This window comes from Lipophrys pholis, assembly GCF_963383615.2.
Source record: "Lipophrys pholis genome assembly, chromosome: 3".
NCBI lineage: Eukaryota > Metazoa > Chordata > Actinopteri > Blenniiformes > Blenniidae > Lipophrys > Lipophrys pholis.
This window is the reverse complement of record NC_137627.1, coordinates 32,234,425-32,306,513: the sequence shown is the minus strand read 5'-3', so window position 1 is coordinate 32,306,513 and position 72,089 is coordinate 32,234,425. Positions and strand designations below refer to the sequence as shown.

The 72,089-nt window shown below is 41.3% G+C and overlaps 1 protein-coding gene across 2 annotated transcripts; it reads left to right on the top strand.

The window, feature by feature from the left end:
- Positions 1 to 17,618: 17,618 nt before the first annotated feature.
- On the top strand, positions 17,619 to 70,944 carry LOC308107491 (CD166 antigen homolog). Of its 2 annotated transcripts, XM_080459840.1 has the most exons (16): positions 17,619 to 17,955; positions 56,012 to 56,118; positions 56,320 to 56,536; positions 56,733 to 56,797; positions 57,214 to 57,301; positions 57,540 to 57,713; positions 59,612 to 59,736; positions 60,699 to 60,831; positions 61,171 to 61,283; positions 61,379 to 61,505; positions 62,067 to 62,188; positions 64,920 to 65,052; positions 66,207 to 66,236; positions 66,655 to 66,766; positions 69,027 to 69,168; positions 69,249 to 70,944. In XM_080459840.1, the coding sequence occupies exons 1-15, from the start codon at positions 17,892 to 17,894 to the stop codon at positions 69,127 to 69,129; spliced, it is 1,713 nt and encodes a 570-aa protein (XP_080315966.1). In that variant the 5' UTR covers positions 17,619 to 17,891; the 3' UTR covers positions 69,130 to 69,168; positions 69,249 to 70,944. The 2 variants fall into 2 exon arrangements, with proteins under 2 accessions (XP_080315966.1, XP_080315967.1); XM_080459841.1 differs by lacking the exon at positions 61,379 to 61,505 and having other exon boundaries at positions 17,676 to 17,955; positions 61,171 to 61,218.
- The last annotated feature ends 1,145 nt before the right edge of the window (positions 70,945 to 72,089 follow it).

The following is a 72,089-nucleotide window of genomic DNA, read 5'->3' as shown; positions in this document are numbered from 1 at the left end:
GTATTTGTTGGCAATAACAGTACTCTTCCATTACACAGTTCTAGCACGACTCCCCTTGACTGAGTGTCCGTCGTTTCCCATTTCAATAAAAATGGTCGGGCTTTGTGAACAGTTGTAGGATGGCCGAGGTACCGGTCGTGGTACTGGCCGAGGTACCGGTCGTGGTACTGGCCGAAGTACCGGTCGAGGTACCAGTCAAGGTACTTCACAGGTCGAGGTACCGGTCGAGATACCAGTCGAGGTACCTCACTGGTCGAGGTACCGGCCGAGGTACTGGTTGAGGACCTCACCCGTCGAGGTACCGGCCAGAATTAGAAAAATCTAATTGGTTGGTCCTTGGATGATGATGAATCATCCCTGAAAATTTCATGCAATTCGGGTGAGTAGTTTTTGCGAAAAGTTGGTCAAATACATAGATACAAACCAATAAATAAATACATGCAGATAAAAACATAACCTTCTCGGCCATCTCTCGTTGGGGAAGGTAATTACTACGATTAGTGGGTTACAGTATATCTCATGCTTCTCTCCCAAAAATCTCTTATTTAAAGTTGAGGCTGGCACCTTAAAAGTTGTTCATATATTTAAATGTCTACCAAAGCTTGCAGGAACGACTCAGATCTCCCATCAGCTCATCTTTTTAACATCAGTAAAGCAGACAGGCTCCTCAGGAGCTGAGTGCTTCGGGGAAAACCTCTCAATGTTCCCGGCACAGTGACTTACACCGACGGGGAATTGTAAGGCACCACAACGTTTTCCATCACTTTTCACAGGAAATAGAACGCGAACCTCCTCGACTTGTTATGAACACGAGTGGAATCAACTTCTCATGGTCAGTCATCCGTTAATGCATTTATAGGTTGTTTTCATTTCCTTTCTATTTTCCAGTTTGTCTCGTCTTTCCTTGTTCTACTCTTTTGTGCTCATTCATAAATCCGAGGTTGCTTAGTCTACAGCTGCTGCAGCGGCATTTTGCATGAGTCAGGTCTGTGTTTGACTGTGTTCTACGGTTGCAACAATGCATTTTTACAGCTGTTTTTTGAACAAATGATCTCTCTCAAAACGCTCTAATCCTTGTGTGGTGACACAGTTTCAAGCAGCCAAATGAGAGTAGGATTATTGTAATATATGTAAAGCTCAGGAACAGGACATACAGGCCTTTAGTAGCTTAAACCAGGAGTTCTTGTTCTTCAACATTGTGTGAATCACTATGAAATCCCTGCAGTTGTTCCTGTCTGACCAAGAACGGCGCCCGCTGATTCAGTTGTTGTCAAAGAAAAGAAAATGTTCATCTTTTATATTTGATTACTTCATCGTCTGTTTCATATTCTTGACATGCCCTTTTCAGTCCAATGTGTGCAGCGATTGTATCTCACTTTGACTGCTATCTACCTCTTGTGCTTTAAAGATTAGCCGGCGAACTGAATGTCAACCTGTTTTCACCACTGAAGAATCTCAGCAACAAATTATAGTGCTCAGACAAATTACTCAGCAAGGTAGCCTTTCAAATCCCTCTGATGAGTTACAACTACTGTATTTCCAAAATGTTAATAAGAGAATTGCCATAATGTGACATATTTGTTGTTTAGAAGTTTATTTCATGGAACATTTCGGTGTTACACACCATTATGAGAAAATGGCAGGAGATGTATTTCCCCACACGCTCAGTGCCATATTAAAGAGGGATAAAAAGAAGATGCATTCGTGTTTATTCTGGGTTGTTGCTGTTCAAAGCATCAGCCTGCAGCAGGCGGCTTTTAAGCGCTGCCGATTCTACCGGCAACGAGCCGCCATTAGCTGACAAACCAACAAATACATTCAGGCTCAGGTGAGAAATAAACAATACTGACAGCTGACAGATGCCTGAGTTGTTGCAGACCAGTCTACATCTTCATGAATAATTTCTTTGCCTTTCATGTTGCCAGCGAATTACATTCATGCGTTCACAGTCGGGTAATTCACACAGACACAACTTGCAGCCAAGTCCACCAGGACGGGTCCAATATATCGCAAACAAACAGCTGCATCGCCGCTCACTGCAGGCATGAACGTCTTACCTGTGACACACATGAGCTCCATTTCGCCCCTCAGCCCTCGGCATAATTGATTCTCTCTCACATGTTTTATCGACAGTCAGCTGCATTTACCTCCCATCGCGCTTTACATGAATTTTCATGTGTCACTGGGTGGAATTTTTGTTAATACTTGGCCTTCCCCATAATAACACAACTTTGCACGGCAACTATGGAAATGTTTTTCCCAGGATTATCTCCTCTGATTCAAGCTGTGCCATCTTTGAAGTCCTGATATGAATATTAACACGCATGCCTTGATCTAAATGTCAGGATAAAGCAAACAGAAAAAGTGTAATTTTCTCAGATGAAGACCAGTTTTATGACCATTAAATACGTTTATGTAAGACTGCAGAAACGTCTCTGATCTTTTATGCAATACTGACATTTCAATCCATTTTAATACTAATAAAAACTGCATTATTTTCTATGTAGATTTCTTTCTGAGTCCGTAGGCCTGTAGGAATTGCTCTCTTTTTACTCAGCACAATGGTTTCATAAAGAATTTGTCTCGGTGTAATTTGCGTGGACATGCAACACAGCTCCACAATACAGGATTAAATGACTCAAGACAAGATGAAACAAAGAATACTGCCAACGTGATAACAAGACGTTAAAGACCATAGACGACGCATTTGCATGATCAAAATGATGTTTAGAGTTAAGGTTAATGAGTAGAAATATACATCCACGGCACATAAGATCACATCTTCTGTTGTGCTTACAGCCAGTTCAAATCTTGAATTTGGAGTAGAAAGTACAGAAAGTACATTTCACTATCCAAATATATTCCGAACCACTTTCCGGGTGATTTACTGAGAGACCAGGTTTTTTCTCTTCCTATAATGGTGTTTTTATGCAGTAGATAGCACAGTGTCTGCCCTCCGCTCCCTGCTCCACCGTCTATTCAAACCAGTCTTGTACTGCTATTAATAGATTTGACAACGTAGTGTTAAACCATAAAAGACAAAGACAGAACACATTAGATTGAAGCCAGAGGCACTGAAGCGAGAGTCAAAACAGTTGCTAAACTTGAGCATATTTACGTTCTTTTAACATCTCTGAGCATCTTTCGTAAACCCAAAGAAGCAAAAAACCCAACTCTGCATGTAAAGATAGAAGATGCCATTTATGTTAAAACTTCTCTGTTGATGCCCATGGGGGGATTATTTCTCTGCATATAACCCATCCTTTTTTAAGATAACATTAACAGGGGGGAGCACTGGGGAGCAGTTGGGCATTAGGGCCTTGCTCAGGGAGCAGTAGGATTCAAACCATTAACCTTGTGGTTACAAGCGAGCCTCTTTAACCTTTTAGGCCTCCACTGCCTCGTATACTAAATACTTTTTATATCTTAAAAAAACAAGAAATGACATCACAGATAGCATGGGAAAGGATTTCTTATGATCCACCAGAGAGCACATCTTCCAGCTGGGATGACAGAGCAGGTCGATTTTCACTCTTTGGGGCATTATCATCATTACCCACAGGGTAATTTCACCCTTTATAGGGCAACTCTTGAAAATACGAGACCGCAGGGTATAATCTAAGGATATGTCACTCTCCTATGTGACATATAAAACATGTGGAAAACCATTTCACTGACCAAAACCACACATATTGCACAAGTTCTAGCTTGAAATGTTTCCAATTAGACAAGTTTCTCCTCAGGATTTCTGTAAAACATTGGTGACATGGAGTCCCCCGGCCAGCTCAGTTGGTAGAGCATGAGACTCACAATCTCAGGGTAGTGGGTTTGTGTCCCATGTGGGCTCACCACCTGCAGGAAGGTTCTTAATCAGGTGCTATGTGATCTGGGTGGCAGTGCTCAGACTGTCACCCCCACGACCCGGAAACGGATAAGCGGAAGAAAATGGATGGATGGATGGATTGATGACATGCTATTGAGCACCACAGCACTACTGTATAGTGTTTTATTTGCAAACACACACCATAAATATGACTTGAAGCATTATGGTCATGTTTGAACTATAGTCTTTCATAGTTTAATGATCATTATATTGTGGTAAGTACATCAATAAGGTCAACCGCTAGGAAATAAAAGACACTTTGTAAGAGCAATGGGCAAAACATAATAGCAGCGGCACCTTGCCTATGACTGAGAGTATAAATATGTAATTATGTATTGTGTGATTTTCATTAGTTTAAAAGAAACAGAAAGAAGTCACCAGATATGCTAACTTTGAAGATAAAGTGTGAAGAATTGTACAGGACACTTGTTTTCATGGTCATAATACCCTTTAAACTATGTGGAGGAGTTCTGTGTGGAGCTATGTCAAAGAATTTCCCCAAGGGATTAATACATTAATTCTCATTCTAAACTCTACACCAGTCACTATTTGTGCTTAAAAATACTTGGTCAGGTTTAGGAAAAGATATATAACTGTGTCTTAAGACATCTCCATTCACTGCTTTGTATTAGAAAATTGATGTTGACCTTCACGTCATTCTCACTAGTCTCAAAGTCCTGTCTCTTTGATGAAGACCTGTCTAAAATCCATCAATCCACACCATCTTCCTTCAAATGCAAACTTCTCTGCACCTCTGAGGTGAAAAGGTACATGACATCGCCTCCCTCTTTTCTCCTGGTATAATTACTGCACCCACAAGAGGCCACAATATATCAATGTATTTTGCAGCTCCCACACTCAGGATTCTCAGCTGTTTTCACACGAGAATGGCCTGGAGGATTACACTACGTCCCAGTGGTCTCAAAAGACCCGATTCATAACTCAGAATGACGTTATGTTGCCCTTCAGTTGATCACAACATTACAAGTTGGAAAATAATTTAAAAGCCTCCTTCAACGCTGCTCTTGTGCTCGTTCTTTTTGTTTTTGGATATAAATAAAACATTACATCATATTTCATTCACAACTCACTACAGCTTTGTGCCCAGAGGTAACACTATAGCAGAGTTGTATTTGGAAAGTCAATGAAATGGTTAATGCTATAGGAGTGCTATAAATACATCAGACTTGGAATTCCAACCTTAAAGGAGGGGGGTCAACAACTCCCACAGTTCAACTCCAGAAACAGCTCAGATTTATGAATTCCCAGCACCGATTACACCCGAAGCTTCTAGATCATACCCTGATTTGTATCCCTCTTGGATTTTATCAAAATAATTTTATTCTGTAGAACAAATGAAATGAGGTGGTTTGATCCCCCACCACACATGGGCTGAACTCCAAGTTACTCCCAATAGTTTGTGAGAACAGCTGTAAGCATCGGTGCATAATTGTGAAGTTTGCTTTGTTTTCATTGTGAATAAATAGAATTTTTGGAATCAAACTTGCTGTCTTATTTGATGTGCACAAAGGTGAGTAAAATGTCAAACTCTTCTGTGTCAAGAACTCCAAAATCCTTCAGGCTTCACTATTAACTTTGGTAAATATCTTTAATATTACTGTTAATTCAAATTCCAAATGAATAGTTTGGTGTATTTTATGAGATTATGATAAAAAGAAATTGGCTATCATTCCTTGTTAAACAGGAAGTTATCTGAAGCATATCAGATCACTTTTTGTCAGGAAAATTCCTAGTGAGGAACGTGAGAAATGAGACTGAGAGCAATTGAAAAGATTAAACAGCATTTAATAAGGAAAAACTTGCAAGGGAACAAGTCCCAAGCACAACCTCATCTTGGAGCTGTGCTGGAGTTGTCTGAAGATTTTTCTGCGGAGTCCGGTTTTAAGTGAGTCAGAATTAACAAGTAAAGCTGTTTGCAGATGCAGGATAGTCGTAAATGGAAATGTGCCAGACAAAGCTAAGACAGTCGTCCAAATTCCTAATCGTCCCTCATATCCACTGGTTCTGCATCATCGAAGTGTTGTTAGATAATAGTGTCAAAGCCCAACAAACAAAGAAAAACTGTAAAGGGGTCATGTCATTCAGCTTTTCAACACTTTCACATGGTCAATTGGTCCAAGATGTTGCATTCAAAGTTTTTTGCCCCAAATCCCGCTTTTCCTTGATTTTCCTGCATTTGAATATTGGATCATAGGAGCTGCATTCAGAATCTGCTGTGTCTGTGTGAACTGAACTGGCTCCGCCCACACATGCCCACCTTGGGAGGAGGAGGAAGTACTTCCTCTCGTGGTCCCATGTGCCAGAGCGGAGTTGCCTGATTGTGGGAGGAGTCAAAGGGAGGGCCTACCTTGATTGGGATTGGCTAAACCCCCAATGATACTTTGTATGGTTTGATTTCTGATTGGCTGGTTGGAGCAACACACTTTTTAAAAAATTAAACAAGCCAGGGAGAGAGGACAGACTTTCGATTATTACTGTTGGAAAACCATTAGAAAGTGAATTTTGTATCATATGACCCCTTTAACAAATAACAACATCAAATGATCAAATTTAAAAAAAATTATATTTTAAAATAATCACTAATTATCTTTGATAATTATTAATCATTATCAATAGCCAAACTGCCCATAAAGTTGATTCCCAATACAATAGTATCCCGATGTCAGGCGAGTTTTCCCAACAAGTACATCAAGCTGCTCGAGTCCATTTACCGTTCCTGAGAGCAAGACTTAACATTTAGTTCTGTGTTCAGCAGCCCGAGACCAAGGCATTACTCATGAGAGCTGGTTGAGACCTAAACACAGCAACAACAACAGCAAAAAATGCTATTAAGGAATAATCTGACAGTCGTTACACTGCACAGCAACTGTGGTGAGTAAATCTTGTTGACGAGTTGACCATATTGAATTAGCTGATGCTAATACATCCGTGTTGTGTTTACAGCTTGTTGTGCTGATTTATAGAGGTTTAAAAACGCTACGTGAGTTCCTTCCACAAGCACATGACACTAAGAGTGGGAGGAGTGAAGACATACAACATATTTAACAGCTGCTATTCTAAAACAAGCTGTCATTTTTCACAACCCACAACGACGGCACCGACATGACGACGCAAGACATTTGTTCTTGTTGCCACTTCACTGTCGCTATCAAGACACACGCGGTCTCCATTGATCGGTTTTAATAAAAGTGAGACACGGACGGCGTGAGGAGCTCAAACAAAGAGATCCATTCTCCTTTTCTTCGTGTAAATGTGAGGATTAGTTGGGGGGAAAAGTTAGGCTCTACAGAGAACAATGAAATCAATAAAACACAGACTCCTCACAGAAAGAGAGGTAACTCTGCATCGACAAGCGGCTGCTCACACACTCAATCAGATTAACTAATGAAGCAATTATCGATCCGGAGTGGGGATGCTGGCTGGCACAGGACTAGCCATTAAGTGGATCTTCCCCTCCCTTGGCCATACTGAAAATGTCAGGGTCACTGTGTTCACTTCTTGACACAGTTTACTGAAGCCCAATCTGTAGGCGACTAATCACTGGTCTGCCTCCCACGAGTGGATCTGAGGGGACCAACACCTCCGCGGGCTGCAGGAGGAATTTGATTTCCACCAAACTTGGACAGCGGCCAAGTCACCCTGTGCTATATTTGCAGCTTCAGCCGGGAGAAAATGAAGGAATGCGAAACAAAAGTGGCTTCTGCATGGCTGCAGATGAGTAGTGTCCTGTTTGGGCGGCAGCGTGGGCTGCACTGCCACGTCTTGTTATAATCAGTCTAACGACACTGAATTTAATTATTTTCATACTTGAGAAGTAACTACGATAATTAGAGTAGATCTATAACATGAGCCAGTGGGGCAAGCAGAGGAGGGGGGGAGAAAAAAAGAAGAATTTCTTGTCTGCGGCATCACTGAATGTCAGGAATATGTACTTTCATTGCCTGAGTCCATAGCAACACAAGGTTGTTTGTTTCCATGCTCATAGCAGGAGCTGTGTCACAAGATGTCTCACAAGATGTCAAAATAGGAACGCTCATTCTTTCATCAAATGAAAGACAGCAGGAGCTGGTACAGTTCCACCACTCTGACATGATATATTGTAATTCATTATTCTGTGTGTAATCTCTTTCTCCAGTCATGGGGCCTGACTGAAAATGCTCTCCTCTGAATACAAAATCAACCTCAGTTTCAGCTGCATTCATTCCAGAGAAAAGAAAAAGAATAAAAACATGAAGTTTTAGCAGACTGTTTCAACACTTTTTTTTTTTTACTTTTTTTTTTTTTAAAGAAGAAAATAATCTTGGGTGCTTAGTCCTTGAGCAGGTTCACCAAAAATCCCAATTATGAGTAAGATGTTATTGTTTGGTAATTGAACACGGTGCTGCGGGCTCGGTCATCAGTCAGTCTCATTCACTTTCACCCACAAAAAAAAAAAAAAAGCAAAGAGTTCGTTTTATTTTGTTCTCTCGGCGCACTGAGGCAGGAAAAATATTGCTTTGCGGTTAACTTCTAATCAAATTGCATTAGGTTTTCACAGCCTGTGCCCTCACTCCATTTGCACAAGCCATCACAGACCTACACGAATTTCACACCCGGGGTGGGGAATACTTACTTCTTCACCCTCATAGATTTCTGCTGCTACCCAACCCACACGGCGGCCCAACACACAGGCACACATCATTTGTGATCAGACAAGCATGATCATGCAGTTACAGCACAGTGGTAAATCATTTTATTTGCAGCAAGTGTGGTTTTAATAACATTTCACATACTCCACCTCTGAAAATGCACTGGCTGAAACTGAAACTGCTGTTGTTCTACTACTTTTAAAGAGTGGTGCTTCTGCAGGAAACCAGCCCTCATCTATAGGTAGCACCTGAATGTCATCGTACAGCAGGACCAACAGCATGCCGATCAAGTAAATATACGTTCAAGTACTGACAATACAGACGTCCATAAACTAATACAGTGAAGTAAAAGCCCTCTGAGCGCCAACACGCTCACATTAATTCTAATTATTAGATAGCCTTTATATGGATATTAATTATGGTGCTCTTGCTCTTGAATGTGCTTTGTAAAATAATTGAAAAGTAAGGAGATATGAGCAGGGATTTTAATAATTAATTACGGGCTTAATTATTTATGCGCAAATTTCTACATTATAATTAATCCTGGATGCACGTCATATAGCTCCCTTTACTGTGAACCTTATGTTCTCAGCCTGCGACGCATAAAGCAGAGTGATGCTGTTTCCTGCGTGACACAAGTCTGTGGCTCGGGTTGATTGAGAATATCGCTGGATGTGTTTCTGTGCATCTGAGTGAGTTCATGCATCCGTAAGAGTGGCAGAGAGCTGGATGCAGCAGGGGGAAAAGTAATGGGCACTCAAGTGCTGTGGTAAAGGACAATTTTTAGGTTCGGGTATTTTCTGACTTAGGAGTCATCCACTTTTGGTGCATTTCTCATGGAGATATTTGCGACTGTGTTGCCGTGACTGCTGTACTTTCAAGCTCCCTTTGAGTCACTCATTAAATGTCACACTTGTCTGGCAAACACAAATGGATTAATGAATAATAACAAACCCAAGCTTATCTTGATGACAACTTAGATTCTAGCCAGAAAAAAGAAAAAAACTCGATGTGTTTAATAAGATGGTTGCTGGCTGGAAATAGTCAGTCACAGACATCAGGCACATTCATCAGGAAACTTATCGGAAGGTATTTTGATAATGAATCAATCTTTTAAAATCATAAATGGAAATCTGGTTACACCTACTTAGATGTGATGGTTTTGATGTTTCTTTCCTCTTGTGAATGAGCCTGCGTGGGTTTTCTCCAAGTACTCCAGCTTCCTCCCACACTCCCAAGACATGCTTGTTAGATTAATTGGTGACTCTGAACCGTCTGTAGGAATGACTGATTGTCTTTCTGTGTTGAATCTGCGAAGGACGACTGGCAACCTGTTTGGACTGTAACCTGCCCTGCACCCCATGTTGGTTCGGATCGGCCTTAGCTATCCTCAACACTTTTAAATTCAAAATACAAAGGTATTCAAAAAGAATAAGTTACAATAATTTATTTAAAGCCACACACTCTTTTAAATATCCGTCATTAATTGAGAATTAACAGCTTCCTTTCTAGATACAGATGTGCTGTATAGTATCAATCCTTGCTCACACTGTTCAACTTCTGATATTATCCTGTAATTACATAGCGTCTGCCTGAACCACATCAACCGGCGCAATGTGGAGGAGTTGCGGCTCGACATCGAGTCTCTGAACTTCTCGTTTATCACAAAGAGCGGCGCCCTGTGCAGAAAACTAATTTCAGCTGCTTGCATTCGCGATCCCAAGACTCAAAGTCCATGACGATACTCGTGCATGGGGGCGTAGACCGACCGCTAAACCGAGAGCTTTGCTTTCCAGTTTAGCTCCCATTTGACCCTTACCCATTACCACCAGTGATGCTGGTGATGTGTTAATTAGTAGCGTGTTAGTAACGAGTAATCTGATGCATTACTATTTCCAAACCAGTAATCATATTAAAGTTACTTTTCCAAAGCACATGGGGTTACTATTGTAGCATCCCGCAAGACGAGTTTCTTTGTCTGCAAAGCCGCTTTATTATTAAACAGAACTGGCAGCTCCTTCCTCCAAATGGACACACACACACACACACACACACACACACACACACACACACACACACACACACACACACACACACACACACACACACACACACACACACACACACACACACACTTTCTCCACTCTCAGCCAATCACAGGCCAACTCGCTCTAAAGGTGCGTTCAGGTACACAAAAGAATCGGAACCAACAAACACATTCAATAAACCTTAACGTTGCATCAAGAACATAACTGCAGAGATGTCACACTATTTTTGTAATTTTCCTGAGTAAAAATATATATTGATAGGATCATCGCCACTTTTTTCAATCAATCAATCAATCAATCAATCAATCAATCAATCAATCAATCAATCAATCAATCAATCAATCAATCAATCAATCAATCAATCAATCAATCAATCAATCGAAAGCTCACATAGAGCAGGCAGTGCAAATAAATAAATAGATAAAAAGTGCAACTACATTTACAGGTAAATAAATACCAGTAATAGTAAAAATCTGAGCGTGAGTCGGATATAAATACAACAAAGAATGAAGGCCAAAGGTTAAAATAAGTATCAGCAGGCGGCCAGGCAGTGGTCAGCAGAGTTTTGGGAAAGACAGGTTGTCATTTTTATGTTGATGGTGGGGGGTGTTGTCGGCAGGTAGTGTCTTGGCCGCCACATACCATCAATGTGCTTCTGGTTGGATTCGCCCAAAGCAGACAGGTCTGGAGTGAAGCCCCAGACAAAAACTCCATCATGCAAAATGTTGGCCTACTTGAGCGTGCTACCCGTGAAATCCAGCGTGGATTTGCGGTGCCATTGCTCATGCTGTGTGAGCGAGCGAGGAGCCACATGACGTCGTGTGCCCCTGCAGCAGAAACATTTTGCATATTAAACAAATTAGGTTGTCATGCTGTTAAATGACTTTCCTCTTCTAATAACCTGGGAAGCCGATGTGGCACTGAGATTGAGTTTCTGGCGTCTCTTTCCAGGGTCAATACAGCCGATCGTGTTTGATTTGGCACGTTTCCTCCGGCAGTTTGAGCAATAAAGGCCTTGCTCAAGGGCCTGCAGTCGTAACCTATTGGCAATGGGATTCGAACCAGCAAGATTGTTCCTCTTGGCCTCTTAGTTCACCCTTTGGCCACCACTTCTCCACTCATGGAGTCAATATCAAACATCTGATGACTTGGTAGTTTCATCCTAATCTATTGGAAATGGACATGTCGAAAGATTTGCAAATGGCTTTTTTTCAAGGTTTTATTTATTTTGTCTCAATAATGGCTCAGACACCAACCTCTGGCAACTGTTATAATGATCAGCAAACAAAAGATTAAAGACTACAAAGTCAGAATTCAGAGCTGGTGACATTTGGATGAATGGATCTTCATCCAGATGACAGGTGTTTAAAATGAAAGCACAAATCAAATACCTGGAGGGATGTAACATTAAAGCTGAAAACGGCTCTTAAATTAAATCAAACCTTGAATTTCTTCAAGATAATAAAGAGAATTTGTTGCCTGAATGTGAACATTTGGAACCAACTTGATTTTTACTTAAACCATGATAGTAATTTAAAACTGAACCTAGTAGATTGGACAACCAAAGTTAAGAAACTAGCTTTAATGCATAAAGCATTTGAAATTACATTATTTTAAACCAAACCACAGTATTTTCCTTCACACAAAATGTTTTAGGACCCAGGCTAAGGCAAACGGTGAATGTGTCACACTGACACTCGTGTTGGGATTAACCTCTTCTACACACAATTCTGTAATACCAACACTGATTAGTGACAATGATTGAAATGAGCTCAGCTGTGAAGCTGCTTTCTCTCTGTGCTGCTCCATGTGCAGACTGTTATGAGCTTCAGCATTAGCCAAAAGTTCTTCTTGTTTATTGGAGGAGCAATGGCTCATTACTCCAGGAGTCACCCGGTTCCTCCTCACAGCATTGTGAAAGATGTCCAAGTGTCAGTAACATTGCCATTACCCTGCATCCACAGTAACTGTGATGTATCCGCAGCCCTAAATAAACATTAGCTCACCTTATTAGGAGCTGTCTGCTGCCGACTGCATGCTGGTAGTATATCTACACTGCTTTTGTTGGCTGCTTCTTTTTGTTGTCATTAGTCCATAAATCTTTGGAGAACAGGTGTAATGCCAAGTTCTGCATAGCTGTTAGGAGGTGCATCCACCTCATTTGGTTAGAGGAATGTGTGGAACTGAAAATTGCATCTTTGATGATGACTATTTCACTCTGGGAGATCAAATGAACGCCTCTGACTTCCAATAAACTTATGTAACTTCGGCTGAACATGTAATGACTGAATGAGTGAGAGAGAGAGAGAGAGAGAGAGAGAGAGAGAGAGCGAGAGAGAGAGAGAGAGAGAGAGAGAGAGAGAGAGAGAGAGAGAGAGAGAGAGAGAGAGAGCAATCAAAAATGCAAGTTACTTTTCTTTTCCAAATAACTATATTGATCTATCATTGACCATTTCCCAGCTGATCATAGGTGAAAGAAACAACCGGAACATTTCACCAGTGTATCACAGGATAAATAGTCTCAGGGGTGTCAAACACATTTTAGTTCATGGGTCACATTCAGCCTAATTTCACTTTGAGTGGACCACACAGGGAAAATAGGGCAATAAAAACCATTGAATTTAAAGTTTTTCTTTGTTATGGTTCAGAGTATATATGATGAAATAAGTATATATTTTCACAAACACAAACAATTAGTACTGAAAACAACTTCAATCTCAACATAAGGCCAATTATAATTAAACCTTCTGGTGCGAAATACAGAGAAATGTCCCAAAAAAACCTTTTCCTGTAGCTGCTGCATTCTGCATGTTGTTCCAAACTCTCCCTGACAGTATGGCTTTGAGGGAAACACAATCGTGGGAGAATTTTGATGATATCTTTGGTCTTGCTTCTAAATCACACTATGAGACCAGTTCAAGGACATGTAGTGTGTTTTGTTGGAAAATTAAGGACTATAACATTAAATACAAACGTAAAATGCTAGTAGAGTCTAACTAAGTACCATATAGTTCCTAATAGAAGCGCAACCCTTTTTTCAAAGATGTGGCGCGCGAAGGAAAGACAAACCTCACAACTTGACAAAATGATATTTTGCAGTGCAAAAATGTAGAAATGAAAGTAAATAAAAAAATGTTCAAGCTGTTTTATTGTCAACAGAAGCACATGTAATTACCATATTTTACAGAATATTTTAACCGGAATCACATGTTTAGTTCATTTTGGTTTATTTGTTTATTTTTCAGGGACCATGTACAGAAAACATTTGTTTTGAAGAAAATATGCTTTGTACCAGATTTTGCCGTGGCTCGTTTCCATCTGCAGTCCCCGGGCATATATTACATATTACAACTATGAACTACAGTAAAAATTTGTGACATTAGCAATAATCATTATAATGTATTACAAGAAATCCTGTGCAATACATTATAAAAACAACACAATGGGCAGGAACACAACAATACATTACACATTATCAATAAAATCTAATTATAGATTAATCTAGATTATACAACAATGCAATGGACAATTAAAATAGACTAATGCTGACAAAGCTGATTTTCCATAATGTGCCTTTTCAGGTTTTTCCCACTAGCGCCACGACGCTTGCACTCGCGTGCTGCGCGTCTATTAGGAACTATACGGTATTTTCTTCAACCTCCCTTTGCAAAATTGGCACCCAAAGTTGGCCTGGCTTTCCGAGCAGCGACTGCCTCCATGTTCCTCTCCTTTTTTTGTGATTTCTCTCCGAACACATATGCCACAACTACGAGTTCATGTTTATATTCATGGCATGTTATTCTTGCGCCACCACATCGACTCACGGCGGCTGCGATTCAGCTTGAGTTTTCATCATGCAATCTGCACACGGCAAACTTCATGTCGTGGCCAAAAGTGTATTAGTTTGTTGTCGTACAGTGTTTGTTACTTATAAGATTGTTAAAATGACAGTCTGTAAGAGCCTTGAAGTAAAGAGGCAGACAAATAGGTACCAGTGTTAATGAAGGTGAACATGAGTTCACCTAGATGAAATTAAACCTCTATGAATGTGTTGAGGAATGTTAAAGTATGACTGTGCAATTCACACACAGACACAGATTAACTTATTTGCAACAAACGTTTATTAACTGTAATACTGTAAAGTCAGCAGTGCCATTAGTGCAAAAATAAAAACATGTGAAAGAAAAAGTGCATATTCTATAATACCATCAGGCCTGCTCCCTCTGAATCAGTGTAACTCAAGTATTAAAAAAAATTGTTTCAGTTCACTGTTAAATAGTCAGCTGAAGTTCTCAAAGATATCACTCAAAATGGAATCAGGATTTGAACTTATTAACAAGAAAAAAGTTTTTCAAAACATTCAAAAAGGCCATCAGTGGCAGGAATGGCAACCATTCTGTTATAACATTTTCAACTTCAAAATAAAAATGATTAAGTCATAGTCTCTTTAATATATGGAGCTATAGCATTGATAACGGAAAAAAATCTGAACCATAAAATGTGCATAAGTGTTGTCAGTGTAGACAACAGATTTATTTGACTTGATTCATGTTTAGGAAAGCACTTCGTGCCAACATGGCCGTTGCTCTGTTGAGGTGAGGTCACCTCTGGTGTGGTCACCTCTGGTGAGGTCACCTCTGGTGAGGTCACCTCTGGTGTGGTCACCTCTGGTGAGGTCACCTCTGGTGAGGTCACCTGTGGTGAGGTCACCTGTGACACTGAAAACTCTCTCTGCTAAAGCTTGAGAAGCTGGCATAGCCAGTCAGTCGAACGCAAAAGGTTTTAAGCTGTGTCACAGGTGATTGGGTGTGAAAGCTCCTCCTTATACTTTCTGATCTGCTGCTTCATGCTGCTTCATGCTGCTTCATGCTGCTTCATGCTGCTTCATGCTGCTTCATGCTGCTTCATGCTGCTTCATGCTGCTTCATGCTGCTTCATGCTGCTTGTGGAGGAGGTCCTCTGTTTAGGCTTCAGACGAGATTTTGAAAAAAACCTGAAGACTGGCTGCTTTGATGAGGATTGTGCTGGTTCTACGTCCTCTGGTTTCTTCTCATTCTTCCCTCCATCATCTTCAGGCTGGTCCTCATGTTGTGCGCGTGACTGAGTGGATTGGATCAAATCAAGCAGGGTTTCACACACAGTACGGTTGACAAAGCAGGCAACTGCCACAAGTGGTAAGACCTTTTCATCAGTTGGGTCCAAGATCCAAGCAAAACGCTGGTTCATCCTTCTCTTCATTTTCTGCGCAAGAGCGTCAAGGTCAAAGTCAGCAAGGTGGCTGAGCAGATGAAAGATGGCAGGGATCACCAAGGACATGGACATGGTGTCACTCTGAAGGGTCTGAGTATGTTCTGCCAAAGGCAGCAGGAGTTCATGCAATGACTTCATCTTTTGCCGTTCACTCGGGAGCAAGCTGTCCCGTCCCATGTCGTTGGCGACTTGGCAAACTGAGTCTTTCACTTCGAGGAGTCGTGCAACTATGCTGAAAGGTGCTTGACCAGCATATGGGGCAGTCGTTTACAACAATAAGGCCACATTCCACAGTTAATTCCAGACAATCAGATTTATATAACTACTCTAAATAATCAATAAAAGTCGTATTCTGAAGAACTTCATGTCTGAAATTCAATATTTCACCCGTAAGCCGTGTAATAAACCGGATAACGTCCAGTGAGTTGTAAGTTGTGGAAAAATAAACCCCGACTGGATGCATGGAACGGCTTCCATTCATCCCCGTCCGTAGTTTTAACATGCTTAGCTGTGTGTGGACGACTGGAAATGGCTCTTCAAGTTCGTTGTATTTTTGCCAGTAATCCTCTCGTTACACTTTTTACACAGCGTCTTGTTTTCCTTCACGTCAAATGTAAAATTTGTCCACATACCTTCTCTCCTCTTCCTACTAATTAATTACTAATTCAAACAAAACAAAACAGCAGTTGACATCAGTATGTGTGTTGCTGCGAGCTAATTTATAGTTTTCCAGCCGCTGTCATGTCACCTGAATTGTCTCCATTGTTAGAAACAGCAGGAATGCTCTCCCTGCATACCTGACACCCCAAAAAAAAAGAAGAAAAAATACCATCAGCAGAGCAAAAACACAGCTTTTCCACGCTGGGGACGGAGGACGGGAGGAAGCTTGTCTTGTCCACACTTGACTGGATTGGTAGACGGATGATCTGGATTGAAAGGCTGCATTTTAGCTGAGAATAAATTGTGAAGTCTCTCTGGTTGGAGACTGAAGCTGTGCCGACGTGCATTTTGGGAAGTTTGTATAAAAAAACAGTGAGACTCATTTCATGCAAGGTTGGCTGAAACCTGACCAACAGATTATATTGCAGTGTAAAAAAATATATATTTTAATATATCTGCCAGTAAAGCTAACATGTATTTCTCATTTGCCCACTGTAGGTCACACTGTGACTTCAGACCTAAAGCGTCACTGTGACCTAAACGCATTAGCATACAATGATTGTGGAATCACTGAAAAGTGACAGGCTTTCAGTAAAAATAACTTTGGACATTTCTTGCGCTCATCATAGGTTTTGTTTGAAAAAAAAAAAAAAAGCATCAAATATGAATGTTTTCGGCAGATCAATTATCATTTTAATTCATATCTATTGGCTCCACATATGGCCTCTAATTAAAATGGGTTTATTGTAGGGTGAATTTAAGAGGAAAAAAAGCAGGTTAAGCTTTTGTGTTCGAACTCCACAAGTCTGAGGTGTTGCTTGACTGAAGATTTCCTTTGTGTGTGTGCATCTGTGTGTGAGAGGATGAGAGTGCATGTTAGACTGGGAAGGGGGGTGGGGGGGTGCAGATGAGAGTAAAGGGGGTGAGAGGAAGGAGAAGGAGGGGATCATGAAGGGGGTCTCAAGGAAAGCGGTGGAGAGGCATGAGTGGGAGGACGAGGAGGAGGAGGAGGAAGGGGGAGGAAGGGGAGGAAGGGGAGGAAGGGGTGACGCTCGAGGGGAAATAGAGGAAGGGAGGGGGATGAGTAGTATGTGGAGGATGGGGGGGTGGGGGGGGGGGGGGGGGGGGACAGAGGCGGAGCTGCAGACAGGATCCCCCGCCCTCGCGCTCGTCCGCGAGACCCTCGCAATTACCTGTTTCACCAGAACTGATGCGAGCGCGAGTTGGCGAGCACATGTCACGTTGGGAGAAGAGCCAAAAGTGAAGTGAACTGCGTTTCCAGCGAGGACAGACTGATTTAACCCACCTCTACAAAAAAAAAAGAAAGAAATTCACCAAGTGTTTCTTCTCTTTTTTTCCCTTCCTTCCTCTTCTTCTTCGTGTGAGGATCTTGTGAGAAGGATGCACTTGTTGTCCGCCAGCTGCGTGTGCGCCCTGACGCTCGCCTCCGCGCTCCTGTGCCAAGGTAAGCCATTGTCTGCTTCTAACCGGCCGCCAGCCGGCAGGTAGGACGGACAAGTCCCCGCTGTCACCCTCCTACAACTCCCAACTCCGCTCTCACACCTCGTTTCGACCACCAATCTCGCTGCTTCCAACTCACAAGTTGTATTTTACAAACAAACAAACAAACAAAAGCTAATTTCGTGTGGCTGCCCTTGATACATGAGTGCAAAATATTTGCCTTTTTTTTCCTCTTTCAAAAGTCATATTTACTGGTATTTAACGTAAAAACCTTAAATGATACTATAGATGCATCATTTAAAAAAAAAAGTAATCACATAAAGTAGTTTCTTAAAACTCCGCTCATTTCATTAAAAAGGTTTATGGTTTAATCTGCACTCACGCGAATTTTAAAAGTGAGCTTAGACGGTGTACGAACTAATTATGTGCTTATTGTGCTGATGTGAGCTCACCACATGCATGATGTCACTGTGGCTCATCGTTTGTGTGCGTGTGTGAGTACGCGCACGCGTCTGAGTGCGCGCTCGCGTGCCTGTGCGTGCGCTTCCTCTTGTTAAGGCAGGCTGTTGATCTGAATGATGCTGCGTTCACATCCTGTATGATTTATTGTAATTATGGGCTGCCTCTTCAAGGTACTGAGGGGTGGGGGTGGTGGTGGTGGTGGTGGTGGGGGGGGTCTCCTGACAGGCTCCTCTCTGGCAATTACACCTTTAAGATGTTGGGCTGTTGTAATGGGCCGCTTGACTTACTGCTTCCAAGTTTCTGCAAAGAAATTTGTACTTTTGGGTGTGATAGAAGAAGCAGCAGCTGTATTTTTAAAAAGGGGTGATTTTGAATCGATTGCTGTTTAAGAGGGTTGTTTTCCTCCTGAGACTGTCTTTAAAAAAGAATAAAAGTCTGTGTGCGGTATCGACAGGGGGTGTATACGAAGACGTCCATATTGTCTGCTCAGTCAGGCCAACAGGTAGCTGCACCACGTGCTCCCCTCACTCAGCAGAGCCTTAATCTGGAAGTCCTTCCTCGGATGGGAGAGGGGCGGAGAGGTGGATCCGGCTCTGTTGCTCTCTTTTCACCCCGTCACACCACGGCGGTGCGTCTTGTTGTGAATTAGTGGCACGCAGCACCTATGTCGGGCTCAGGTGCTGTGTGTTTGAGAGGAAACGAATGGCTCCTTTTGAGGGGGGGGGGGGTTCGCACCATCGTGCCGCTGCAGTGCCGTGTGCTTGAGACCAGAGGAGAGTGCTCTGAGTTGGTAATGAGGTTAGACTTTATGGTCCGCACTGCTGTATGCTTAGCTGACACGCTGCCTGAGTGATGGTCAAAACATGTGTGTTTGCTTACACAGCAGATGGTGGAAGGACCGAGGAGGGAAACAACTAAGTGAACAGAAACCCTTTTTAGGACCAAATTTGTTCAATGTGTTTGTGTGTGTGTGTGTGTGTGGGGGGGGGGTATTATTGAGTCTTAGATTTACAATAAAACTCCCATCAATACCTTTATTAAAACTAAAACAGCACTGGTGTTTCAATGATGAAGCAGAGGAAACCAGATTCCCCAATTACTCTGGGAAGAAATGCTCTTGGAAGATGCATCTGTCTTCTTCTTTTTTTGTTCACTCCCTTGTCTCCACCCTTCCCCCACCACCACCACTGCCACCCTACGTGCCCCCCAACCCCTCCTTAACAGGCAGGCAGCTCTCGGTGTCACAGCTGGTATTACTTGTCAGGCAAGTGGGGCTCTCCCTTCTGCTAATGGACTAATCTCTCACAGGGGTCACCCAATTTCACCTGAGATAGATTCACTCTCCCTCCTTTCATCTTTAACTAGGTTATGTCAAGACTTGTCCCGTGAACGTAGTGATGTTAATGCACGGGGGGAAAAACACTAAAAAAAGAGAGAGAGAAGGGAGTGCTTTAATTGTATGTTTGGGACACGTGTAAGACTTTGCTCGCCCGTTGATTTGTGCGCTTGTGCACGTCTCGTCTTGTTTAAAAGCGTTTTTATTTTTCCCTCTTCGTGTCTGAAGACTGCTGGTGTTTGTCTGCTTTTTGAAAAGAGATTTCTTTGTGACTTGCAAAGTATTGTATACCTTCATGCAAAATTCAGAAGCACTCATAACAAGTTTGGCAGCTCAACTGAAAGATGGGTTTTTGAATAAAAATGCAGTACTCCAGTTTCTGCAATCGCTTTAATATTTAATCCCTTCAAGTAGTTAAAGTTGGGTGCCAATACTTTTGAGTTTGTTGACCATATTTGGCTAATGGCTAACTGGCCATGTCGGGAAACATGTGTCTCCACTGAGCAAACTCAACGCTGGAAACACTGCAGAGTCTAAATAAATTAACTGCGCTGCAAAACACAAACAACCTTACATCTTAAGCTAACAAACTACAGCAGATCTCCCATTAATCCACGCTTCAATTCACTTATTATAATAGAAGGGCTAAAAGAACGCTCCCAAACGTGATATCTATAAAAGCCATTATCCTGCTGGATGCTTAACCCAAATTTGGAAGCTCGTAATGTCTCTCAACAGGCTCTGTAGGACTCTCGGCGCTGCATGTGGAGGGAAAGCGTGAAGTGGGATCCTTTGTAGCGTCGTCCACTTGTGTTCTTTGTGCACGAAAAAGACCACAGTGTATAAAAAAGGGAGACAAGATGCTGTTATGAAAAGCACAAAGCAAGGCAGATGTTGGTCTACGTGTGTCTTGATGGGATCCATAAAGAAAAGAGGGGCCGTTCAGACAGGCGAGGTCGTACTGTAAATTAGAGCAGCATTAGGGTGGAGAGCCTGGTGTCACTTCTCATCACGGGGGGTGCAGAATTCCTCATAGCGCCCCTGGCAGCAGCACTTTACAGCTGCGACGTTAGCATCATGCTAAACAACTACTGAAATGTGGACCTCGGTTATAAACCACCCAAATATTACAAAAAAAAAAAAAAAAAAGGCTGGGAGGTTTTGTGGGGTGACGTGAAACTAAAAATAACCCGAGGTCATGATGAAATTTAAATGTGGAAGTTACAAAGTCTTTGATGTGGAGCAAAAGACTAAAGCGTGGGGTTTTATAGCCAAACTGCGACTGGGAGAAGGCCGGATTGGAGTCGATCATTAACCCGCTCCACTTGTGTGGGAGGAGAAAGCAGCTTTAGACAGGACAGTCTCTCGGAAAAACAGGCCGGTGCATCGGCTTGTCCCCAGAGAAATCACGCTTGTGGCATGTGCATCTTTACCATATGGTGCACCGCCCGGGGCCCGCTCATATACTGCGGGCTGACATTTTTAAAGTGGAGCAACCTGGAATCCTGAAAGAAGAATCTAATGCACCGATGTGAAACTGTGATATGTGATGCAAGAGTTCATAATAGACGTGTAGCACTGTTTTCATTTGGTCTTTGTCTGCTCTGTACCAACCACACTGTGAGTTTCAGCGGCACACACCCACACTGGCTCTTGTTTTTTTCTCCTCCCCCAGCAGGACACTGAACAGGTGGAGGAGTGTTGGTTTTTTTGGGCCGTGAAGGGAGGAGGAGGAGGAGGAGGAGGAGGAGGAGGAAGAGGGAGGGAGGGAGGTGGGTGGATGGGGGGTTTCTTTATGATACCAGTTTGTGTGTACAGTTGTTGAAAGAACAGTTTGTTCCAATCACTCACGTTGAGCTTAAGTTAACAGATTCAGTGTCATTATTGGACTTGCCGTTTTGAAAGAGCTCTCTTTAAAAAAAAAAAAAAAATGTTTTGTTTCGAAAACCTCATTGTTAAAAGTCACCTTTTTTTGTGAGACTAAATTTAGTGAGCTGGAAAAAAAACAACATATGAGACACCACATGAACATGCTGAGTTTCCTACATGTCAGAGGAAGCGATTGGACTCGTGGAGCCGGGAGATGTACGAGTGGCTTTGGCTTGGGAAAATGAAAGGACTTGGGTGGCAAAAGTAATCACTCTCTCAGGCAATGACTCAGTGAGAATAAAGCTCTTTTGTTCGCCTGTGACACTTTTATACACAGGATTATCACTAAAACAGCAGTAAGTGAATTTTAATTACAATTCACTGATTGGCTGGCCTCACATTTAAAGGCAGAGTGGGAGACATATTCACTTTTTAATCATCTCTGTTAGAATTATTTTTTTACATTTTTGATTCTAGCTTCATTCTAGCGAGCAAGTGGAGAAACATTGTTGAAACGCGACACTTGTCTGACACTTTATGCCTACTATAGTGTAAGAACACATTTAAATGGATCCTTATTGTGTTTCGACAAGTAGACCTCGCCATCCAGAGCTTCTTTCCACGTGGCACGCCGGTTTGTTGCTCTGCCATGCAAAGTAATGGTTTATTTGTTATTCAAGGGGAGGGACTAGAGTCCCATTGTTTCAGGCATAAAGAAAGACTTAACAACACGAGAGTGATGGCTGTGCTATGCAGTGGTGCTTCTTTCTTCATGCAGGAATACCCCCATTGAAATGCATGAAGCCATCCTTGGTTTCGGTGAAAGACGAACGGCACTCTGAAATTGGGCGGCCCTTGTTTCAGGGACACAAAAAAAGTGAGCTTGTTTCTGCCTTTTGTCATTGACGCATCCCCCGGCTTTCACTGGATTCCTGTGGACTCCCGCCGACTGTATTGTGAGGCGGGCTCTTTTTAAACAAATGAGTGTATGATAGCGACTTCTTGCTCCCGCTCCTCTCTTTGTCATTAATATGGAACAGCACACACCCCGGAGAGGCCACAGAGTAGCTGATGCCGGTCCCCGCTCTTCACGTGTGCAACCTGACTGGGGGAGAAGCATCTCTGCTCCATATGAAAAGCCCGTGGCCACACCCAGTCCCTACCAGGGCCTGGAGCTTTGTTCAAACCCTCCATTAGAGTCATTGCTCTGTTTAATGAATCCTTTTGACTGGCCTTCATTAATTATTCGGAGCCCGAGCCTCTCGGGAATAACCTGTGAGGGGTGCGTGGACATGTGAATAGGGAACCGCTGTGACCTGGGTTTTTGTGTGACCTTGTTTTTGTAAATTACACTTAATTAAGTTCTTTTCCTCATTAAAATCTTACAGATAAAACAAAGACAAAGCAGTAGCTTGAGAGTGCTGACAGCACATGGGAGTGCCAGCAGCAGGGACTCTCACAGAGCCAAGAAAGGGTCAACGGTGAACCTCTGATATATATATATATGCCTGAACTCACATGAAGTGATTATTTCTGCCTCTTTATGAGAGCCCATTGAAAAGACAGGAGGCTGCTGCGGTACCAAACCTTTATTTTTGACTTCGTCTGAGGTTCGGGGGAGTCACGCAGGTTGACACAGCTTTTGTGGAAGAGGTGAAACATTCATTTAAAGCCTCGGGCCAACTGATAAAATGACACCCGAGTTTTGTCTTTGCATTCATTTCTGAATCACCCTCTGTTGGATTCAAAGGCCCATTTCGCAACAGTGGGAAGTCACTCTATTCATCCTGACAGTGTTTAGCAGTTTTTCATTCATGAAACATCGCGCTGCTCCGTGTCTCGTCCCGCCCTTGGGACTCAACAGAACAGTTTTGTGTCTGCGTTTGACCTCAGCATTCACATTCTTGCCATTCTGAAAGCTGTTTCTTTGTGTTGTGCTGATGTCCACCATCCTTCCTTCACAGACTGCTGCAGCAGGCTGCAGTGCCCGAAGCGATCTTTGATTATATGCTGCTACGGTTGAACTTGGAGGAGACAGGAGTTCTCATTCAGGGAGATTCTCTTTTCACAGGGGAGAGCGAGAGTATATCACTACACGGAATTAAAAGACCATCATTCCGGTAGTGTCCAAGAAGCAAACAAGATGAAAAATTAAATGGTTATAGCAGACCCCTGGGTCATCAATCCATCAGTACATTTGAGACTCCCTTCCAGCAGCTTCTTATAGCGGTATAGAACACGTTGCCTGAAGAAAATGCACGTACGAGTTCTCTTTAAATTCCAGGTTCTGGTAGGTTTTCAGGCTATTTTCTGAAAATAGCTGCTATCTGGTTGTTAAACGTTCTCTCGTCACGGATTTCAAGCTACTTTTTGGTATAAACTGCCACACAGAACTCCTTCTATTTTTGCCAAAAGTTCACAAAAAACATTCAGTTCTTCATTTGGGAGAAGAAAAAATAAAAGTCCTTACAAATGCAACTCTTCGGGATTTTTTTTGGTCACAATGAAACACAAATGCAGTAAAATCACTCATTGAGAACCGATTCAAGAAAGCTGCAACACCACAAAGACACATTTTAATGTACAAAAGATAGGATAAGAATCCTTCAAAACCAATGATTGGATCAAATAAATAAAAATGAACAGTGGAAATATATACCTAAAAATAATGTAAAAAACCTGGGAACACTTAGGCTAAAGTAAACAATTTAGGTATTTAGTCCCCCCCAAAAATTGGTTAATTGAAATGCGCAGCCACATGAATTAGGAGTACTTATTTCCTTCTAAAAGCCAGATCTATTTACATTCCAGTCTTCGAACAGTTAAGACTTCATGTCAGGCCTCAGGGCATGTACTTCCTAATGAGGGAACTGTTAGAAGACCTACGATTAAGTGCACAGAAATGCAATAGTCACAGCACATTACAGATTGTTACTCAAAAACTGTCTTGTTGCAGGCTAAATCACCAGGGGTAGCACCACTATTTTCTCACATCCAACTTGAGGTTTTTATCATAGGAAGTGAAGTGGTGGCTTTTGTTCACGTGGTAATTACCCCGACAAGCGCTGGTGTGCCCGATGCAGGATGTGTTCGAGATGTTTCCGGATAAAAAACGCTGTTAAAGCATTCAGCCGTTCAGCTGCGAGACCTAACGCAAAGGGTGAAGAGATGCTTGTCTGATAATTGGATGCAATACTTAGTTTTCTAATGGGACACTGTAAAGGGTCGGTGAACGGACAACTCGTCCATGTGATTCCGGACAACTCGTCCAATACAATTTATTTTAGCATTATTGATTTGAAGGATTAGATTTCAAATTATATTTGACACATTTGGAAGGATTATCAAGTATATTGGACACAAAAACATAAGATATTAAGTATATTTGACACAAAAACATTAACATTGGCAGCTGCCCAGAGCGCAAACTCAACAGGGGCAAGAAATGTATTTCTGAAAGCAAATAAGCCGTAAAGTTAAAACGCCGCTTCATAGAGGACGGCTTTGAGTGATGCGTTCAGTTGCACGTTAACATGTCGCAAACTGGCCTTCCGACATGTTAACGAGCTGCGGTGCTCAAACAGTAGCGACGTTACATGCTTTTTCAGCATTGTTGATTTGAAGGATTGAATTTCAAAGTACAGTCACTGTGCACGGAGAGGTATTTAACTGTTAACACACCTTAATGTGCGGACAACAGACTGATCTTCCTCGCCGACAACTTTGAGTGATGTGTTCAGGTGCATCACGTAAGAGCGCCTTCCAACACAATAACGAGCTGCGGGGCTCAGACAGTAGCGACATTGCATGTTAAACATCATTAAAATATGACTGATAAGTCAGAGCCGGAACGTATCAATTAGAAATAATATGGAAAAGTACATTGTACAGGATTGTCCTCTGAGGCTGCTGTCCGTGGACGAGTTGTCCTACAATCTAAAGCAGGGGTCTGCAACCTTTATGACCAAAAGAGCCATGTTTGTCACTTTCCACCAAATAAAATTTAACTGGAGCCGCAAAACACGTTTAATAATAATGCATGTTTTTTTTTTTCTTGACACTCAAAGACGCTTTACATTGCATTATTCATTCACTCCATACTTGATGGTGGTAAACTACGTGCATAGTCTCCGCTGCCCTGGGGCAGACTGACGGAAGTGAAGCTGCTAATCTGTGCTATGAGCCCCTCCGACCACCACAAACTACTCACACTGCATTTGCAGTTTAGGGTTCAGTATTTTGCCCAAAGACACTTCTGCATGTAGACAGGCAGAGATGGGAATTAAACCTGCAACCTTCCGATTGGGAGACGACCGCTCTACACACCGAGCTCTTTTTTCCCCTATATTTCTAAGGTTATTTTTTCTAGAAATCCTAATCCTGTAGTTTCAGTTTTCAATGTATATTTCTCCATTTCCTGTGGTTTTAGCTATTTTCCCCCTATTTTATGTGGTGCCTTTTATAAAAGCTCTTTTTAGCCGAGAGTTATGTCTTTTTGGAAATGACTTTGTGTGTGTGTGTAAATAAAATGAAAACAAGACAAAATGTTAGGGATGTCCCGATCAGATCGGTAGATATTGGATCGGGGCTGATATTAGTGATTTGTGAGCGACAAATGTGGCAAATCCAGCCGATCACCCCGCCGATCTAAAAAAAAAACAAAAAACCGCAGTCCGCAACGTCACCTAATAACCACAACAATCACGGACTAGAAGCTCCGGTCGAGCTGCAGAAGCTAGAAGCAGGCGGAGCGGGTTCATAGACCTATAAAACTAGAGTTATATATAGGGGTTTATGTGCAGAAGTCTACTTCTAAATTTCTATGTGGTCTGTCTTCTTCTGCTTTTTTTATTGTATTTGGTGAGTCACAGCGCCCCTAAAGGCCTGGCATGTGTACTACATGCCCTGAAGCCTGGTGTTGAGCCGTGTTCATAGTGAGGTGTGGACGGTTTTTTGGGAGAAGGCCAGGGAGGGAAAAGATCGTTTTTCCGTCGTGTGGATGTACCCTCAGTTTACAACAACTATAGAGAAAGAGAGGAATTTTGATTCAATAAGTGAGTTTTACAATAATTTCTAGCTAAACAAAGCTTCTGCAAATAGTGCTTTTAGCTTCAGACACCTTAGTTGCTCCAAAAATTGACTATTGAGTATATTTGCAATAGCAATGTGAGTATCGGATCGGGAAAGTATCGGTATCGGCCGATACTAAATTCTGAAAAATCGGATCGGTATCGGGAGCAAAAAAGTGTGATCGGGACATCCCTATCAAAATGTATATTTAGGTATAATTTTGTGAAAGCTTCATAGAACCACTGCAGAACTTCTGCAGTGGTTCTATGAAGCACTGCAGTGGCCCTTCTGCAGTGCTTCATAGAACCACTGCAGAAGGGCCAAAGAGCCACATGTGGCTCCAGAGCCGCAGGTTGCAGACCCCTGATCTAAAGGGTTAAATAACCTTGTGTTCCTGGGTACATTTCCATTACGCATCCCACTTGTGCAATTTAATGATCCGCTTCAGTGTTCCTGTTCCTTTAATGCAAATACTTGAACATGTCTGGCTCTGATTGCAGTGTGACTGCAGGGTGGGAACAGGTAAAAAAAAAAAAAAGCACCACCTGGAATGTCAAATAGATCACCTATGACTTGCATTGGCCCCTGAGACAGGCAGTGTATAGGGTGAGGATGAATTTTGAAGAGTTTAATTTGGAAAGATGAAGGAGTCGTCACCCATTATGCCGCCATTCATTTTCTCCTCATACAAGTCGAGATACAGAAGAGATGACACATCATTTCCTCGTGTAATGATAGTGATTTCACTCCCAATATTCAGGGTCAGACAAAAACAAAAGTGACAGAGAAAAACGAGTGGTAATTTTTTGTTTTTTTGGTGTAGCGAGCATAAGTTTAGGACATGAAGGGTGAAGCAGGCTGGATTTTCAGCTCTTTTGCGAGGAAATCTCAGGATTACCTGTGGTACTGCAGCGGGCCTGCCACGGCACGCTCGTCCATAGCCGTATCCACAGTGGCACCACAGTCCCACTTTGTATTTAATGGCATATTTTCTTTTTTTACAGAGAGCTTGCATTTCCCAGCAGGTTTCTCGTAATTGGACAACTTCGTTACCTTTTTGCTGAAGGCTACATAGATATCATGCTCGAGTGAAGACATTCCTTGTTGTAATGTCTTGTGTTGAATGCATTTCCATATCTCAGGTCATTACGTCTGCTAATACGCATGTTCTCTCTATTAATACACGAAGAATGTGAAGGCAGTTGACAAGCTTTCTTTTTTTATTTTTTGCAGTTTACAAAAGTACGATTATGAGGTTTAGGATGGTTGTGACGATGTGGATGATAATGTTTATATTTCATTTGTGTTTTACAAAGTGTTTTGGCGACTCAGCTAAATTTAGCACGCTAACGCTTGGTTAACTGACATGTTTTCACATTGTTACCATCAGAAAGACCTTCTAATCATCTATTCAAGAAGACTTGATGAAATCTCAATATTCTTGGAACTAAACATATATTAAAGAATGCATACATTGAAGTAGTTTCACAATTTAAAATCTTTTTTGAAACCTGCATTTGAACCTTGTTTTTTGATCAAGGCAAAATTAAGTGTACATGTGTAACTACATAACCACAAAGATTATATAATGATCTTTGAGCAGTTTTAAAATGTGCGCTTTCCGCTCTGCTAAAAGGCTATGATGATAGAGTAATGAGCATTAAAACCACAGAAGGGACTGAAGCAGCAATAATGTATTAATGGCCAATAACGAGCAACTTCTAAATAATGTAATGAAATACCAAAGGTTCTTTTACAACCATAATTAAAAGAAAGTTCTAATGGCACTTTATGATAATGAAACTGAACAAAACCTGCAAAAAACTTGTATCGCCAAGAAATGCAGCCTTATTTATATATTATTCCAATTTTATGTAATAGCTACTATATTAGATTAATTAGCAAAAATATTATTGCTATTAGACTATTGTGAAGTTATTAGATTAGATAATTGGCTTTATTACATTTAAAATGGGCAGAATTATTCCATTATTGGCAGGTGGCATGTTATTGGACATTATTACATTATTGGTTGTGACAGAGACTCAGAGCAAAAAGTTTTTTGTTTATTAGAATTAGATGCAATGAAAAAAAATGCAATAATCCTTTTCTGTAATGTCAATAAGCTGATTTGCAAAAAGCACCGGGCACTTTAGTACTAAATGGAAATAAATCTGCGGGCATTTGATTATTAGTCTGATCTGTCATGATGATGATGATGATGATGATGCCTTCTGGAACAAATATGTCAATTCCTGGTCTGAGTATTTTTAATGTCGAGAAACCCAGAGCTGGGTTTTTTTTCTTGTTTTGGTGAGTCATTTCTGAGAAAATACAGAAAGTAAACACCACTTGAAGTTTTGTGATGAGACAGATCAGGACGACAAAGATATTGAATCTTAGAGGTAAAAAAAAAAAAAGTAAAAAAAACAATAAAAAACCAGCAGATCACAGAGGAAAAGCTGGAGCCATCAAATGTTCAATCCGCCTTCTGTCTCTTGAGACATGCCACTGAAAACTACAAAGTATGAGACAGATAACAGTTGTCAACTTCGGTCATGGCTGTCTCACCCAGCGGCTTTCAGAGATATTTTTAACCCCTAAAGGGTGCATCTTCATACCGACCAACCTGCGCCGATCGAACCCCTCCTGGGGGGGGCTGAAAGCACTCTAAAGTTGCATATTTACAGATACTGGCACCACGAGGATTAGGTTTGTTTAAACGTGCACAGCCCAGGTATTCCTGATTATCAGAGGTGTTTTGGTTCGGCTGCGGTTTGCAGGGCTCTCGGGGGAGCTTCCGCCCTGGAGCTTTTTGTCTGACCCTGCAGTCGAAGCAGCTCATTGCTTCAGAGGACTTTTTGAACAGCGTGTTGACTCAGTGTGCTTGCAGGGGGAACATTCCCATGGAGACTTTCAGTGTTGAGCTCTTTAGGCCACATTGCAGTTATTTTGAACATCTTTAAGCTGCAGAAGAGATGCTACCATGTTTTTTTAGGGTTGTTTTTTTGGGGGGGCTTATTGACAAGGTTTGTCTTCTTTTTTTTTTTTTTCTGGTGAGTTTGACTGTTTCACTGGTGCAGCACAGACAGATCTGCAGGGCTTTTTCCCCTCTTGTTTGCAATGTACTACACAGACCAGGAACCAGTAGGGAAGTGGTTAAAGAGTGCGGCTGCTGGGCGGACGGTTAAAAGCACTTACCTTGATGTATAGCTTCTCCCCATGTCTTGATGGTTGTAGAAAATGTAATAGCCACTCTTAATGAAATTATTATGCCTTGAAGGTCCTGTGTACCCAAGATGACGGTGACATATGCGGGACTGTATAAACTAAATGGTTATCTCATCTTACAGAAACAAAAGATGCAAACAGAAGAGCAAAATTGGGTTTGTTGTGACAGTTTTATCTGGCATGTGTCTTTTGAGGGTGGCGGGGGGGGGGTAACACTATTAGTGACCTTGCTCTGACAAGAGATAAATCCACTTTTTTGGATATAAGTGAATTTTATCGGCCACAAGCAAACAATTTCTCCTTTCAAAGTGTCCACGGATTCCCCATGCGCACAAACCCAGCTTGAGGCCTTTGGTGTTCACATGAGTCGAACCTTGCAGCCAAATCGCACTCACACGCATCATCTCGCCATGTAAATCTGAAAGTCCCGAAGTCGTAGGAAGATTCGGCGGTGTCAAAGCGCATGTTAATCTTCAGCCTTTCACAGCGCTCCATCAAAGCAGATGTTGGTCCGTGGGTATTAAATGTGTAACCACACAGATTTGATGTGCAAGCAGGTACATAATCCTTTGTATGTATTATCTGCATTCCATGTATTCCTCCCACCGCTCTGCGCTCTGTTTAGCCAGCAGAGGCTTTAGGACCCCCCTCGAGCCAAAAAGCCGAAGCAGGACACAATTTGAAAGCGTCATGCCCTCTTAATACCAACCAGGTTGTTTGCCTTATTGGAATGGGGAGCGCTGCCTGCTCCGTTTCACAGCGAAGGGTTAGAAGGTCAGCTCTGTCATTATGAGTGCACACTGGCGTACGCGACTCTTTGCCCAACTAATGCGAAAGTATCAGCCTCGCCGCGGCAATTACCAAAGATGAAAGCTACCGGAGCCATCTGCCGAACAAATGAAAATATGTACCTGTTAATCCTTTTGTGTTGTGTACAGTGTAAGAAGGCATACATTATCAATACGGAAAGGTAGGCGCCGTGCATCAAATTCAGACAATAGCACAGCTATTGCACATTTTTTTTTCCATTAATCATCCTTTTGTTGTTGGGAAAATATTAGTCTGCGTCTCACGTTGCATCTAATGAAGCACTTTAGGATCGATAAGTGGATGCATTCTTGTTTACCCACGTAGAAAGTGATGGGCTCCGGCCACATTTGTCTACTCCGCTTCCTTTTTTTTTCCACTGCTCTGCGTGTGGTTTTGTTGCCTTGATCCATCTGCCTTCATCTGCCTTTGGCAGCAGGTTTGATTGGTATCCTCGGGCACCACCTGAAACTGTAATATGGCCATACAGATAGTATAATAGTAAACACAACTGCTCCTCAAGGACCACGGCTCTGCAAATGTTCAAAGGGTTTCCTGCAGAGGGAGGGAAGGAGGGGAGGGCCGGGACTGGGTGGGGCCCGCCGCTCTTCCAGGAGAGGGGAGCAGCCGCCGTATAGACACAGACAGACAGACAGGCGCTGACTTGAACAAAAGCTGCTTGCAGTTGTGTAAACAGTGGAATCTGTCGTTGCCAGCTGGGCTAATATTTTAATATGAAATGAAGAGGTGGGGAAAAAAATCCCACTTCACTCAGTGTTCAATCAGTGAGAAGGTTCTTTTCTAAAGATGCTTTGTGGAATGTTCCCATATTGAACCTCCAGCAGGGTTTCATGTCTAAAACACGTGGAGCAGAAGTATCCCCACGAAAGCAGCATGTCAAACCGTTTCACGCTTGATGATCGACTGGGGGAAAAAAATTTAATCACCAACTGCTATTCTTAATGGATATTTAGTATCACTCGTTTCTCAAGCAAAAAAAAAAAAATAAGCAAGTTTCAGCTTATTTTCCTCTTTTGTATGATAGTAAAGTAAAATATCTTTGAACTACAGTTTTCATTATGTTTTGACATTTTATAGACCAAATGATTGTTCCAGTAAAGGAAACAAAAACTTTATGATTTGATTTATCAAGTTATAAAGAAATAAATAAGTAGATTCTGTGCAGGGCTCGTAATGAGTGTTGACTGTACCAACTGATCATACTATGTTAATTTTGTTGTTGTTTTTAGGAGTGTCTCGGTCTATAAAATGTCAGAAAATGGTTATTAGCATGCAGCTCAGTCTTCACAACTCAGATTGACGTCTGTCTCATTGACACGCGGCCTAAAGACATAAATTCATAAACAAAACAACCAATTCTGAGTTTAGAAATTTGACTTTTTTGGGGTTGTGGTGGTCTGATTAATGTCATAAAGCTTTAATCAGTGGCAATAATCACATTCAGTTCCTGGAGGATATTAATGACGTTGACCCCCATTGGATTTTGATGCCAGTGATAACAAATGATATTCCCAGTGTAATCCAGAGTCGACTCTTCCTCCTGAAGTATGTCCTGCTCCTGTAGGCGCCGGAGCTCCAGGCAGGCGAACGGGCTGGCAGCTTTATGGCTCGTGTGTCTGATGTGATGCCTTGTGGAGAGACTTGGTTAAAGCACTTTGATGTCAAGGAGGTTGTTTTGAATGTGTCAGGAATAATTTTAAAGCTGGCCGTTCACGCGTCTGTCCTTACACGGGTGGAAGCATGGGAACGTTTTAAGAACGTGAGATTTACATTCTGGCACTCAGATTTAGGGATATCAGTTCACCCTCCTCAGTAAATCATTAACGTTACTCGCTGCCAGCTTCATCGTGAGCGTCTCATCTTCTACATCTATTTTATTAGATGGTAAACAATTATTTTTGCTATCACTCGGCTGGATTTTTAGACCCTAATTGGACTTATTATACTCCTGTGTGAGTGCTGGAATGAAAGGGCCTGTAATTTTAATTATGCTGGCTAAAAATAGAGTTTTCAAACAGCGAGCCTCATCCTCTGAGAAACTGGATTCATCTGTGCTTCATCTAACACACGAAAACATCACCAGAGAATCACCCGTACAAACCACGTGATCAGGTGCCTGCTCTCAAGACAGACGCATCCAGCTGAACTGCTGTTCGGCCGTTTCAATATGGAGAAATCCAAAAACTGCATTACTTTACCGCCATTTAAGGCGGCTGTAATATACTCCTACTTATCCATCATGTAATACTAGAAGGACGGTGTGTGACTGGCTCCAGTTTCATTCCACAGTAGAGGAAAATAACTCCCAAAATATACAGCCAGTGCTTTATAAGAACTACCTTTAGCATATAGAGGACATCAGAGTCCTGGAAGTGATGATACATCCTCCCAAAGAGCTCTGATCTTAATATAATCAAGTCTGTGTGGGTCACCTGAAGAGATCTGAACTGGACTACAGCTGCAGAAAATGTGTGCTTGCTAATCCAATGTGTTTTGTAACAACCTCCATGCATGTCTCTGCAAACAAATAAAAATAAAGTAGCTGATGCTGCTTTGAAGACAATGGGTGGCAACATCAAATACTGATTTCTCTCCTGGTATTTCACTCTGCAAATCACATTAATGACGCACAACCCTGAAACTTTTGCACATATGGCAGGAATGACATCTGTAGCCAAAATGTGTTTCTTTAGCAACCCAGAAACAACTGGCAAAGTCCAACCCGAGATCAAAAATATGTCTTTGGATTTAAGATGCAGATGAACTTTTAGACCCCAAAAGACTCTCCGAAGTCTTTCAGCCGCCACAAGATTAACTACGTTAAATTCAAAGCCTCTGTGATTAGGAGCAGAGTTACATGCGGATGCAAAGCTCATCATTAGCATAGGCGAGCGGGACAAATTCAATAAAGGTTGTAGGATGCTCCAGTTTAATAAAGTTTGAAGGCTCCTCTGCGAATAAAAATGTTATCAAATTTGAATTACTCAGAAATAATTAGGAATGAATGACTGGCTTCTAATCACACATCTGAATTGACTGAATTGAGAGTTAATAGGCCAAAGCCTCTCCCTCCGCCACACAAAAGTAACCTTAAAATAAACTTATAAGCACATTTAATAGACTTTTCTGAGTTCTTCAAGTTCAGAAATGAGAGAACTGAGTTGCCATATTGACTACTGATGAGGGTGAGCGTGGAGTTAATTTTCAATTCTTTATGTGCATGGAAACAAAAGTAAAAATGTAATTATGTTAATATTGGAGGTGTCTTTGGGTTTGATCACAGTTTTACTATTTCTGGTAATAGTTCAGTGTTGGAAAAGGTTGAGTCTCTTAGATGAGTTGTTGTCTGATAAAAGCTGTCCTCTGAGAGAAATCTAATGGAGGAAACGTGTTGTCTGATCATTGCCTCATGTCAAAACCCTAACTGGGTGTTATCTACAGCGCCGACAGATTCAGGTTGGTGGTGCCCAGTTTTTTCCATTTTAATAGGTGGGAATGATTGGATAATCCTTTACAGGACATAAACCAGCGATTTGCTTGCAAGCTGGGCCTATTTTTAGGAAAAGGACTTTGAAGGTAGAAGGAAAGTGGTTATGTGGAGGAGGATTTAATATCCTTGGAGCTTCTTCTTTTTTTTTTTTTTTTTTTAAACAAATCCTTACTCGAGAAAAAGGGTCACTGTGGCAAAGTCAAGACTTGAAGATCCATTAGCTTTTGCTCGTGTCTGCTACTGAGGGGGAATTTAAAAAATCTCTCCAGTCCAGTCACTTGGGTGAGCTAATGCGAGGACTCCTGGAAACAGAAGAATGAAGTCATTGCCAAATGTTCGGAGCAGAGCTGCATTAGAAAGGGTTAATGGATAAGCAGGAAGCAGCGGGGCAGAGCTTTGTTAATGGCCTAATGTTGCCTTTAATGGTATGTCATTAATGGGAGTTGTTGAAGGACGTTGAGAGTCAAGATGGCGAGCGCTCCCATGATCTGTCCCAAGTCTGCCCACAGGCATCTCCCATCTCCGGGGTCCCGTGGCCTGTGCCCTACGAATACATAATTCACGACATAATGGACATGATTTCTGAGTGCACTTTACCACCTGATCGCTCCAGCCAGCTGCAATCTTAAGAGCTGTCCCTGCTCTCGTGCCGCTCATCTGCTGAATGCAATTTATGACGGGTTTTTACGGACGCACGTGTGGTCGAGTGTGCTGAGGAGAACATTTCAAAGACTAACGATCATGCCACGAGATCAATTTCTGGGAAACCTTATGGCAAGTCATTTAGAGTGATAATCACCCTTCTTGTAATGTGCTTTTATCTTCCCCATCTGCCTCGCTCAGAGAAAAACGTGGCAAAATGACTCCCGATACCGCCAATAATGTGAGCCATACATCAAAACGTTTGGCTTACCCTACATGTATCCTACATAGAAAAAGGTGAGCGCATGTTTTCCCCCCACTAATTGCATGGACACAGCTTAAGCTTTATGGTAATATTTATTCTGCCTGCAGCCGCAGCGCTGACAAAAACTTTTACAATTGTTAGTTTTGCTCTCTTTGCTGAAGTGTTGCTGACTAATTTGGGCTAAATCAAAGCCAAATTGTCTGCTTTGATTGTGCCGTCAGCATCTTGAGAGTGAGGCAGCAATTTAGAGTAACTTGAACATCATTTATTAAAATACTTGACAAAGGCACCCTTTTAAATTGTCCTCATAAATTCCCTCCCTAATCAAAAGGAGAAATGCACAGCATTCTTGTGTCTGTTGTGGTTTCCTGTAAATCTTTGTTGCGTCTCTTATTATCCGGCTTCAAAGTGAGAGTGATAGTTCATTAATAATGATGCAGAAAATCAGATTAAGTGTTTCTATACTCTTGGCTTTTAGATGTACTGATTCTCTGTGTCGCTCCGTTGGAGTTGTCTGGTGGAGATTAAGGGCGTGTATTTTTAACAATCTACCTGACAGTCCGAGGTCCATTTGGTTGCTGTTTTTCTCAATAATGGGAATAATGGGTCAAACAGCGTTGATGTGACAGCACGTTGAGCCATTCTAACTTCACTCTCAATTTAATGGAAGAGATCCACGATCTGAAACATCAAGAGGAAATATCTGTTTTTCTTCAATCCTTCATCTGAACAGGGTGAAGCAGAGTGAAAACAATGGTTCTTAATGGACCACAATGCATTGCATTCAGTGCAATCACAGGACACCCTTTGTTTTCAGGTGTAGTGAAGGGCCTGCTTTTTCCTTTGGGCTTATTTTGTCGGTGGCTGCGCTGCAGCAGCTGCAGTGTTTGCCCCTGTTACCTTGAGGCTTATCAACAGGTATTCTGGGAAATCGCAGACGCAAACATTGAACAATACTTTTAAACTAACCAGCACAATGCATGTCTGTTCAAAGACAATCAAAAAGGATGCGGGAAGTATCTAAATTCTCTTAATGGCGTTAACACTTTTAATTCTAGCTTGTCACACCTGACAGGATGGACATACTTCTTACAACCAGAACTCCCAGATAACAAAAAAAAAATTAATAAAACTATATGCTACTCCTCACAGTCCCCCCCAGGTCTTCCTCTGATCAGTTTCCCCAGCATGATGCAGGTAAAATGAGCCTCTCATTACTGCTAAAAACACACAAATATATTAAATAACTGCAGATACAGGTGCACACAGTTTAAATATAACCAGACAGTCTATGGCCAGTGGGTTACATAGTGTATTTTCACCATTTTAGAAACCGGATCAAAACGCTTAGAAAATGTCACGCAATTACAACAGCTGCTGGTTTGGGGGCGCTGTCGTCTGAAAACAAACACTGACCAGAGAGTAAGTAAAGAAGAAATACAGCTCATTAATTGGTCCGAACCGAAACCGGAAGTCCCCCCACTTTGGCCCGTGGTGGCTAGGCTAGTTAGCTCATGGCTAATGGGTAGCCACAAACAACTGTGACATATAGTCTTAAGACCAGATATCAATAAACGTCTTCCTCTCTACTTCTTCCTCTCTACTCCACGTCTGAACGCGAGATATTTTTTAACTTTTTCATTCTGCATCTGCTTCTTCTGATTCGCGAGGTTAGCTTTGTTTCTTTACTACCCAGAATGCATTGCGCACTATGTCACGTCCTCTCACCCTGCCTGCTAGAAAGATCGTTTGTGAACAAACCGAGGTCGATGTTTTCAGGGGGACCAGAGATCTTCGGAGATTCAATGGTTTAAAAGTCTTCATAATGTTAAATTTCATTGATAGCAGAGCCAGCAATTTAAAATATTTGTCAAATTTAGCATCAAACAGAAAAACCAACAGAAACTGTCATTGAAAATATCCAAAAGGGATCATGGTTTTCAATTAAAAAAAAAAAGCTTCTCTTGTTGTTTATTTGATTAGAAATAGGTGTCAACCCACTAATGGATTAAAAATCAAAGACTTTTCTTTGATAGCATGCTGTTTTCTTCAGTAAGTAGCAACAAGTAGCATAATCCTCCTGAAAGCAAACTGAACGATTCCCTCCTTCCTCAGCGCCGCTCTCGTTCTTTGTCCTCTCGTCTCTATCCCTGACGAGAGGCAGAAGCAGCAACCCGATCCCCCAGCAGCACGTCTGCACAGGTACCCTACCCTCCTCGGGACGACTCTGAAACCAGAGAAAATGGAGCCAACATTTTCAGTCACAAGGCAACAATAGGCAGCTCGACAGGTGAGACTGCGGGCGATGCATTAGCCCCGCTCCTGCCTGCTGCGGTCCGTGGGTGTAGACCACACATGATGCAGAAAATGAACACTGTTTTCTTTGCTCCGGGCCTGGAGGAGGAAGCGTCGTTTGCGCTCGAAAATATATACATTTTGGACGCTGCATGCTATATCTGGCGGGCGGAGTGTGAGGCAGGTATTCATTTCTCGGGAGGTATAAAGAAGTTTGAAGAGCCCTTGTGACGCTTTACTCCGCTATGTCTCCGCATTCGTAGTTTTTGTTAAACCTCTTACATGCACATTAGAGCTTAGCCAGATTTTTTTCTTTATTCCTGAATAACATGCAGAATTATCTTGAAATTGTGTGATTGGGTGTTTTGTTTGCCAAGCATGAATGCTTTTGTTGGCTTTGGAATACAGCAGTCTAAAAATGTGTACATGCAGCTGGGGTGAAGAAGAGGAGCCATTATGCTTAATAGACTCAGACTAATAATACTGTGTGTTGTACACTCAACATAATTCTCGACTGGCTGTCCATCCTCCTCCTCCTTGGCAGAACACAGGCTTGTTTTTGCCCTGGGGGTGACAAACATGGCTCTGCTCAGTGTAGCCTGGCAAAAAGCGAGGGCTTTTTTTCTTTTTTTTTTTTTTTTATTATCCTCTGGCTCATAGAATCTTGTTTTCAAACGAAAATGTCTCCCGTGGAGCTGAAACAGTCATGTGCTCAGATCAACAACAGAAAGTTTTTGACTAATTTCACAAAACAGCTATTATTTAAAGATGACGATGTGAACACATATGAATACAGTTTTCAGTTGTCGACGAACTGGAAAAGCTGAGAAAATTCAAATGAAACTGTATTTTCTATTGCCAACTTCATGTGTTATATTCTCTGTAACCCACAGTAATGCTTTTAGTAATGTTTCTATCCAGCTCTTACAAATGACAAGAAAAAATAACTTTTAGTCTGGGAAGAGAGTATGTTCGATTTATTCAGTGAATTGCGTATTTAAATCTGATAAGTCTGAGCTTTTATAGGACACACTTTGAAATATATGATGATCAAATATTTGATTATCATCCGTTCATCTGTCCATCTGTGTTAGTGAAACTATACCACACACTCTAATAAAGACAATTTAGAACATTTATCAAAGCGCCTGTAACTCTGACCAACCTGTTTTATATTTAAAGCTAAAGATGTCAATGGCATGTTTTTTCTTGTGTAATTATTGTGAGGATTTAAAGTTTTTGTGGGCTACTGTCCAACATCACAATGTCTGGAGGCAAAATTGTATGATAATATAACTCAGTAGACACAAAATGGTTGTTTCCTTAAGTTTCATTGAATTTGTTAAGAATTTTCCGTTTCCAGGTCAGTAAGAGATTCTGAGTCAAACACAAAGAATAAATCTAGTGCTGTTAAATTTTTTCAATCAGATTAATCACAGGGTTGCTGTGGATTAATTCCAATTAATCACAATTAAAAATCAATAATTTTTATTCTATTTTAATTGTTTCGTTTTGCATGAGCAAACAGACTCAAGACTCAACATTTCTAAATATTAATGTTCCTGTTGCTCCTTTTTCAGCAGCTACTGAGAAAACTTGACAACAGTCAGCAGAATCCCAGACTAACGTTTGTGTCGTGTTAATGTGGGAGCTTAAGCTGGAAGTGCTTCGATGAAAAGAAAAACTCCTTCCTGCAGAGTGTGCATGAGACTTTAAGTCAGTCGACAGTTGTTTTTGTACTCAAATTTCCTATCCTGACGACCCCCATGCTGCTTTGCGTCGTCCATATCGAGTTGGTTCTGTGACTACCGGATCAGCGGCCTATTTTTTTAATCCTGATGATAGATTAATCTGCGTTAACGTGTTATTTACGACAGCCCTACAAAATACATGAAATTATAAAAAATGTAAAGCAGCAGAGGGCTGCACGTTGGCACAGTGGTTAGAACTCCCTGCACGCAGAAAAATCCCCGAAACCAGTCCGGACTTGACATTTTTCTGTTTCTCTGAGTCGTCTGGTTTCCTTCAACGGTCCAAAAAAAACAGGTTTGAAGCTAATCAGTGGCTTTAAATTGCCCGTAGGGGAGTGTGTGTGTGTGTTTGACCTGTGATGGCCTGATGACCTCTCCAATTTGAACCCTGCACTCTGCAGGAACCGGCTTCAGCATGTCTCTGTTGAGCAACACAGTGAAGAAGAGCAGCAAGTGTTATTCATTGTATATTTTACAGAATTTTTCCAAATCAAGGAGAAAGTTACCAACCATTACCATTTCCCTCATAAAAAGTTAAACGAGTTGTTTCAGGTAACTTTGAAAACGGATGCAGTAGGCCTGGGCGATCAACCGAAAATTTACAGATAGCAAAATTTCCGGAAATTACAGACGTCATTTTGCCCATTTCGGTATATTCAGTGTTTAAGGGGCCGTCCACACAAGCAAGCCGTGAACACGGGTCCCAGAGTGTGGAAATTCTAAAACCCCAAACACCCCAGGGTGTGGACGGCAAAGTCGGCAAAGACGATCATCTGTTGAAAAAAGATGATGTGATCGCCCCCCTCTTCCCCCCACCGCGATCTTCAATGTCACCTAATAACCACTACAATCACGGACTACAAGCTCCGGTGGAGCTGCAGAAGCTAGTGACGACGGCAGCCGCAGGAGGAGCGGGGCCATAGAACCATAGAACCAGAGTTATATTGTGGTTTATGAGCAGGAGTCTACTTCTAAATTTCTATGTGGTCTGTCTTCTTCTGCGTTTTTGGTGTGTTTGGTGTGTCACAGCGCCCCTAAAGGCCTGGCATGTGTACTACATGCCCTGAAGTTTACAAGGGATGCAACTTGTTTCTCTCGTTATAGAGAACCTGATTACTTGACAACTTGAATGTGGCCATTTTCAAGTAAGCTCTTTGTAATATCCATATTTAGAATTTGTTCATAAGAGATTGTATTTTTAATACTTTGTGTTTGCAGGAAATTTAAGTTATTTTATACTTTTAAATGTATTCAGTCGTTCTCATTTCAAGTAATTTGTGCTTATCAGCTCTTCAATAAATCTTAACAACTAAAAGTATTTAATTTGTATTTTCTTTATTTATTTTCAGACAGTGTAGTTTTACAGTCCTTAAAAGTGGCAATAAATAGGTCAAGGGGAGTCATACTACCAATATAACTGCCACATCTAGTGGCCAAACATTTTTTTGTGCAGTGGAGTAGTTATCGTCCATTTATCGTTATCGAGGTGAACTGCTCAATATATCGTGATATTGATTTGAGGCCGTATCGCCCAGCCCTAGGATGCAGTTGAAATGCTGCAGAGATCTGACATGTATCAAAATTTATTTTCCAGTTCTTGATGTTAATTTTCTTTTTAATTACATGCATGAATTCAGAGTTATATAATGACAAACTAATGCTGGCTCTTTTCCTTCATAAACTAAAAAAGGGTTTAGGTTTCCTTAGGGAACTGTGGATAAAACTCCATAGAGAAAGCACCACTTATGAAAAGAAGAGAATTGACAGATGGAGCCTTGAGGGAACGCTGTCGGAAAATGAAACCTTTGTCCCACGTCTTCGTAAACGGACCTTCTTTTCACATTGGTTCTCTCAGAAGACCTCTGCCCCCATTTAAAGGTCAGAGTCACACAGGACAGCGGGTTTAGGCTTTATATTGGAGTTCTCTGTGCTGTAAAACAGATGGCGGCATAAATGAAAGAACGCCACTCCCGCATGTCACACGCTCGTTGTCTGTCAGCTCCCAGGTAGAGACAAAATAATACCCAACGCGTATTTTTGCAAAGCACCAACTCTGCAGCAGTTACTTTGATAATCAGTAAATAATTGCAGGCATTTATCAAGCAAAACATTGCAAATAGCCTCCGCTGGCAGCATTTCTATTGTGGTAATTTGCTCTTTTTTCTTTGTCATGATAGTAAAGTGTGTTTTATGGCTGTAGGAGTGTGGATTGTATAAAACAGGGAAACGTGCATTTTTTTTAAACAACTTTAGAATTGTATCGACAGAGCAATTGATTTTGAATAATGAAAATTACACAACATGTTCCTTGAATTGACAAAACCTGATAGTTTAATCAGGAGTAAAGAATAATAACTATACTGATTCAGAAGTTGGGAAAGGAACATACTTTTGTTCAGAAGGAAAACAATCTCAACTTCTGTGATCACAGAATAATTTGTGAACGAGAGCTGCGGACTCATGTCAAAAGCGGTAGATAATATCACAAACAGAGACTGAACTCAATGCAAGTGGAAATGAAAACAACGTTCAGGAAAAAACAAGTAGAATCTGAACTGAGAGAAGCAGCTGTTGTTTTTTTCGAGAACATAAAGGTAACGATTGAACAACAGGAGCGAATACAGACTTATCTACACACAAAGTGAGATGAAATGACGCACAGCTGATACAATCAGGGGCGGGGCTAATCAACACACACCAGACCACACACACACTCTCACACACTCAAAGAGAACGCGACACAGGTGTGAGGTGAAGAAATCACAGGGACTGAACAGAGAATTGCTGAAAGAGAGTGAAATTCACAGAAAAGCGGATGACAGTGTGCAAAATAAAATGGGAATTACAAGAATTGATTAGAGAGTAATAAAAAAAAAAAGAGAGAGAAGTAAGTAAGAGTGGAAACAAGGTGGAAGACACTCGAGAACTAAACAATAAAACTGTGAAAGGAAACAAATGGTGATACAACGTCAGCACTTTTTTTTTAACTGTTTGAACGACACATGAGTTTAAACCCAACTATCGCTTGGAAAGCATAAGAAAGATAAAATATATTGAACTGAGATCAACCAGAACTAGTTTTGAGTTACACGTGTGCATTAATACGTTTTTAAAGGTTAAATTTACTTGAGCTACAGCAACAAAAAGAGTTGATTTTGCTGCGTAATTTACAGTCGTCTATACCAACAGTCCTGTGAGGCGAGGTTTCAACACTTTTAAATACTAAAGTCATCATGTAAATGTTTGCTGGACATATTTTAGGTAAATATTTACATCCATCCATCAGGTGGTTTACGTTGTGTTACCACTTGACAATTTTGTCACAGCAAAACAAACATTGGTACAATTGCTACTATAATGCAGCTTTTTGAACTGTGGTCTTCACCAAACAAATTTCCCCTAAATTGTGATTCGGTTTGAAGTTTGGTGGAAGTCTGAACACAACACAGACCACAGAGTTAATTACAGATCAAACCAAACACGAGTGAGACCACAGGGGCTTTGGATTCTCACAGCAGATGGTTATTCATTTGAAATCCCTGCTGCGTTCTTTACTTTCTATAAGATGTAGCTGGTTCATAGGTGCAGACATACCGTCTGTAATTATCCTACCTGAATTGCATTTACCTCAGCCCACAGCAATTATGCTGGAGAACACGTTACAGAAGCTATATAGCATAATTTTTTTATTCTCATCTTTTGTTACAGTCTTAAAAGCACAGTTATGAATACAAAGAAAATAACACTTGACAGCAAACCTTTCTCTTTTTTTCAAACTTGGGGCCAGGCTATTAAACCACACATGGCCTTAAGGACCAGATATGCTTCTTTTACGCACGTAAACTGGTTGGTGTCTTTCAAACGTTGGCTTGATCGTTAATCAATACATCCTGGAGACGTCATTGCGCTTTTTTTTCTTTTCTTTTTGTCAGACAACGTTTCTAATCCAAACATCGATAAAACAGATTCAAAAGTGCTAAAATAAGTATTGTTGTATTGAAGTATTTAAGATTTGGTCTCAGGATGATAATTTGCTGCTTTACATTTTCATTTTGATCATATGAGGTAATGTCATAAATCTGCTTGTATCCAAGCACAAATCATCTTTAATTGAAGGGATTGTTATTTCTGTTGTCCTTTTTGTTCATTTGATTGTTCACACATGCGCTTTACAGCACAACACTGCCCCCTCAGGTCTCTGTGATATCACTCTCTTTGTTACGCATCCACAAGCTCCTTGACAACGAAATAAATTAGTCACATAATGAAAACAGAAAGTGAACCGAGGGCTCTGTCTGGATCTGTTTGTGTACTTAGTGTCTATCCATCGCATATGTGTGTCTTCAAGGTGTAAGTTCATTCATATGCACGTAAAGGAAATTTATAAATTGGTCTAGAAGTACATCATCTACCATCAACAATTGTGTTGTGGCTAATTGTGAAGCTCAGGGTTTCCTAAGGCTGATTCATACTCCATAAGAACAAGAAGATCAGAGGGCGGATTTACGCGATGCACCTGAACGCATCACTCAAAGCGGTCAGCTCCTGCAGTTAAAAACGGACCAGCACGGCAGACCGGACACAAACTTTCTTTTTTATTACTGAAACAGTTCAGCGAAATGTATTTCTGAAAACATTTGAAGCGAGAAATGAGCTGTGCAGTTGAAAAGTTTAAGTTCTGCTTCCCAGTAGAGTGGCTTTTGCGAGGGGGCGTGGCCTGCGGGTTCAACAGCTTCTTCACGTAGTATGAACGCTCTGCCCAACAAGCATTTTTTTTTCGGCAGCTGGCTGACGTCACGGCAGAACTTTTCTTCTCGTTCATATAGGTTCTTATGGCAGTATGCAGGGGCCTTAAGTTCAAGGTTTTGGCAGGTTGCAGGTTGCTGTTTGCTGACGGTCAATAGCCTATTTAGACTACAGTGAGTTTCAGACCATCAAATTGTGATGGTAAAACAAGTCCAATAAGTCTGCTGTGGCGAAAATACATTTCTCAGCTCCCAAAAGTGAATAGTGAAGTGACAGCCCATGGTTTCAGGCCAGAGAGTGAAGTGTACTAAGTCGTAATGTTAAGACTTGTACTACATCGATTTTGGCTGAGAGTCTCGGAAACCATCTTTGTGTGTTTGACAACCTCAAAATAGATATTCATCACGAGTGTAAACCATGCACCTGAGGCTGGCTGGAGCGTTGTTAGTTTTTAGGTGTTTGGCCATAAACCACAATTTTAAATTCAACTTTTTATCTGATGACGGCCAGTATTTGCTGAAGCTTATTCATATCAGTGAGTATCATCGTTTTGGTGTTTCTACTGGAATGTCCCGAGATTATCGGTGTCAGGAAATAAAATCCAGTCGCTACTGTCCTCAAAACACTCACACCTGGACCAAAATGACCCCGCTGCTACCGTGCTTGAAAAGTTTATAACTATCCCATAAAAGTTGCGTGAGCTTCCTCATTACATGTTTAGAGAATCCGAGACTCACCCAGCTATGGACATAGATTTTTTTTTTCTTTCTCGACTGGCTTTCACCAGTCCGGTAAAAATAATACAAGCTGATGCCCTTAGTTTTATGCTATAAAGACACTGACAGGCAATTACAGTGTGAAGGAAAAAGCAAAATTATAGAGCACACAGTGTTGACGTTTGGAATGGTGCTTCCACGGTTCAGCCCGCAACAAAAAGACACTATGTGAGAGGGATGTTGTGCAAGCTGTGCTGTCAGTTATCCATCAGCGACATGATTACACCCCTTCCCTCGAGAGAACGACAGAGATAGTGAGGATGTAGCAGTGTATTTTTTTCTTCTTCTTTTTTTTTTTACCCCCCCCCACTCTAAAATCTCTCTTCGGCTACCTGATCTGGAACAGCACTCCTTCGCCGTGAACTGATACCGTAGCAGACTTCAAATATAGTCATATGCCTGTCATAGTCTGCAACATGTAAGCTGAGGGTGTGTGTGAAGGAGCTGACAGAAAAGGAAAAAAAAAAGCCTATAGAGGTTATATATCACCGCAGAGTTTTGAGGTGGTGCGTGTGGATTCAGCAGCTCTGTATGACAAGCACTGTGGCAATTTCATTTGACGACGAGTAATGACAGATTGAGCTTATTAAATCGCTGATCTGTCTCATTTGAGGTGGTAGATCCGGCTGATCAAAATTCAGTTCTTGTTAAATTATTAAAGGAGAGACAGGGATGAGAAGCAGAATGCCACGGAAGGTTAGCTTTTCTTTGATTTCTTGCTCCTTAGGCAAGCGGCATTCACTACAAGAATCTAGCCTTTGCTCAAGTATTATTGATCTAGTTGAAGTGGTTTTGTCTGCCCCCTCACCAATGAACCGCTTCTGAAGCGAGGCTATTTGCCATCAAGTCTTTGTGGACATGCGCCATGGGATCTCCATTCACTGCACAATCCTCATTTTCAGCACTTAATAAGTTCGGGCCTGAGTTTTTCTTTTGGATGCCGTGGCTGAAAGGCGCGCACGCACCCGGGGAGGCGCACACGCGCACACGCGCACACTTACACAAATGGGAGGGCATAAGGTAGCAAAACAGGGATATAGAGACTGCTGTGAGGAGGTAGCTGATTTCCCCGGTGAGCTTATATCTGAGCTGTCGTCGCCTGTCTCTTCTCAGGGATCGAGGCGCCTTAATCATCAACATGAAAGTATCTCCAGTGGTGCCGCCTCCTGTTTCCGTCACTCGCCTGTCTTTTCTACTTGTATTACCATTAGCGGCATGTTGGCTAATTTTTTGTGTCCAGCGTGAAGGAGCTATTGATGAAGAGGAATATATACAGGTACTTCTCAAAAAATTTGCATATTGTGATAAAGTTCATTATTTTCCAAAATGTAATGATAAAAATTTGACTTTCATATATTTTAGATTCATTACACACAACTGAAGTAGTTCAAGCCTTTTATTGATTTAATATAGATGATTTTGGCAAAAAAGTAAAGAAAAACCAAAAATCCCCATCTCAAAAAATTAGCATATTTCATCTGACCAATAAAAGAAAAGTGTTTTTAATACAAAAAAAAGTCAACCTTCAAATAATTATGTTCAGTTATGCATTCAATACTTTGACGGGAATCCATTTGCAGAAATGACTGCTTCAATGCGGCGTGGCATGGAGTCAATCAGCCGGTGGCACTGCTCAGGTGTTATGGAGGCCCAGGATGCTTTGATAGCGGCCTTAAGCTCATCCACAGTGTTGGTCTGGTGTCTCTCAACTTCCTCTTCACAATAGCCCACATATTCTCAATGGGGTTCAGGTCAGGAGAGTTGGCGGGCCAATCGAGCACAGTAATACCATGGTCAGTAAACCATTTGCCAGTGGTTTTGGCACTGTGAGCAGGTGCCAGGTCATGCTGAAAAAGGAAATCTTCATCTCCATAAAGCTTTTCAGCAGATGGAAGCATGAAGTGCTCCAAAATCTCCTGATAGCTCGCTGCATTGACCCTGCCCTTGATAAAACAAAGTGGACCAACACCAGCAGCTGACATGGCACCCCAGACCATCACTGACTGTGGGTACTTGACACTGGACTTCAGGCATTTTGGCATGTCCTTCTCCCCAGTCTTCCTCCAGACTCTGGAACCTTTATTTCCGAATGACATGCAAAATTTGCTTTCATCCGAAAAAAGTACTTTGGACCACTGAGCAACAGTCCGGTGCTGCTTCTCTGTAGCCCAGGTCAGGCGCTTCTGCCGCTGTTTCTTTTTCAAAAGTGGCTTGACCTGGGGAATGCGGCACCTGTAGCCCATTTCCTGCACACGCCTGTGCACGGTGGCTCTGGATGTTTCCACTCCAGACTCAGTCCACTGCTTCCGCAGGTCCCCCAAGGTCTGGAATCGGTCCTTCTCCACAATCTTCCTCAGGGTCCGGTCACCTCTACTGGTTGTGCAGCGTTTTCTGCCACACTTTTCTCTTCCCACAGACTTCCCACTGAGGTGCCTTGATACAGCACTCTGGGAACAGCCTATTCGCTCAGAAATTTCTTTTTGTGTCTTACCCTCTTGCTTGAGGGTGTCAATGATGGCCTTCTGGACAGCAGTCAGGTCGGCAGTCTTACCCATGATTGCGGTTTTGAGTAATGAAACAGCTGGGAGGTTTTAAAAGCCTCAGGAATCTTTTGCAGGTGTTTAGAGTTAATTCGTTGATTCAAGGGTGGGTGTGGTGCTCCAGATGATTAGGTTAATATCTCATTTAGAGTACCTTTTCATGATATGCAAATTTTTTGAGATGGGGATTTTTGGTTTTTCTTTACTTTGTTGCCAAAATCATCTATATTAAATCAATAAAAGGCTTGAACTACTTCAGTTGTGTGTAATGAATCTAACATATATGAAAGTCTAATTTTTATCATTACATTATGGAAAATAATGAACTTTATCACAATATGCTAATTTTTTGAGAAGTACCTGTATATATGTATATATATATATATATATATATATATATATATATATATATATATATATATATATATATATATAAATGAAGCGGAATCATACTTCATATGTGATGAGCAAAGATATTTCAAACTGAAGAGTCCAGAAATGGTTAGTAACCCCTCCCCCGCTCCAAGGCGGAGTGCCAGGAAATCATTCCCTTCAACCCAAATCTTCAGTTTCTAACCCGGGAGAACATCCTGAAACACACCGTACATCAGGGGAGGACCCCAGGCCTGGAGGGCCGGTGTCCTACACATTTTGGATGTCTCCCAGTTCCAGCACGCCTCAACCTATTGGTGATGTCATCATCAAACTTGTGAAAAAAGCTTAAGGAGCCCCTTATTGCATTCAGGTGTGTTGCAACTGGGAGAGAGCTAAGGCCACGTTTACACGTTTTCACGCACATTTACACATAAACGCAGCTACGACTCACCACAAACGATGATTCCTGAAAACAGTGGAGAACTAGATAAACTCTGTGTCTCCGGTTGCATCTCAAGGGGGGCTGGGGGATATTTACGTCACAATCCGTGACGTTGTGTTTTTTTCCAGGATTCTGATTGGCTATCGTGGCTTAATGCATCCCGTTACACCGCCCCCTACAGGTTTGGCTGCTCATAGCAGCTCTGAACCATGTGTTTGCAAATGTAGAGGTGCAAATATCAGTTTTTGTAAAAACCCGAGTACGTGTAAACGTGACCAAAAAAATGCAGGACACCAGCCCTCGAAGCCCACAATTGAGGACCCCTTTTCTACATCGACTCATCAGCTTTTGTTTTGTGAGAAATGCAACACAAAATGATGACACTTGCTTGGAGATTTAAATAAGATGGTGCTCAAAAAATACTGTCATCTCCAATGACAGCTCACCAAGCAAATCAAGGTTTATTGTATCTTCCAGCTTCTGACACTCCACACAGATATGAGAGACTTTTATAACAATGAAAAAAGTGTTCAAAGAGGGCTGCATAGTTCTTTGTGTGTATTTTTTCTCTCCCTACGATCAGATATTGATTGTTTGGCATTCCAGTCCTCTACACAACACTTATTCTTATTATTTTCTTATTAGGTATACAAATGTTTTGGTCTTCACATTCAAAACGGAGCCGCTGGCAAAGGGAGAATCACCATTGGGGTGCATTGGGGTTTTAAAAGGTCGCTTGTAAAAAAAAAAAAAAAAAAAAAAAAAAAAAAGGGCTGTTCATTGTATTTCACTATTTGTACTCATAAAACTACATTGTAAAGTCAATCTAAACTCGTGCTACTTGTTATCAGTCTCTGCTGCCTCTTTGTCATAAAGACCAGTGGTGATTTTGGGTCCTTCGTGTGTGTGTGTGTGTGTGTGTGTGTGTGTGTGTGTGTGTGTGTGTGTGTGTGTGTGTGTGTGTGTGTGTGTGTGTGTGTGTGTGTGTGTGTGTGTGTGTGTGTGTGTGTGTGTGTGTGTGTGTGTGTGTGTGTGTGTGTGTGTGTTTGTCAAAGTGAAGTCGCTCTGTTCACCTACTTTAGTTGTGAAGGATTACCTTATCTCTGTAAGCAGCAGGAGCTTTGTCTTCTGTAACTCAACATGTGTGATTAGTTCTCATTTTGCCGCGGTGTAATCTGCACAGATAATGCCTTTTCCTTAATGCCGACATTTTTTTTAAAAGTTCTCACAGGCGCCGAACGCGGCTTTATTAGAATATTCAAAAATGTGTATTTGAATTTGAAATGTAAGGAGTCTATTATACCCCGAGCCCGATAACCTTTCCGGAACTGCAGGCTTTGCTCTGTAACCTCAATATAACAAACTGTAGTTTTTTATTCTTTCCTTCCACTAACAGTAGGAGTCAGCATAGCAGGTTGTTGCAGTGTTATCTCGTGTGAAGTTTTCTCACAACATAACGATGCAACAAACTTTCCTGCCAAGTAGAGTCTGGAAAACCTTTTTTTTTTTCGTCCCTCGACCATCAGAGTATGTGGGCACGGACGCCCCGCAGGTGGAGCACATTAATCTAGATGCTGATTATTTTTGGCGTCCTAAAGACTCCGAGAAATGAAATGTAGCAGGATGTCATCAAATATGACACATATGCAAAGCGTGTGCCTCACTCAGTGGGCTCATTAACGACCCGGTTTTAATGTATTCACAATGTCTCCATTCCCTGTTTTCTTCTTCTTCGGCGCCGCACCCCCACCCCCACCCCACCCAGCATGGGTAATCGTTTCTGCTCGGATCAGAAAACCTCCACATTTCATTAGATCTACACCAGATAGACAAAACAGCCAAGAGTACATCAGCATGCTGTGCTCACACCAGCAATCTGCCTCAATGTTTCAGGTGGACTCGTGTGCACTCGGCAGCCAAACTGCCAATGTGAGCGAAAAATCTGGAGTACAGACACACATTTACAGTCCAGCAATTCATGCAAATTCTGCTGCAGTCGAGTGACAACTGTAGAATTCAGTCTGTTCTGATCCATGTGTCGGTCTCTCATTGAAATATTACGAGTTCAAGGTTTCTTTTTTGTTTTGTTTTTCAGTTTGATCAGTGTGATAGTGTAAAATTCTTTACCAGTTTTTATTCTCATTCAGTACAGTAATGAGTAAAAAATGCAGGTAATAATGAATGTGTCTCTGCATTGTGCATAGGTTTGAAAATGGAAGTACTATTGGAATTTGTTTAGTATTTTGTCATACTTTTTCATTTGATCTTAAAGTTTTCAAGCTAAATGCATCAATTGGTGAAAGAAATATATTTGAGATATTGTCATAAATCGACAGTGTCATGCAATTTTGTAATTTCAGAGATTATAAAAAAATCCTATTCAAGCAATGGCTGATCTCAGCTCATAGAAAGCATATCCGTGGTTGGAGTTTGCATGTTCTCCCTGTTCTTGCACAGGTGTTCTCACACAGGTCAGAAACATACATTTGAAAACGATTTATGTGTTTAAGGTGTCCATTAACATGACAGCGGTGCTCAGAGCCACTGAAAACGCAACTTTTGGAAAATTCTTCAACGCGGTCTCCATGGAAATGCTGCTACTGCACATGTGCACCACGGCCGTAATATATGGTTGTTCTGCACATGCTCAGTAGATGGACAATAACTACAATTTTTGCCTCCAGTGTCATGACTCCCAGTCCATATTCTCCTGTGACCAGGTTAGTTTTATTTTGGCAGTCACTGTAATAACGATCGAACTTCATCGCCTGTCCTCCATCGTGTAAACCATGTCTATTGCACAAACAAGTTTGGCAGTTTTTTTTTTTAACTGATGTTCTTTTCACACAAAGCCAGCCACTTCAGAAAGTAAAACCGCACAAATTTTTTAATCAGAAAAAACTCACTCAGCGTCTCTATTTATGGGCGACAATGCAGAAATGCTGACAAAACAATGGCGGATTACAGTGTTGTGTTTGTGCTACAGATGCTACTGAGCATGTTCTGGCTTTTACAATGAAATGTGCTGCTTCTCCTCTGAGAACAGGATTTGCCACATGCTCCTCGCTACTGTGTTTTTAGATTCATATATTTTTCTGTTTGTAATGGAGTACAGGCCTCGGATAAAACTATCGTATTTTCAATGGTTTTGTTTGGATGGACACATTTCTCGCTGGGGGTTTTGCGTGGACCGAAAAGTTTTTGTGAACGGTTTTCGTCTCTGTGGAAGCAGGGATGAAATTGCTTGAATGTCATTGTGACTGTGAACGTGACTTCACACCATCAGCTGGGCTCAGCTCCAGTTGGCTTTATCTTAGATGAAGCTAGATTGCCTGATAGATACACAGCACTTTTTTTCCCCTTCTTTTGCAGAATTAACATTGCAGGTTTACTAGAATCAGGAATGAACGTGGAAATGAAAACTCAACAAAAGCATTGCTTGTTGGTAGAAACACCAGGTGACGGATTTCAAAAAGCAAAACTACTTCCTGAGACTAATCGCTGCAGTCCCTGATTTTTAAAAGAAGCTTTTAATCCAGTTCAATCACTTTGTAATACAAGGGAAGAGATTTCAGGTGTGGCAAATTAGTGACAATGAGAGGAATCAATGCAGGAAATGGTTGCAATCACACCTCAGTTCAGTTGACAAGTGGCAGCTTATTCCCGTGTTTGGTGAGGAATCCTTGGTAAAGCTGTCAGGAGTTGAAATGTGGTGCGATTTGTTTTGTCCCGTGCTGTCAGTATTGAGTGTCTCCCAGACTTATTTAAATTCAGCGGTTGTATCTTTGTGGGTGAAGTGCTGTGGTGGCGCTGTGTCTTGTCTCATAGGGTTTTTATTTATTGGGTGAGTTCCTCTGCTTGGATGCTCGCATAAGCTGCCCCAAGGATGTGGCTGTGAGCAATGGAGGACATTCACCGCCTCAGATATTCACACAGCTTTTTAAAACCCCTTGTTACTGCCTGTGTCAAAGTTTTTCCTGTATTAGTAATTCTTGCTCATTTGGAAACTCTGTCTAAACAGTAATCTTAATCCCCCCTGCTCTCCCACCCAAGGTTAGCTAAACTATTCTCCAACAAATAAAAGAGATTAAAAATTCAAATGAAGTGGATTCAAATTACAGTCAGTCCTGTGTAATATGTATGTAAGGCATGAGTTCTCATGACTATTCTTAAAATAGCCCATTATTACACAAGTACTCTTATTGTTTTGTTTTTTTTTCAGTCCAAAAGGTCAATTCAAATGAATTACCAACTGTCATATTACAGATTGCACTGAGCCAGGTTGGTGCCTGTAAATGAGCCTGTAGATACAGCCTGGCCCCACCCACACTGACGTACGTATAACCCAAATTATTGCAAAATTTAACAATAAAACTGTGACGAATAGATTCATGACAGCTGATGATTTTCAATTATAATTTAATATGCGGTGAGAAAATCCAAATAAAGTTGAATATGTGTAGGGAGGAATCCAACAAGTTGGAATGCTGTACACAGAGTGATTTATTGAGTCTAACAGTAGAAAGACAGTAAAGTGATTAAAATAAAGTAAGATATTCTGCCTAAGGCCCCGTTTACACGACAACGAATTAGAGTGTATCCAGAAAACTTTCTTCACTTTTGGGGGCACAAATCCCTCCTGCAGAGACTGATGGAGGCTACAGAGCCTGTTACTGCGCATGCTCATCTCTCCCCCTCCCTCCTGCTCATTCAGTTGTAAACAAACATGGCGGCCGCGTAGTGGTACAACCCGCGGTCCATATTCTAGTTTTATCGTCCAGATCAGTAGTTTAATAGTTGAGACTCTCAATGATAGCATCCGATGTGTCATCAGTCCATACGGATGTCGGGTTCTCTCCATTTTCTTCTAGTTTATAGTGTTTTGTTCTCTGTACACACGTCTGTAGTTTCATTACATACTAACGGCCCGGCATACTAACTACATCGTTGTCTCTGTGTCCGCTGCTGCAGTGTAAACGCACTCCTTTTTTTTAGCGGATTAGGTGTTGTCACGTGAAACGTTGTCGTGTACACAGGGCCTGAATCAAAGAGTGATTTCAACTAATGTCATAATGAAATTTTATCTCAACGTTTATCTGGTTTTAAATATCAGTTTTAAACAGTTTCTCATTACCATGTTTTATAGTCCCTTTTCTCCGTTTCCCTGTCAGAACTGTAGCAATCTTCCTGTTTTAAAAGTCAAAAGGCTCAAATTAACTTCAGAAAAGCAAAAAAAGCACAAACAAAAAACACAGGCATGGCCTGTATAATGCTTGTTGATTTTTTCAGCCAGACCAGCACATGTTGGGTTTTTGTACTGTAGGTAAAGTAACTAGTATTGGAAACCTGCTGTTGAAGCAGTTTCGTCCTGCCAGTTGAATATAATGGAAACCAAATGTGATTTAAGGAGATTTGTGTATTTTAAAACAGCAAGTCTGGACAACAACTGAACTCAACTGTGCATCAATAAAATTAATTCATCTGTGACAAAACAATATCACAATTTCAAACACATTAATAAAACTAACATAATAAACCTCCGAGAGGTTGATTAACTGGAATAACTGCTTTCGTCGGACGACTTTGATGCTCCGTGTTTGCTTTGTTTGATATTTTGGTTGCTGTTCGTGTATGTAAATATTTGTATGTACTGTGTATTACAATATTATAGGATATATGAGTGTGTGTGTGTGTGTGTGTGTGTGTGTGTGTGTGTGTGTGTGTGTGTGTGTGTGTGTGTGTGTGTGTGTGTGTGTGTGTGTGTGTGTGTGTGTGTGTGTGTGTGTGTGTGTGTGTGTGTGTGTGTGTGTGTGTGTGTGAGGAATATAATGTCAAACATATAGCATATGTATGAATAATGTAATCACAGACATGTAATGACTATAAAGCATCTGATACATTCATATGTGATGGAAAATAAAGCGAAATAGAAGAATGTGAAAAGTTTGTACTTTATCCTTCAACCTTTTGAAACACTTATATGCTAAATATATATAAGAGTTACAACTGAATAAAGTTGAAACTCAAGTTTTTTGTTTAATTCTTCTCTTTTATTTGTTAAATTTAAAATGTACTCCTAAAATGTGCTCATTAAAGTAAAATATTTGATGAGTAGAACATTCCAAACATTACTTGTAAATGTACAATTCTATTCTCGTGTGGGTTAAAGCAAGCATTGCTCATCATTTAGCGTTGTTTCCTTTTCCGTGTTTCTCATGATCGTCACATGAAGCCGGTGTCGGCACGATCGCCCTGCGCAGTCAGAACCTGCAGCTCTCGCACGGTTTAATACAGAACAAACAGACAACGTGATTATTTGTGGTCATCTTTGAACGGAGCCAGACGAGCAGTTTCTCCTCATTTCTGGCCTTCAAACAAGTGAAAGCCGACATTCGCCTCACAATCCACACAAACACACACACACACACACACACACACACACACACACACACACACACACACACACACACTAGCATCAATCTCTTCATGTCGTGTAACTCTCTGCAAGAGAAGTATATTTATTTCCCAAATGTCCAACTAGTCTTTTAAAGTGAGACAAGTCGGCCAAGAGGACAAAGAATTCATGGCAGCAACAGAAAACAAGTTTTAACGCAGCGGAGCAATGAAGCATGCTCTGTTTAAAACCGTATTATTAAATTGTCTTGCGTTCTGTTTTTCTGCCATTGTGACTTTTCAGCCGGGCTGCAGGAATGCTGGTTAGTTCGGCGTCAGACTGGATGCTGTTTGCAGAGTTGACAGCTCATAACGATGAGTGACAAGTGTTGCAGTGTGAACCCGTTGGGCCGAGTGTCAGGAGGACGCCTGTAACGGCAGACTCTGCTGACACGAGGCCGACTATTTGGTTACATCTTGAAAGTCATACATCACACCACTGCACAAGTACTTTATGAAGTTGTTATTCCTGTTTGCAAAAAAGAAAGACAACACCCCCACGAGTAGTGTTTTAACATGTGGGAAAGAGAAGAGACAGGATTGACAGCAAACATTTGTGCCCCTCTGAACTTAGCCACTCAACCTGACGTCACATTCAACTGTGCAAATACGCCTTCCAAGTCCTACTTGTTACTCTGTCTTCGTTTGGACAATGGTAACCACAGCCAAAGTATTTACCTTCATTCAAACCGGATTCAAATGAGTATCACGCACACGGCAAATGAATTCACTCCCGTCTCTGCGCCACTCAGAGGAAACCATTCAAAGTCTGCTGAGTTAAGAGGGAACGCCAGAGTAAAAGTTTAGCCTCGGTGTCGAAGCGGCATTATTGTGTGCAGCTGCTTCTTTTGCACGTGAGTGTAATCAGACAATTTCAGGCATGAATGCACACAGAATATCAAACATCTTCATTGTTTCAAGCTTTTCTTGTAAATAAACAGACTCGACTTTGTGACTGAATGAGTGGACGGCGGCCGTCTGGTCACCGGTTTGTATTTCAGCCGTCAGATTTCCGCATTTACCTCAGCCTGAACTCGGAAAAGGTCTGAAATGTAAATCTGAATGCTGAAAAAAAACTGAGCGGGGCTGGGGCAGCCTCTTCTGGCTCTCAGCCCTCATCCTGGCCCATTGAGACTCCTCCCATCCCCCTCTCAAGCACTTTGTCTCCATGGCGATGGTTTCAATGAAATTTAGGGCAGGAAAGGTTATTGTTTTTTTTGTTTGTATTTTTTTATTTTTATTCTTTAAGCCAAGAGAGCTGTAAAATTTGCCAAAGTATAGAAACTGCTTTCCTTGTGTTTGTTTAAGGGAACACTAAGTGGTATTGATAAATGTCAAATATGTTCAGAACAAGAAGACTTTGAAGTGATCAGAACAATGACAGATTTCAATTTTCTGTTTGAGAAATTCACGCTGTGTCGGCGCTGACCAGATTAGCCCTCTTTTAAAAGTAATTGAAAAACGCTTTTCTGTCTTCTCTCTCTTGCAGTGGCGGCTTTGGAGACGGTGACGGGCCTGTACGGCGAGACACTTGCGATCCCGTGCAACAAAGGAGCCATGAAAGCGGAAGACGTCTTCATCACTAAATGGAAATATGTAAGTCAGCCTGGAGGTCAGCGCTTTTGAGATGGTGATGTCTGTCTGACACCCTCTCATCTCGCCTGAACCGCGCCCAGTCTGAGTGCATGTGCCGTGCATTAGACCGCGCACCCGTCTCTCCCTGTGACACGGAGGGGCGGGGAACAAAACGTCGTACGGCGGACACGTGACAGGCTCTCTCTGTTCTTCGCTCTCCAGGACAAAGGGGACGGACTTTCGGGCGACCTGCTGGTCAAGCAGAAAAACCAAAATGTCTCAATCAGTGCCACCGACGAGTACAAGGGCCGCGTGAGTTTGGCCGTGAACTCCAGCCTGCTGCTGTCCTCGGCCACACTGGCCGACCAGCGGACCTTTACCTGCATGGAGGTGGTGGGCGCGGACATCGCCGAGTACCCGGTCAATGTGGTCGTCTACAGTGAGTGCGAGCGTCTCAGTTCTGGAGCGTGTCCGTAAAAGTGCCACCGACACGCAACAAGCTGTCTCATTTTCCATGTTGATTAATGCACTCTTTTTCTTTTCCCCCCCATTGTTATTATTATTTTTATTATTGTTGTTGTTATTGTTATTACTATTGTTTATTATTATTATTATTATTATTATTATTATTACAGAGTTCCCAACAGAGCTGGAGATTTCTGAGCAATCAGAGGAGCTGGAGATCGGCAAACTTACGAAGGTGGGGTTTTTTTTTTTTATACCCGTAAACTTTGCTTATACCCACATTATTTTATGCAGCAAATCATCAAGGCAAAGTCCTCACCGGAGCTGAGGTATCTTGAGGCCTTACAAAAACCATGCGTGTTACTACAGTAATGAGTTCTTTGAAGTGATTCTCATGAATTAGTAAAGTGCAGAAGCCCCCCTACTTCAATTAAAATACCCAAAGGATCTGAGGGGCTTTAGAAATGCTCCGGGCATTTCATGGTCTGTTGCATAGAAAACTCTCAAGTCTGCAAATGTGAGGCTCAGAAGGAGCTACCTCACTCGCCGTTTGGTCAACTATGGAGATGAATGGATTTTTGTTCTTTTGAGTGTGGTTTTCTTCTCTTGTTAAGCCTGTTTGCCGATGTTTTCTTCTTTTGTCTTCCACAGCTGGGAACATGTGCTGCGAAAGATGCCAATCCAGCTGCCAACATCACATGGTTAAAGAACAACAAACCTCTGCTGGCAGACGGAAACGGTGAGCACGCCTCATCTTTGCTCTCGTTGTTAATTCAACCCCCAAATCTGAAATTCATAAATATTACACAAGCTGACGATTTTATTCTGTCTGGCTGCGACAGCGGTTCTAAATTACTCTACTGTGATGAATCTTGGCTGTGCTTGTTGACAGCATGTGTGTCCACTTTTTTGTTGTTGTTTTTCCCTATCCTCTTTAGTTTTCAAGCAGTATGTGTGTTATTTTGTTTTCTGTCCAGAGATTTCCATTCAAACCTCTGTGTTGGTGGACCCTGTTACCGGCCTCTCGACCACGACCGCCACACTGGAGTATTCTGCAGAGAAGGAAGACAAAAACGCCCAGTTCACCTGCAGCACTCGAGACGCCGCCGGCACGGAGCTGCTGTCCACGCCGGTGACCTTTACCATCACCTGTGAGTCACTGAACACACACTCTGTGCTGTTTGCACATGATCTGTTGTCAGAGTACACAGCAACATGGCGGGGAAAAAACTAAACATGAAAGTCAATACCCTGCTGTACCCTTTTAAATGAAGTTATCATCCTTAGTCCTGGTTGTTGTTATTTCTTCTTGTTAGAAGAGCATCTTCTCAACATGCTTGCACACCACACAGTGAGGCATTGTGTGGATGAATCACAGACAGTTATGTATGGCATTCCATACATCCACTTTGGACCTTTGCTTACATTGATCGTTGGCACAGCGTCATGGAGCCATTCATTGAAGTGGATTGAGAAAAAAGTAGGCTAGTTTTGTGTCCATAACAACTCTGTATCTGCGTACCTAGAGGCTTTACTACATGGCTAATAAGCTTTGCACATGTCATGTGATATAAACATGGCACTCACCACCAGCAGCGCTCAGCGTAAGACGGATCTGCTCACAGTAGTGAGCATTTCTGTTCCTCTTGGTTCATTTCTATCAGGTAGAGAAAAGCCTGGTAACAAGTCATGTTCCATCCACATGCATGTAAAATGTGCTGAACAGCAATGTTACAATAAAAAAAGATTTACTGAAGGCTCTTTGAGAACTGGAAGAAGGAAATTTAAAAAAAAGAAAACCTCTGGAGTGAACAAAAAGCCTTAAAGAAATAATTTAATCTTTTTAGGAAATGCAGCGTTCTTAAGCAAGTTGCACAGAGTGATGCCTCCCTCATGTCTGAATGCTAAATATAACATGATGGCCAGCAGATGGTTATCTTATAGACTGGAAACAGCTGATCAAGCAGTGCTAAAAAAAATCTGTCTTGTTTGTACAGTTTTTATCCTGATTAAACAAATGATTGATCTGTTGCATTTTTTTCCATCTTACTGCTAAACCCACTGCTGTCAAAAACTTCATATTTAATCCACACATATAACAGTGTTTACTGGTTCTTTCAGATTTGGCTCATGGATCTTGAATGTTACAATAAAAAAATATATAAAATCTTGATTCCAACACAGACTATACATTTTTCTGTTCTCTACAGTTTTAAAATGAAGCAGATGGTGTCTTTCTGAAATATTCTTTCCTGGCATGTTTTGTTTTTTTTAACCGGTGACCAGTTCTGACATCTAACCTCTCTGGTCTTTTCTCCTTTTAATACCTAAAATTATTGAAATATTTCTGTTGTTTTCATTTCCATGAGTTTCTGTGGTTTGATGTCTTTTTTCTTTTTGGTAAAGTAAACTGCTTTTGAATCTCATTGACTATCACATAAAGATATAAAGATGCAGTCTGAGGGAACACCGTTCTCAATATTTAATGGAAGTCAAGCCGGTTTACCGTCACATGCCTCCTGACCCGTAAGAAGACCAGAAGATACACAGGAAGCCGACGGCTTCCAAGTTATCTATTTAATTCATGCTCTTTTCATTAATTCTATCGCTTCCACTCCAGACAGACGAAAGTATTAACGCCTTTGATGAGGAAAGTTGAAAAAATGCGATGTGGATTCTGTGTTTCTGTTGTGGGATTTATAGCGAAGTTAGCATTAAATATTGACGTTACCTTCTCAGCGAGGCCCAAAGTAGAACTTATCAGTGCTGGAATACTTTCTCAAAAGAGTTCGCCTCAGATGGAGCAGAAGCATTGAGCTTTGAAAGCGTTGTTTCTTCGAGTGCCTCAGATTATGAAGGCTGCTCAGCCATTTCCTCTGTGGGATTTCAAACTTGGTTGCACCCAATACCACAAAGTTTGACTGCCTGCTGCCTGAGTTGCTCGCTGCAGTGCCTGCAGTCAGCTGGCAGGGCAGCAGGACCCACCTGTCACATGCCTCCAACCTTGCATGCATTGCCTCTCTGACTTTTGGTCTCCTACTTTCTGCAGACTCTACTGAAAACATCGTTCTTTCGGTCATCGCTCCGGGTCCACTTGTAGAAGGAGATAATGTGACACTGAAGTGTGAGGCAGATGGAAATCCAGCACCTACCAGCTTCAACTTTCACCTTAAGGTACTGAACTCTATATCTCACTGCGCTGCGACTCTTCAGGATGAATTATATACCAACACAGAAATATTGTAAATATTGTATTGAAAAAAATTACAATATTTCACCTGAACTTTGCTCACACTTGCTTAAAATTTGCGCAATATTCACAAGCGTCATAAGAGAATCTCGAGAATTGTTCACCATATAGGTCACTCAAGAAGTCATCAGATGTAAAATCAAGTAGAGCTCATGAGAGAAGTTAAGGACCTGCTGGCAGTCTGGGTGAAGACGAGACTGACACATCGAAAGATCTTTTCTAATTTCCCATATTTTATAACTCGCAGAAATGAAATAGAGAAGTGATGGTCCAAGACAATTATTTTGGTCGACCTACTTGAGTTTTTGGTTTGTGACAATAAAACCTGAATGTGGTGTGGAAGCAATCGCAGTAGACTGTTGAACAAATGCCTCGTTCTTACCAAAAGTTTACACTGAGAAGTAGTAGAATTAGCAGTAATGACGGCTTTATAATTGCACAGCAGTCCACAACACACAGGAATAAAGTGGTGTGTGCTGTGTTCAGTAAACGCTTCATGGAGACTTTAATTGTTCCACAGAACAATCCTGCATAAAGGCAAAGAAAATGAATAAATCCCTGTTAGTGCAACATCTGGACAAACTACTGTTCATTCGGTCCACACCAAATACACACTAATCAGTATGAAATTGACCCTTGGAGACTATGATGAGAATAAAAAAACAGTTGTTAAAACGTTTCAAACACCTTCAAGGCCGAGGCCTGAGGATATGAGGATAATACAGACCTGCGCAAATGTTTTGAGATGTTCTGGTAACTTCAGTTGACAGTCTGTCCCAGCCTGGTGTGATAGTTGTTAAAACAAAAAAATGTATTCAAAGCTTATAATCTTTTGAAGTCTGTGGAATGAACTGACTGACCATTGTGTTATTGTATGTCTTTGAAGGGAGACGTGGTGAAAGTGGAAAATGGCGACACTTATACCATTACGAATGTCTCACGTGACACCACCGGAGAATACAAATGCTCGCTGATCGAAAATCCCTCAATGGAAGCGTCTGAGGACATCACAGTAAACTGTAAGAAAAAAAAAACATTTGCAAAAAAAAAGAATATCTATAAACTGTAGTTCTGCTTGCATCGTTCTCAGTGTAATTTCCATTTCCCGGTGCAATCTTGTTTGTTACAATAGGACTGAAAAGTGTTTGTTGGGGGGAAAGAAAGTCTTAATATCTCTGTTTGCCAGACTGTCTTCTTGTGATTTGTTGGGGAAAGTGTTGTGTCAACTGCACAGTCTCTAATAAGCTGCATCTGCAGGGCTGTGAGCCAAGAGCGGAGCCGTATGGTTACCAACAGAAATGTCTGGACACTTATCAAGGCTCTGAACCATCTTCCCACCATCCCTCTCCTCCTTTTAGACCTAGACATCAATTCCAGCCCCTCTGGGAACATCGTCAAGCGTGCCGGTGAGGGCTTGCCTCTAACTCTTAACATTTATTCTTCCGGAAAAGCAAAGGTCTCTTGGACAAAGGTAAAAGCAATCTCTTATACAACAACTTTCAAATCACTGAAGCACAGTTTGTGCCGTGTTATTGACAGCGGCGATATTCTCTTCATTTAATCCAGGATGATGTTGAGCTGGAGAAGGAGCCCAACCTTAACAAGCTCACTTACTCACATTCTGGTGTCTATGAGTGTGAGGTGACGATGGGGCCGCTCAGTAGAAAAGCTTCCTTTGAGCTGGTTGTTGAAGGTAACAGAATAAAAAAAAAAAAAAACACTCAATCACTGGTAGTGAAGGTTTACACCATGTTCACATGTAGCCTAAGTAAAAAAAAACCCAACTTGGTTCTGTCCAGATTTGTTTAAAGAACGAGCAGAATGTAATTACATATTGTTTGTTGGTTTTACACAAAACTAAGCAAGTTCACATCATAATATGTGTTTTACGCTTCATTTTCTGCACAGATTAGATAAGACAGAGCGTGCTAATTGGTTAGGTTTGGAGGTGCGGATGGGACTTTTCTGGACAGAACCAGGCTCGCTGATTTTCCTCGTATGCACTTTTGAGGGAGTCGGCTGCAAGACTGGAGCTTCGGATTTATCAAACAGACATGAGCATGGCATTTATCTTCTCATCTAAATCTTGGCAGGAAAGCCAATAAGTGAATTCCCCCCCTAAATATCAAATCATCCCTCCAGTCAAAGCCGGTTTCTGTCTGTATGTTTTGGACGTTTTTGTGAGCGAAGCGCTCCCACTTAACATGATTGTCTCGGCCGCGTTGTGTCACTGATGAATCGTCTCCTGTTGCAGGTTCTCCCGTCATCAAAAAGCTGTCTCAGCAGCTCAGCGACGACGGCCTTCACGAAGTCTTAATCTGTGACGTTGAAGGTTTCCCAAAGCCCGTTGTTTCCTGGAGCATCAATGGCACATTGGTATGCACGCTCACACGTTTAGAGCTCCTTGGCAGCACATGCAATGCATTCACGGATAATTATTCCCATTTCTGAAGGTCATACCCATCAACTTTATATAATTGCACATACATTTTTATTCATTGTGTTTCAGAGTTATTTTCGTTGTAGAAGCTTGTCTCCTCTGCCAGTGCAATAAAACGTTCCTCAAGCTTTAGAAAAAACCTTGGAGGGGAAAATGTTCTTAAATAGTGACAGTTATATCATAATTGTTGCTGTGAGTGGATTCATTCTCTCGCTCGTTCTTACTTGGTACAAAGTCGTAAAAGTATTCCATGATCAGCTTTGGTCCAGATCCCGCAATATGAATTTATGCTTGAAGGTGTAGTGCACCTTGTAGACATCACTGGCTTCTCTGGGATTCCCAACTCACTCAAACGTAGAGCCTTCCAGATAGATAGATACCTTTATAACTAAATCGAATCCGGTGTAATGCCGCAGGCAAAATGTCAATATACATGCTGGTACTCAAGGTAAGTTTGTTTATGGTGTCTGCATCAGACTTATGAGAGATTTATGTTGCCTCACACAGTCAGGGTGTAAAAAGCAAACACACTTCAGAGAGGCTATATTTCAAATGCACGGCCTCTTTTTTTTGATTTACAACCAACCACTTATCCCCCATGCAGAGTTTTCAGCGTGTAGTTCGTTCAAATAATTTGTGTTTTTTTGCAAGCACAATTTAAGGTAGCTCCCAAAAATGGCACTTCTGTGGGATCTGAACAGACATGTGATTACTGTGTAACCATGAGTGTGTTTTCAAACATAATCAAACACCTGCTGGATAAAGAGTACAGTACAGCCTCCATCTGGCTTTCCGCTCTACCTGCTTTGTTTAGACTCTGGTTTTCGTGGGGCTGGAGGCGATCCTCCAGAACAAAAGGCAAGGGTACGACTAGAACCTGTATGCACAGCTGTTTTATGCAAAACTTTTTCATTTCGCAAATAAATGCTGAAATTTCTGAGCAATGTAACAGCAGTAAACGTGGAGTTCTCAGGCGGCGTCAATCCAACACCAGAATAGCATCACAATAACTACAGCTATGAAAAAATTTGAATTCATGCAAGGGATTTTTAACAAACATACACTGAGACTAATAAGCATTTTGTTCAACAATTAGAATCGTACAGCTGAAGTCTGAATGTCCTCTCTCACAGATGCTATCGATAGTAACAATGGCAATGCTTCCTTACAAAGTTTTGTTGCTCATTGCAGTATGCCCTCGGGTTGAATAAGCCATTGCAAAACCGCTAAATTGTCCCAGAATATGAACCAGTAATAGCTTATTTAATATCAGTGACTGAAGAATGGAATAGATCCCCATTGACACCTGGGACAGCTGTAAGCCATCATGTCATGACAAGCCGATTTCACACTGACAGGCTATCGAGGAGGAATTACCCCCTTGTGCTTGTTAACTGGTGTGTTCTGCAGCACTGTTGTTACAATTGTGTTGACATTCTCTTTAAAGCTTTTTTTTAAAAATGCTGAATCAATGCTGCCAGCCATCAATTTTGATTATGCTCCTATATGAAAGAGAAGAACAAGGATCTAATCCAGTAAAAAATCGCAGTGATTTGTATGAAACTATGAAACTTTGCACTGACTGTGTGCAAAACGCAGTACTTTTTAAAAACTGCTGTTTTGCTTATGAAGTTGTTAAAATTTGAAAATGCATTTCCTTCCAACACACCAAGGAATAACATCAACAGAGATACGAGGGTCTGATTAAACTCAGGTTTGAAGCATCGTACTGCCGAAACAATTGCAGCTTTGCTTTTACTGTTCACCACTCCTGAGTGAGTGAATACGTGTGTAGCAGTTTGCACAGTTAGTATTTACCCCCCACCCTTTTCTCTGTCACACTTTTGAACTTATCTGGTCTGAACATTCCCAGGCAGTTGTGCTCAGTCTCTCGAAAGAGTAAATTTCTTCATTTTCACTCTCAGGCTCAAACACTTTATTTTGCACCTGACTGTCATGGAGACAAAAAACACTTTTATTTTTTTAAATGGAACAATTTTACCCCTCCTTTGTTTCCGCGGTGCACCTGCGTGCACACTGATAGCAGAGCCAGTCAGTGGCGCAGCATGAATTACATTTGAACCTGGGGGTTGTGTGTGGGATAGTGACTGTTTTGCTTTGGGGGGGGGTTCCCCAGCCCCTTCAGTCTGTGTCCAACTGCAAGAATGTCCTTCAACTTCAACCTGTGCAAGAGAATTAATCAATCCCAAAGGCCCACAGAGCACTAGAGAACAATGTATTCTGGAAGGGAACATGCTTTTGACACTACAATTCAGTAATTTTTTTCCCCCTCTTTTTTTTTGAAGTCTTCAAAGCTCATTCTCGGAGAGAATAATTTAAGACTTGAATAAAAGCTCCGTAATGGGTATTTACAAAATTGCCACATCCTCTTGTACATGTGGAGGATGTGAAAAAAGGGTGTTGGCAGTTTGTCTTTGTGTCTGGGGTTTTCCTTTGAGACTCAGGAGTCTATATCCCACAGGCACACATGCTGATTCTTTGTCATGCAAAAGCAGAGTTCCTCATTGGGGCAACATCGCCCCCTAGTGTTAGAAAAGTAAAACACTCCTGCTTGAACTCAACTATATCAGATGAGGGAACGCTAACAGCCTCTCTCTTTCTCTCCCTCTCCCTCTCTCTCTCCTCTCTCTCTCTGTTGTCTTTCAGCTTGATGAAAGTGCTTTTGTCAATGGGAAGATTACACACAAGATCAAAGTCGTGCCCTCGGCAAATCTCACTGTCTCTTGTACAGTGTCCAATGAGTTTGGCAGTGATACCAAACCTATAAATGTGTCATCTTGTAAGTACAAAGTAACAGAAGTGTCCTCCTAACTCTCTGCTCCTTGTCGTCTTTCTTTGTGTCTTTCTTTTATTACTTAGTAATCTGCTTTTCCTACATGCCTTTCCCTACTCTGGTTACTAACTCTTTCTGTCTGCATGCTGACTTGCTGCAATGTTTATATACTTTGATCAAATCTAGCTTGTGTGTAATTAACAGATGTTCCTCTTTTTTCTTCTTCTTTGTGTCGAGTTTTCACATGTCTTTGAATGCTTCAGAATTTAAAAACACCTCCAAAAAAGATGTTAAACTTGCGGTGCGATTTGCTCGATGAATGGTGCACATACAGTATCTTATATGTTATCTTTACCATGAGAAGGGATCAGGTTCATCTCCACTGAAAAGTCACTAAAGCGACTTTATTAGCAGATTGGACCAAAATACATCAAATAAAAGGTTTTTTGAAGTCCAACTAAAGCAGAGCTATCACGGTTCACTGAGTCAAGCTAACAGATTAACTCTAAATTCACACTATGCAGAAAAGTGTGAACAAATTCTGTATTTCCTGTCATTTCAGGTTTGTGTTTTAATACTATTTATTGTCACTTTATCTGATGTCAATTCATCTTTACACCTCACCCCTGGAAAAACACATTCCCACTTCTGCTTTTGTCACAAATCGCACCTTGAGTATATCTAAAGTAAAAATGAAGCCCAATCGTGGTTAATTTGGGTTATTTTCCGATTAGACGACACGGTTTTCTTATTACCGTTACTGTTCACATTGCAATCGATGCATGCATTCAAGCACTTTGTCTACACTGATGTCCTTTTCTCTCTCTCTCTCTCTCTCTCTCTCTCTCTCTCTCTCTCTCTCTCTCTCTCTCTCTCTCTCTCTCTCTCTGCTGACTCATTTCCTGTATGTTTGGGATTTCATTATTCACATCTCCTTTCCCGCTCGCTCTGTGTCTGTGTGTGTGTGCGTGTGTGTGTGTGTGTGTGCGTGTGCGTGCGTGTGTGTGTGTTGGGATGCTGGATTTAATCTCTTCCCTCTTTGCACCACTCGCATGCCTAAGTAGAGTAGAAGTAGTAGTAGAGTAATTCTTCAAGTTTGTTTTGTTCTTTTTTTTTCCCTTTTTGGTTGGACGTTAATTTTATTTCATATCTGATTTCAGTAAATTGGAAAGTGAGAGTGGATAAACAAGGTAAGTTGTAGTAGTCTTCTTGCTTGTAAAACAAAAGAAAACAAGTGATGGGATGGGTCTGAGATAATGAAGACCTTGGGAGTAAAATGTTGCCCACCACATATAACTATGTTTAACTTTGTTCTAACTTGCACTTCGGGAAAGGCGATGTTTAGACAAGGGCTTTTCTTTTTAGATCTGAAGGAGTAAGAGGAATGGAGCTACCAGCATCCTGACATCTTGATAATCACATTGACTGCTGCAGTTATACTATTGATATCTCCCATTAACATTTAAATCATGTACAGTGCGGATGTGTCCATTAATCCATGCATTTATAGCACATGACAAGTTTCTTTTCTTCGTTCCCTACATGCATCCAAGCTGAAGTTCCACAGAAATCATCTTAAATGTGTTTCTTTTTTTGTCTTTTTTGCAGACCAGTCGGACGACAGCGACCAAACTAAGTTGGTAGTTGGAGTTGTAGTCGGTGTCCTCATCGCCACTGCAGTTATCGGCCTGGCATATTGGGTTTACATGAAAAAATCTAAGTAAGATGTTCATTTGAAACACTCGGTTTTGTAGCGATACTTCTCATCTTCCATCACAATCAGTTTTGTGCAGATTTCTGGTTTATTTATATACACACACAGTATCAACTTAAAAACAGGTAATTCATGTTGAAACCTCCTGCTTTATTCCCACAAACAGATTTACTTTATGACCTCAGAAGGTATGTAGAGTAGTAAACAAAGCAGGAAACGAACAACTGGCTCCTTGTATAAATTCAAATGCAGATGTTTGTGGACTGAACAGGTATTTATGAAAGCTTTTTCAGAACAGCATTTGTCGATATCGACGCTTCTACGTTCCCATTTAGTACGAAACACTCAACACACCGCAGACAATACATGTTTGCTCAGACACACGCCTGGAAAAACACCACCTGGCAGCAGATTTTCTGTCGGCACATTTGCCGTCGTTTGATCAAACCTAACTTTATGTACAATTATGGAATATTGATCACGTTGGTCTCAAAGCTATGTTTTGTATTCAAGGCTGGAAAATCAGACGCCAGCTAAAATGCAAGCCTTCGTGGATCATTTTCATGTGAATAGTGGTTGTACTGTATCTCTGTAGCAGCTTTTCCCAGCACTTTTTTCTTTATTGGATTGAAGATGGCTTCATTGCTCCTCATTCACTCATAACTGCTCTACAGATATCTGCCATCTTTTTTCCTAATCTTCTCCTTCCCTTTATCATTTGGTTAAAGTTCTGACATCGTCGGGATTGGTATACATGCAATGACATGAAGCATTCATATTTACAGGACCTTTGAACACAGCGGGCCGTGTGTGATCATTTCAAGCCACTTCAGGTCCGCAGAATCTTCACACTGCCGGAGTTTTCATTTATATTATAATGTGAACAAGCACATGCGATAATTAGACCTGAATCAAGCTTGTTGAGATACTTGGGAACTGAAACATTGAACCCCAAGACTTATGAACAACTATATAAAGATAGACAAGGGAATATCAACGCCATCATCTGCCATATCTACACAGCCATATTTGTTAGAAAATCCTAAAGTGAAAAAAAATTCAATAAAACTTTATTTATAAAGCACTTTTAAGACGCCACTGTGGGAAATTGCTTTACAAAGAATAAATAAGACGCACGGTTCATACGTTTACCTAAAATAGATAAGAGATACAGACAAGACAATAAAACAAACGTGATTAAAAGGGATAAAAACACAGGCGATATAAAAGATAATAAAAAGATGTGTAAAAATTGTATATAGTCACGTGTTTTAAAAACAGAAAGGGAAGGCACTGCTCTGATGCGCAGAGGGAAGTCGTTCCACAGCTTGGGGCCACTCTGAGCTTATGCTTGGTTGGAGAATCTCTCAGGATGATCAGCTGACCCCAGAAGGCGAGTAGGATGAAAAACCTCAATAAGCTCAGAGAGGTAGGGTGGGGCGAGGCTGTTGACAGATCCTAAAATGTGTGGACAGCCAGTGCAATGATGCTAAAACCGGGGAGATATGCTCGTGTTTATCAGTACCAGTTAAAAGACAAACACCATCTGGAGGCAACCACTGGAAGCCGGACGAACCTCCACATTTAGAGCGTTGCAACCATCCAGCTGTCCCGTGACAAAAGCATTGACCGCCGCTTCAAGGTGTTTCCTTGAGAGCAGAGGCTTTATCTTGGCCAGCTGCTGCAGGTGGATCAAACCGGATTTTACAACAACTCTGATCCGGGTGTCAAGTTTTAGGTCCGGATTCATTTTTAACCCCAAGAGTTAGGATGATAGGTTTTGAGAACTGGGCCAGATAATCCAGAACTATATGTTGGGTCCCAGTGGTGTCACCAAAAACACCAAAACAAAACAAATAATCATCAAATTCCCACCATTTTTAACAGAAATACATTTCTAAATAGAATCAATTTATTTCAGGACTTTGGTTAAAGGTTCCTGTTGTCACATCATGTACAATAAATATCAAGTGTAATATATGTTCTATAATGTGATCAATCAAAAAAGTAGGCAGTACTCGACAGAATATTAGCAAATATTGGCATGTTTTATAAATAATATGGACTGAGCACAAAGGCAACATCAAAGCCAATATACGTTATATAATCGATGTACAGTAAGATGTATAACTGTCATCATAGTGCAACTGTAAGTGTTTATTCTGCATCCTTCATTATTCTGCATCTTCTTCCCATGTAGAGAAGAAATGGTCTCGAAAGGAGGAAATTATTAGGACGTCACGTAACAAAGTTTTAACCCAAACAGGCAGGGAAGCTGGAAGACCGGAGAGAAAGAGAACGGCTCCTCCGAGGAGGAGAAGAAGCTGGAGGAGAAAGTGGAGGAGAACAGCCAAAAAGCCGAGGTGTAAAGCGACAGCAGGCGCCTTCGTTCAACAGGGATGTGAAAGGTAGAGAGAGAACATAAGACATAATATGACAATTCCACCATTTGTTCTCAAATAACCTCATCCCATCTTTTCCTTTGCAGTGAGAACGTGGAACTTTTGCACATTTCTCTTCACCTCTGTCTTTGGGAAACAAAAAAGAGTGTACATTCGGATGAAGACAGTTTGGATTTGGTTTCAGGGAGAATTTTACTAAAATGCATATCCAAACATTCCCCGAGCCTGTCGATCTACCCCCCCCCCCCCCCCTTCCTCCCCTCCATTTCTTAAGAAAAAAAAAGAGGAAAAAAAAAAGAATGAATTCTGTATGTGATATACTGTCTGCACTACTGATACATGTGTAAACTTGTCTACTATTAGGATTCATGTTTGTTAGAATGGATTTTGGGAAAGTGAGAAAACTGCTAAATTTGTTTTGGTTTCTTTAGCCGATGCAAGTAAACCTCCTACTAGACCAGTTGCCTTTTGCTTGAAAGGATGTGTAGACCTGCGTTAGTCCGTCTTTGACCCTGAGGGCCCCTCGGAGACCGCAGGCCCCGGGGGGGTCCCGCCGCCACCGCCGCTTCTTAGTTTCAAAACGACCTCTGCCTTTCAGTGTCATGATGCTCAAACTGTTGTGAGTTTATTCATTCAGGCATTAGAGAAAATGTTGACATTGAGATGAAGTTAATGAAAGTTCGATGAAAGGGCTAAGGGTATCTGTTCCTATACTCGGCATTAGTTATAGGTGGTGATATGATTTACACGTTGCATCGCAGGAAGTAGGTGATGTGTCACAAAGTTCTTTGCTGTTACATTATTAATATTTTTGTTTTAAATTTGTGTAACCAAGGGAGAGAAATGACAGACACTCAGTTAATGTTTTACCTTTTTTGTTTGTTTCTCACGTTCTGTGCATTTGCATAACCACTATTCAACACAAGCAGGTAGACCATTTGAAGACTGTGCAGCACAGTTTCATCTGTTTTACTGGCTTTAGTTTGGCTGCACACATTATTTTAATGTGGGTTTTTTTTGCATAAAAGCCATTGTTTAGTTCCATGAGAAAATTTGCTTCAGCCTGTTGTAAAGAAAAGATGTTTTAATTTATCTGCGGAGGCTGTGGGTCAGTTTGTGCTCCATCAGTGTTGAGGTACGATTGCCATGTAGCTTGAATTCTGTAACGGAGAGCCCGGACTGGACAGGACGCGTGTCTCAAAGTAGCCTTGATGATATGTTTGCCTTCTTTTTTTTTTTTTTTTAAATCTACCTGTTACTGGTTCTGTTTGTGACGTGCACTAGGGTTCATGTTTTCATGTCAAATTTGTGTAGAATACGATGGAATACGTGCAGCTGTACATGTCACGGATTTTGGTCCTTGGAGAGCATGTATCTGAATTTGGGGGCGGAAAAAGAGAAAGAAAGAAAAAAGACCAAGATGTAGTTGTGAAGTATGTGAATTTGATTCTTCTTTTTGCTATTTATATTGTACAAGACTATATATCCTGGTGGGCAAATTTAACAACTATCACATAATTCAGACCTTGGATTTAAACCATTGATAAATTGCTTGCAGACGTTACAAAAAAACATTGATTTAAGTAATTTGCTCAGAGTCTGGTTGGGGTAATACTGTCAGCATGTGATAATCTCAGACCTCCAAGCTGCTGTTGCAAATTGCCTACCTTGTGCAAAACCATCAAATTGGAAGAATGACCAAAGAAAGTGAACATTGCCATGCAAGTATTGTAAATATCTGTTTGTTTTTGTACTTTTGTTTAAAATAAAGTGTACATTTGGAAAACGCATGTCTACCGATCATCAATTATTTTTGCAGCTTTCACCTGATCGCCTGATGAAATAAAGAGAAAACATTTGGATCTTGAATTTTTCTACTTGTATACATTCAAAGTGTGTCGAGAGACAGGAAGGTGACTTCATTTCTGCAGTAATGTCATATAATTGTAAACGTACTCATAAATATATTATCAATATTTCACTAAATATGTTCTTAGAATCAACAAAAACACACATCACAGGTGGATTTAATAATGCTTCGTGTAAAGAGTTTTGGTTGTTTTCAGTCATAGCAGCATGTAATTACATGAATTATTTAGAAAGTAAAAACTCCCCGAGGACACAATTTACATTTTTTAAGGGATCTGACCCAAAGGCTCCTGGGATTTTCCAAAGTGCAGCATTTAAAAAGACATTACAGCAACATATTTATAGTTGTGCACATCAGGAAAACATCTGGCAGAAATTGCAATTTGAAGGTGTACATCAGGATGGAAATTGATGTATTTGTATTTGATAAAAATGTGCTTCACTTTCCACTGCCATTCGAAATGTTGCCTTGGTTACATTCTTCACTTCACCTGGTAGACGAACAAAAATAAACCTCTAGTCAGTTCTCGCAAAGTGTAACTGTAAAACACAGAAATGATCTCAAGTGAAATCAAGGACAGAATAAGTGGAACTACACTTCAAACTATAATCAGGTTGAACCTTTTATAAGACAATGTTCAGTAACTTCTGCATGTCTCCTGTTTCTCCCACAGATTACACAATAATATAGCTGTTCAAAACATTTATTTTGAGCTGTTTATGTAGGATTTCAGGGAAACTTATACTTGTTATACATCTCATAACAGAAGCACTTGTCGGTTTTGGATCTTTGTTTTGAGGAGGGAAAAAAAACCTCTTATTCTGAGCCTAATTAGAGCTTACATCTTGAAAATAGAGGAAAAATTGGATGGAAAAGTGGTGACAGCAAGTTTTATCATGTGGATTGTGCACTTGAAACTGACAGCAAGTCTTTCTTTCAACATATGAACCAATGTGTCAAAAAGTTGAAGGAACTTCTTAGAAAATATCCCATAATACTGAAACACTGTGTGACTTAATAACATGAGACACTACAGCAGAGAAGTCAAACACATTTT

Bases quoted from the DNA above. Each gene is read 5' to 3' on its own strand.
- LOC308107491 (XM_080459840.1), top strand. From the start codon at position 17,892: ATGCACTTGTTGTCCGCCAGCTGCGTGTGCGCCCTGACGCTCGCCTCC. The intron at 17,956-56,011 runs GTAAGCCATTGT...TCTCTCTTGCAG, and splicing joins CTCCGCGCTCCTGTGCCAAG to TGGCGGCTTTGGAGACGGTG. The intron at 56,119-56,319 runs GTAAGTCAGCCT...TTCGCTCTCCAG, and splicing joins TCATCACTAAATGGAAATAT to GACAAAGGGGACGGACTTTC.